Below are 72,089 nucleotides of genomic sequence, written 5' to 3'. Positions count from 1 at the left end.
GTTTATCCACCTATTTATTTTTTGAAATTGATTTGTTGCCAAGTACTGGCTACTGTAAACCATGCTAATCTGAACATGGTGTAAGGTTGCTTTTGTGGAATAATTTTATTTTGGGGGGTATATCACTAAGTGAAATTTCCAGGTAATATCTCTGTGTTTAAACTTTAAAGGAATTGCTAAATCTTTTCCAAAATAGATGAACAATTTCCCATTCCCACAAGCAGTTTAACAGTTTTCTAATTTTTCTATATCCTTCAACACTATTTATAACTTGTCTTTTGAAAATGTAATTATTCTAGTAGGTGCAAATGATATCTCATTTCAGTTTAGATTTGCATCTCCCTAGTGGCTAGTAGTTAATTCTCCAGTGCTTATTAGTAATTTTTATACTTTCTTTGGAGAAATGTTTATTCAAGTTCTTTGTCATTTTTAAAGTTATGTTCTGGTTTTTTTTTCATCACTGAATTTTAGGAACTATTTTCATATTCTGGATGCAAGACCCTTTACCAAATACATGCTTTGCAAGTATCTTTACCCACTCTTGATTTTTGTTTTAGTTTACAGATGATATCTTTGAAGCACAAAAATCCAGTTATGACAATTTTAATTTACCTAATTTTCCTTTGTTCCATGTGCCTTTTATATTGTATCTAAGAAAGCTTTTGGAGGCCATTAAAAATTTCTTTTTAAATTTTCTTTTTTTATTCTTTATAAATGTACTTTTTTGCATTACAATCCTTATTACACATACATACCACAATTTTTCATATGTCTGTTTGTGTATAAAGTATGTTGACACCCAATTTGTGTCTTCATACATGTATTTCAGATAATGATGTCTATCACATTCCACCATCCTTGCTAATCCCCTGCCCTCCTTTCCCTCCCACCCCTTTTCCCTATCTAGAATTCATCTATTCCTCCCATGCTCCCCATCCCTACCGAAATATTAGTCAGCCTCCTTATATCAGAGAAAACATTCCTCATTTGTTTTTTTTTTTTTGGGGGGGGAGGTGAGGGATTGGATAACTTCACTTAGCATTATCTTCTCCAATGCCATCCGTTTATTTACCTGCAAATGCTATGGTTTTATTCTCTTTTATTGCTGAGTAAAATTCCATTGTGTATATATGCCACATTTTTTTTTTATCCATTCATCTGCTGAAGGGCATCTAGGTCGGCTCCACAGTTTAGCTATTGTGAATTGTGCTGCTATAAACCAATATTTTCTTCTAGGATATTTTAGTTTAAGCTCTTACTTTTATGTCTATAATACATTTTGAGTTAATTTTTATACCCTCTAAGAAGAAAGCTAAGCTTCATTTTTTTTTTGTATATAGACATTCAGTTTTCATAACTTTATTCGTTGAAGATACTACTTGTTTTCTTTCTCTTCATTAAATTGTTCTGGAATTCTTGTTGAAAATACAATTGAATTATCAGATTAAAAAAAAGATGATCTAGGGTGCACACCTGTAATCTCAGTAGCTCACGAGGGTGAGGCGGGAAGCTCAAGAGTTCAAACCAGCTTCAGCAAAAGTGAGGCACTAAGCAACTCAGTGAGACCCTGTCTCTCAACAAAATACAAAATAGAGATGGGGATGTGGCTCGTGGTCGAGTGCCCTTAAGTTCAATTCCTGGTACTCACAACCCCCACGCCAAAAAAATGATGGACTAGTGAGGACCTGAAAATGCTGCTCTTCCATAAAAGAAATCAAAAGAAACATAGGCAAAACCTATCAGAACCAACTTTTCCAGAACACTGCTGAAATTAACCAAAGGATGGCGGCCATCCAGGGAAAGCTTATTCAAGAAAATAACTGACTGCAAGTATAGAAAACTTTGTCACATTTTAAATTATCTCAGGCATATCCTTTATTTTCTTGCTCACCAGTACACAGGAAAGCTATAAGAAAGAATTCTGCATATGAAAAAAAAAAAAAAAACTACCCTTGGAAAAATTAAGGGGAAATTGGAAGTTTCATAGATAAACAAAAAATTATAAAAAAGGTATCAGACTTTCCCTGTAATCAATTCAAAAGGATCTTTCCATGGAAATGAAAAAATATTAGACACCAGCTCCAGTCCAGAGAAATAAAGAACTCCAAGAATGGATGCACTAATAGAAGTTAGACGTAGTGTGCGGCTGTTTTTTTAGGCACTTCCTTATTCTTTCCTTTCTCATTTAAATAACAGCTAAAAATAATTATTAGTTAATGGAAAAATATTGTATGAAAATAGAATTTCTGACAACATCATGAATGTGGGTGGGGGTGGGTTGATGCAGCTAAATGGATAAACCAACTATATTATGTGCTGTATCCATACAGTACAATGTCATTCAAACCCTCATATAATAGAACACCAGATGAATGCAATACAAGGTGAGATACCTTTATATCACCAAACAGACTACTTTAGAAAATATTATTTTAACTGAAAAAAACTAAGAAAAAAAGAAGTATCATATGTAATTATAATTCCAATTACTTGAAAAGTAATCATTTTAAATTTAAAGAGTTTTAATGATCCAAAATATATTTTATCCTGGATATTGTTCCATTTATTTTTGAAATTATTAATATCCCCCTATTATTGAATGGAGTGTTCAGCAGATGTACGTGTTCTTAGTTAATTCTGTTTAAGTTTTACATTTCTTTGTTGATCTTCTGTGTAGCTGTTCTATCCGTTATTGATAAAACACAGCTATTGAATTTTTTTTTATTAATTACAATTTTTGGTATTATACTTTCCAATCTAGTATTTCCTTTAGTTTCATATTTCTAAATTTTTTATTGATCATCTCTATTTGATGAGACACTGTCATCAATTTATACTTTGATGTTTTCCTTGTTATGTGAACCCATTTTAATAGTTGCTTTGAAAAATTTGATAGTTTCATCACCTGTGTTCTCTCCCAGGATTTTTTTTTTATCTTATTCCTGCTCCCAAGTTGTGAAATACTTTCTTGTTGTCTTTCCATTTGTTAAAACATTTTCCCAAAAGCTGGATGATTTCTACAATATACAGTATCAATAGAAGCTGGTTGTCTCCTTTTCTAGTGTTGCCATCATTTTTTTTTTTATTTAGCAACTTGGCTTTATTGGAAATGCACTTCAAGGTCTATTCCCCTAGCATTGAGAAGCCTTGAATGCAAGTAGGCTCACATAGACCAGGATTTGGCATGCTCACCTTGAGGTGACAATGTTTTCAGCAGGATTTTCTCTCTAGTAGTGTCTCTTTCCCTGGTCTCCCTCTCTCTCAAACTGTTTCTCTATCCATTGCCATCTCAAAAACCTGTTAAATCCCATTATGTACCTGATAATTGCTAAAGTATTTTTGACAGTGGTGTGGTCCATAAACACCACCACAATTTAATCCAGTGATATTTGGTTCCCTTGTTGGTGGAGGCTTTTAAGACCAATAATTAAGGTTGTTTTGATTTCCAGAGCAATCTTCTTAAGAGTTCTCTTTTATGAGCTTCCTTGGTAAACTATCTATTCTACAATTTAGCTTGTCTCTCACAGAGCACCAACCTTCTTCTTAATTGCTTGTCACCAAAATTTCTTTTATCTTAAGAGTTCTCTGAAGCTTAAACTTTACTTATTTAGTACTACATAAGATAAGGTCTTTTGTAGAGATATCTGAATCTAGTATTTCCTACCTATCTTTTTGGGCAAAATTCTTGAAGTATTCCAAGGCTGGGGTGGAGTTCAATGGTGCCTTTGTCCCAGAATTATTACCAGCTTTAGAGGAAGGATGGAGAATCAGTAGACTCCGAGAGGCCTTGTATGAACCCTCTGACATAGGGATTCCTCCCAACCTGCAAGCTGAGGTGAGGTCCATTAGGGCTGTTCTCATGACTGTCATGCCAAGAGTAGCCTCAGGCATATGAGTGAAAATTAAGTAGAGAAAGGGAACCACTAATGACTTCAACACTTTATAGCAATTTAGCCTCTTCATTAAAGAGTTGTGGAGATAGAAAGTTTGATGGCCTTTTTTTCAAGAGGAGATAATATTGCAATTTAATTGTGATCTAGGAGGTGAGGGAGCAAGATCCTTTTGTTCACACACAACTTAATGGAACTTTTTTTTAATAGTTGTAGATGGACAGCATGCCTTTATTTGTGTATTTTTTTTGTGTGTGTGTGGTCCTATGGATTGAACCCAGTGCCTCACACAAGCAAGGCAAGCGCTCTGCCACTGAGCTATAGCCCCAGCCATAAGTAGATCTCTTGTGCTAGACTTTAAGTAAGGGTATGGAGGGAGGGAGGGAGACAGAGCTAAAAATGACAAGGTCTCTCAAGTCTTTACCTAGATAATTTCTCAGAACAATTTCCAGAAAATTTAAGCTTAGGGTTTTTTTTTTTGTTTTGTTTTGTTTTTTTACCAAGTATGGTTGTATTCTTGGAAGCAGTCTATCATCTTTGGCAGGTCATAGTTTCTTATCTTTGTTTTAATGACTTTCTCTGATAACAGTGTAAGGAACATAGTGATGGAGACAATAATAAAAGCCAAATTACTAGATAAGGAGATACTATAGACATCCTCAAAAATATAGGAATATTTTGGTACAAAACTGTAAGCAGTTCCAAAGAACATACATGTAACAACATCTGTTGAAGTTCAACAACGAAAAATAACCCTTCCTTCTTGTATTTTATTAAAAAATGATATACTGTATTTCTTCTAACATTAATAATAATAATGTGTTTGAAAATTATCCCATAATTGGTTTTTACTATTTGTCCAATAAAACACTAATGGTCAGATATAACCTGTCTTATAAGTAATCTCTATTCTAAGGCAATTGAACATAAAACATGCATATTAATGTTGACTAATAGCACTTTAAATGTATGGACATTACCTAAGAAGATTTGTAAATTTACTACTTTCCTAAAACCTATTCACATTTCTACTTTCTTTGTCAACAATTAACACATTTTTCCTCTCTCAGAAAAATAACTCACATTTTATTCCCGCTTTTATTTCTTTTAATATTTTTTTTGGTTTTCATTGAGTAAATGGAAGCAAGCTGAAGAGAACCTGTTCACACTGCTACCTCTTTATCTATTTATGTTATCTGCATACTGCCCTTTTTTCTGCCCTATCACAGGAAGTTAATTAGCAGCCCATCAGCAATTAAATTCTAATCCTTCTATTTTGTGCACCAGATTCTGTTTCCTGTATACTATTCAAGAACACCACTCCTGAAATTATCCTCCAATTAGCCTCATTTTATATTTATGATTTGACTTATAAAACCTGTACTGGACTGAGGTTGTAGTTCAGTCATAGAGTACTTGCCCAGCACTGAAAGAAAAAAAAATGTAACACATGTTGAAAAAGGGGAAAGAAAAATCTCCCTTTGAGATTCCATACAATCTTTCATATATTGATCCTGATTACACTTTTACAGCAACATTCTCTAAAATGTTCTGGGTTAACAACTCAATTCTTGTTCATCTTTTCTCATCGTAAAACTCCATTGACAGAGTCATAGGTAATCTTTTCTTTTTTTATATTTCAAAAACACCTATGTTCTCTTTGCATTGTTTTCAATGGGAAATATGCTATTAAATTAATCGTTGCCCCCGAGTAATTATTTAGATTTCTACAATAAATTTTTGAACTCAGTTAAAACCTCAGCTATTAGGTATAAAAATCCTTCAAACCATATATCTGACAATGAGTTTCTATTCCAGATATAAGTACAAAATATTATATTAGCATGATGAAAATAACAAACTTCACAAAAAGCATTTCAAAAATAAGGTATACAAATGCAGAATAAATCATACACATACAAAAATATTCAATATCACTTATCTTCCCAGAACTGCAAATTAAGCAATAATGAGAAGTGAATGTTCATCAACTGAAAATATTGAGATTATAAGGTCTGCCAACACAAAATATTGGTGAGAATCTGAAGCAGTGCACTGTTATTGATATTAATGTGACCACTGTGTAAATATATGTTAGTTTCAAATTTTAAAAAGTATCAACACTATCCTATGACTTCAGAATTTCTAAGGTGAATTTAATATTCACTTTAGGTAAATGAAAATATATGCTCCAAAAATTGTCCCAAATTTTTACTATCAGTTTTATTAACATCAGCCAAAATTGGATATAGTGATTGAATAAGCAAAATATGACATTCTTGTGAAGTGGAAAACTGCTAATTATCTACACTAGCTATAGAAAACAAATTAAAAAATGTCAAACTATATGAGATGATGCATGTTATTTTCCTTTACTAATTTTAATTGTATCCAAAGACATTATAAAATAATCCTTAAATATATAAGATAAATTTATTCAATTTTTTAAAACATAAAATAAATAAAAAATAAAATCATATTACTAATAATTAAAAAAATTATAAGTCATAACATTGGACAAACAGCCAGAGAAAGTATATGTTCATGAATATAACTTCCACAAAGAGGCTAAAATCTAGGAATTTATTTGTTACTCACCTTTCTATCACTATAACAAATACCTGAGACAAAGAAACTTACAAAGAGAGAGGATTTTATTTTGGCTTAGTTTAGAGATTTCAGTTCATGATCTGTTTGGCTCCATTGTGTGGGCCCATGACAAGGCAACACACATGGCAGAAGTGAATGGCACAGCAAACCACTCAAGACTGATGGATGAAGGAGAGAGAAAGGAAGGGACTTAGGTCCCAGAGTCCACTTTAAAGGACACCATCAATGACCTAAAGACATCCAATGGCTCCACCTGTATAGAGCAGTAACAGTGATTGGGAAACAAGTGTCTGAGATTGGGGTTCCTGATGACTTTATGCCTGTGGCATGGTTGGTGCCTGGGAAAGTTTCTGTGCAAAAGGTGCACGATGATGCCCAGTTGCTATGGTAATGCCATTCATGGGGAGACTCTGTGCTAGAGTCTTATCAGCCTGGACCTTGTTCTCAGGCACACAGTTCCTGGGAATGAAGGAATTCTCTTGCTAAGACAACCACAATGTTCTACCAGCTCCTCTCTTCCTGAAACTGCAAACATAATAGTAACTTTTAACAATGGACTTTCTTGAGAGGTACAGTTGCAATGTGTAATGTTCCACTCCTAACATTACGCATTGCAACTGAAGAGCATCACTGAGGAATAAACTGCATAATGTTGCTAAATCTGTAACTTTCATGAATACAAAGAATAATGCTTGCATAGACTTTAATCTGATGAATGAGACATATATAGTAAAGATTGCTGGAGTAATTCTTTAAACCTGCTTCTGCATCAGTGAGCAACACTCCTCCCAATCCTGGCTGTTAATTTCACAATCTTGAGTATGTCAGACTTATTCCAGTCTCCCATCACTCCTGGCTGGAATCTGCTAGTTTGGCCACTCTGGTCATGGTACCCACTTTTTCATGTTTTGACCATCTCCCATAGTGCCAAACTGTAGATCAAACTTTTCATATGTGAGCCTTTTGGGTACATAACAAATTACAGGATGGTTTATGTGAAATTTTAAAATTTCTAGAATATGCAAAATATTCTATGGTGAAAAATGTCTCAACAGTGGTTTATTCTATAGTACCAGAGAGAAATGAGCCTGAGTACACTTTCTAGAGAGTTAGCAGTATTCATATAAACAGACACACATATATATGTATGACTGTATATATATTTATAACAATATATAAATATGTATATATGTGTTTATTTGTCACAACTTATATAAGGCAACACTTAAATTTTTGCATTTTGTTGTATCTAAATATTGGTTCAAACTAAAATTAAGTGGATTGTTTTAAATTAAGTGTCCCCAAATCTAAAATTTACTTATATTCATTTTTACTCATTTAATTATGTATTTGTGGTGCTACAGATTGAAAGATTCAAACATGTTAAGCAAATACACTACCACTGAGCTATATCTCAGGCCCTTGATTTATCTTGTAATGAATTTTGTAGCAACATAAATGATGAGTTCATAGTGGAATAGGTAGATGGAAAGTTATGTCATAAAATAAGTTTAATAACATTATCTCTATATTTATGTAATTAGTATGAGGGTGATTATTGTAAAATTGCTTTACTTTTGACATGAGCATATTAATTATTATAATAAATTGCTGTTTCAAAAAGAAACATAACAAACTGTAAAAAACAATCACAATTGAAGATAATATTAGTAATAAATCATTCATAAATAGTTTTAGTCTGAGTAAAATGGGAGATTTTTCTCCCTTACATTCTTTCATCAAAATTTCAAGGAAGCATTTAGTGCTCAGAAATTTGGGTTTTCTCCATTTATTAATCAATGGTTATATAACATATGATAAATGTGTTTGTGTGCATACACATGTTCATATGTAGGATTTTTTTGGGGGGGTGTATGTATGTGTATGTGAGAGAGAGTGAGAGAAATATTCTTCTAACCTATTTCAGATAAAGGATAGCGTTTTGTTAAAGTAACTTGTGAAACTCTTTTTAATGCCTCTACTTAATATACTTTTAATGCCTTGCTTTGATCTGTTGAAATAGAATATAACTTGCTGGAAAATTTTCCAGTTTTGAGACACTTTTCTCCCAAATATCTCAAAAGATATACAACTGCTTTAAATTTTTCCTTTTAAATTTGTAGTGTCAAACTTATATTTAGTAATATTTTAAAACTTTGAGTTACATTAGAACATGACTCAAATAATATTACTAACAATTTCTACAACATACAGATAATCTTAAGTTGATTAAATGAGCAGCACATGATTTAGTAAACTAATCAATTTTCTATTAAAATATCTTTTCTTAGCCATTATGTGTTCCCAGACACAGTGTATATAAGTCTTTAAACAAACATTCTTTGTACAATGGACTGTCCTTTTCAAGGGCATGTCCAAAGATTAAGCTGATTGGTGTTTATGATAATTGGGAATAAGTGGGAAAGGAAGACAGTAAGACATTCCAGAGATAAAGTGCATTTTCTGTAATGTCATTAAAGGAAAGGTTTTGTTTTGTTTTCTTTACTAATTTAGTTCCCAAGTCTCCAGATCAAGAAAGAATGTAGAGGTGAACAAAATTTTTCTCCCAGACATTTTGGATTTAACACAATAAAGAGTACGCTATGCAAATTCCAGAAATAATATCAAGTTCAGTGATGCAATCATTACAATTTCCCCTTATGTCCTTGAAATGTAAATGGCCATCTCTTATTGTTAGTTTCGAATATTTTAGTTACATATTTTCCTGTATTTCTTATATCTTCATAAAAATGGGGGAAATACAGTAGTGGTTATTACTTGCTATCTTCAGTCTTTAATCCTTGGGTTATATGAACAACTTAGTATAATTGAATAAAAATTTCATCATAAATAACCAACTTCAAACAGATTCAACTTAAACATCAAAAGATGCCTAAATTGATTTGAGAATAAGGTCTTCTGTTCAAGGAGTCCATTGACATACTTTGCTGCTTTAGTCAAGGTAAACATTATCATTTTTTACTGAAAAGTCTAATAAGTGAAAGTTAGTATAAAATTTTCTAATTATTTGAAATAGTAGTAATTTTTTAGGTAAAAACAAAAACGATTTTAGGGCATGTTGGTTTTGACAATAAAACAAAACACAAGATAATTAACTTATAAAAAGAGAATATTTATTTAGGCTCATGTTTTTGGAGTTTCCAGTCAAAAACTGAGTGTCTTTTTTGCTTTGGGCTTCTGACAAGGTAGCAGATCATGGTGGAATTATGTGGTAGAGGAAAACGCCTTATATCCTATAACAGGAAGCGAAAAGGAGTCAAGAAGGAGTCATGGTTCCATAATTCCCTTTTAGGGAATGCCCACAGTAAGCTAGGCAATTCATAGTAGGTCGCACCACCTAAAGGTCCACAGCGGTACCAAGCCTTAAATACATGAACTGTCAGGGGCATCCATCTAAACCACAGAAAAAAAGTATTTATATTTTCTATTTTGTAACATTTTAGAAAGATATATTCAAGAAGAAATAGCAGCTTCATTATCATTTCTTTTTCATTTCCTTGGAGGTACATTTCCATAATTTGGAATATTTACTTTTAGACAAACCTTTTTTCAGAATTTCTTTTGATTTGCAATTCAGTCTGACAGGCCAAAGAAATGAAATGTGAATATTTTTCTAAATCCCTTATAAAATGAAAAGGATTTCCATCAAATTATACTTGAAAAAAATGTAAAACTTTCACAATTATGTTACTGAATTTGATAGGTAGCTTATCTTTAGAATTCTTGATACTGTAATTTACATATGATAAGGCAATGGTTTTGTATCTCAATATAATAACTTGAGTTTACTTTAACAACTGAAAACTTTCTTTGTAACCTTTTGTTCCAACAGAAAAATGTACCAACACATGCAACTTTTTTATGTCCAAAATTTGCTTACAATTGGAATATATTAATCTTTTCTCCAATTTACAAAAAAAAAAAAAGAAAAGAAACAAAAGTAGAAACAAAAATATAGAGGTAAATACCATTCCCACATATTAAATCCATCCTTGAAATGGTATCTGATTTCAGTTTTAGGCAACCATCACTTGGAGAATTTATTTCTTTATGAAAATTTATTTATAAATTAAATATCCACTGAAATTATTATAAGATTTTTTATCCTTTATCCTAAAGATCTGAATTATGCAGCTTTAATTTGTAAAACGTTCTTAGTCCTAGAACATTTTACCCAAAATTACATGCTTCATTTTTCTAAAGAATGAGTTTATATTTGCTACTTCCAAATGTTAAGTCAACACCATATTTTTTAAACATTCCCCCTTTAGAGACTGTTTAAATGACAGAAAAATACATTAATAACAATAAACTATTAGCAATGCTGATTAATGTAAATAAAAACAACAGAGAAGTGAGGAAAAATCATATGAAATATGTTTTAATTTAAAAGGCTCTCACAAATAGAATGTGTACATTTTGCAAATTAATTTTCCTGGTTTTTGATAAAATTCGAAACTCTCATTTCTATAATTAGGGAAACCCAAAATTAAATAATATTAATAAATAGCCTTAATTAGAAAAGTTAAGACTATGTTCTTATTTATAAGTATAAAAAAGTTTGACTATTTTCATTGGAAATTAATAGGGGAAAATAATATAGCATAAAGAAAGGCAAATATTAAAATTAAAGATAGGTATAAAGGCTATTTAAGCAAATATAACAAATATGAAATATATTCTTTTTTAAAATTGTGTAGAAAATCATGAGACCCTAGAAATTTTAGAAACTATGACAAAAACAAGAAAGAAAATATTCACACATAAGAACAAGATATGAAATTAATAATATAATAAATACTCGTTGGTAGTGATCCAATACTAGACACCTGTGTTTTAGCAAATGATAAGCACTGACAGCTTTTTTCACACACCCACACACACATTTTTAAAAATGCAGACAAGAGGAGTTACAAAAACTTTTAATAAGGTAAAATTAGCAATTAATGATTAAACTGTGAATAATTAACCCTTCCTATAGTGAAATCCTATAGATGATATCACTATTCAAATGTTGTGCTATAATATTAATATGGTAGATGAAATAATGTCTACAATAAGGAAACTAAGAAACATAAACTCCTGAAAAAATATACTAAATGTCAATCTTGTCACCTTTGTAACAATTGACAAGAATTATGAAACATAATATGTAATAATATTGATCATTAAAAAGTTATCAATATGATACATCAAGTTTATATACATTGGTCTGTGAACCTGGCTTCCATATTTTCCCATGAATCGATGTTCAACACCTGAAACCTACAAAAATCCAATTGGAATCGAGTGTGAAATGAAATTAAAACCATTTTATTCCTAAAAAGGTTTTTGTTATAAACATAATTGAATTATTGTAACTACTTTGACAATTTATTTGTTTTTAGTTCTGTTGTGTTTTCAAAACATCAACCAAGTCACTAACTCTCTAGACACCAAGTGGGAATTCAGCAATTCACTCCAAACATAGAGCTAACTATTCAGAATTAACACAGCTATCTATTCAGAATTAGCACAGACTTCACAGTGTTTTGTTCCACAGGACTGTTCTGCCCTCACACCTGCCATTCAGTGGCCAGGTACAAGTTCCATATTTGTACTTCTGATTGACCAGGTGAGAACTGCAGATTCATTAATTTGCTAGAATGGTTTACAATGCAGGTACAACACCCATTGCTTCCATTTAAACTTTTTTTTTTTTAAATAAAGAACAATATAAACTATGCAAATGAACAGCCAAATTGGAGTTAAATGTGGGGAGATCAAGATTCCAAGTGAAGGAACTTGTGTTCCATGGATTTGGGTAGCATCATTCTGCCAGCTTGTGGACATGCTCACCAACTTGAAGCAGTCTGAACTTCATCATGTAGGGGTTTTAAATATATAAAATATTATATATATATATATATATATATATATATACACACACACACACAATATGTATACAACAGAACTATTTTCCAGAGAAATATATATATTTGCCAGATAAACAAAAAGAAAAGAGAAAGTAAGCTATGGATGACGAACATTTGAAAATGTACCTTTTTCCCCTCAAAATTCAAGTTGAGGGGAAAAAGGTATATTTATGAAGAAAATGATAAAATATATCAACTTTTTCAACAAATGATAAGTCATAATGCACATGTGGGGGTCAGTGTCAAAATATCATTGTGTGTTCTATAACCAGAAGATATAAGACAATTTGTAATTAAAATTCTAGAAATATAATTTCAAGAATGTGCCCAGGATTGAAGCAGGACATACTGGATGAAACCATCATTGTATTAGCAGATCCCCTCACAAATTTTCTACTATTTAAAATGGATAAAAGATTTTGACAGATCCTGGATCTGGCCCAGGGATTCAAGTAATCAAAACACAGAATATTAAAATGCCCTATAATGATAATATTCTATTGGCTAGTACTTATTCTATGGTCTTGTACTCACTGCATAGTGTCTGTCCTTTCAAGCTGTTCTTCTTACTTGATTTTTCTTTTTTCTTTTTAGATTACCTCAAAGTGAACTGTGCCATAGCTTTATTTCAGCTTTTAAACTAGAGTGAGATTATGATTAATTGCTTTGCTGAAATTCTCTAGCTGTTCATTAGCAGTTTGGGTGTGTTATTTGGTGAAGTCTGTCTCTAAAATTATGGATCAATATTGAAAGAATAAATGATATATACTGCATATTTGATACAAATTTGAATGTTTTACATGAGAAAAAAACAATCATACTTGAGAAAAAATATCTCTTAGACTAAGAAATTAAGAGATTTAATGTCTTTTGGAACCTATAAAAATTCAGGATTTGGGAAGACTGTTAATTAAAGTTAGGATACTGGCTAGCTTATCACATGCCTCCTGGAAGAGAACAAATGCAGACTAGACTAGATTTCAAACTTCAAGTACAAAATTAAACTCTAAATAATTGTAGGGCATGAAGACACTTTTGTGGTCACTTGTTTGCTTCTAGGATGGATGACCAAATAGAGTAACAGGGCAGCAGGGTTCCTTTTTCTTAATAGTATTTTTTTTTCTCAACATCACAATTCAACTGCTTGATGATGTCTCCTTTACTTCAGGGGAGGCTCTATCTAGCTCCAAAGTAATCATAGTACAATGAACATTAAAAAAAGCCAGAGAAAAGATGAATTTAAAATATTTTTTTTGTCTGGGGATATAGCTCAGTTGGTAAATCACTTGCTTCCCATGCACAAGGCTCTGGGTTCAATCCCAAGTACCACCTAAATAAATAAATTAATTAATTAATTAATTAATTTTTTAATATAAGCAGATGAGGAAGGAGCTAGAACATAAAACTTTCCTTTTCATTGCATGAGGTCTGGAAAATAAAGAAAATCCTTTAATAGATGATAAAGCTAAGAACATTTATACAGTGAAAATGTTTTATTTCAAATGGGATAAAAGTTTTGAAGGACACCATAGAGCTGGAAAGAGATAGAAGAAAAATGAATGGAATACTAGAGTGAAATTGGCCTAGGCAAACTTAAGGATAAGAATTCAGCAGTGTTAACAATCAAAAAATATCCCTAAATTTCTAGTGCTAAAATAATTTAACTCTGTCAGTTTCATGAGCAGCCATAATTAAAATTTTCATATCAAGGCAGATCCTTGGCTAGATTGCTGTATTGTCATCTCATAAATAATTCACATGGAATGTCATTGGCCCTTTCTCAGATGAGTAAAGCGGCAAGTTTTTCAAGTCACTAGAAGCAAACCATAATTGCATCAATTGTGACCAAGAGTGTATATTTAATATGGAAATAGTATTTTATTCATCAATTTTAAATCTTCATCTTTATTCAGTTATTTTATTGAGTAAAAATATACACTTTAAAATTATCTCCTTATAACATACAGTTTTATGTTTCTTGACAAAAGTATGCATTAAAGGAAGCAAACTGAAATCAAGATTTAAGAGAGTTCCATTACTCCACAAAATTCCCTAGCATCACTTTGCAGACAACTCTCCTGACAAAAGCCCTTTGCTACTATTCTCTTTTTTGTTTCATTTTTTTATCACTTTCCCTTTCTTTTTACCTTTATTTAGAATTCTATTTGGAATTCTATTTTTAATTAATTAATATATTTATTCTAATAGGTATATATGACAGCAGAATGCATTTTGATTCATTGTACACAATTGCAGCACAAATTTTCATTTCTCTGTTGTACAAGATGCAACATCGCACCATATGTGCAGTCATTCATGTACCTAGGGTAATGATGCCCATCTCGTTCCACCATCTTTCCTGCCCCCATATCCCCTCCCAACCCTGCTGTTATATTCTTGATCATTTACCAATATATACTGTTCGGAATCTGGCTCTTCCACTCTGTATAATGGTTTTGAGTTTTCATATACCAGTAGTTAGTTCATTTATTTTGCTGACAATACTTCATTGTATGGATAGAATGTTCATTCATTTTTCTAATTAATTGGTAGTCTTACCAGTTAGTGGAATTACAAATTACTGTAGAGTTACAGATTATTAATTTTTATTTGATCACTCTAATAACATTTTGGGTTTTTAAAAAATATTTTTCTAGCTGTTGATGGATATGATACTTTTATTTTATTTGTTTATCTTTATGTGGTGCTGAGGATTGAACCCAGGGCCTGACACATGCTAGACAAGTGCTCTAGCACTGAGCTACAACTCCAGCCCCAGCATTTAGATTTTGATATATGATTCAATGTGTTATAAATGATGGTACCAAACAGCTTTTTCTGTGCTTACTATGCATTCTACTTTCTTAGCAATGTGCCTGTTCAAATCTTTGCTCAGTCTTTTATTAAGTTGCTTGGTTTCTCTTTATTATTAGAGATTTAGTATTCTAGAAACAAGTTATTTATCACTTGTTAAGTTTCAAATATTTTTTCCTAGTTGAGGGCTTTAAAATTTTTTAATGATATTGATAAGATATTTATTAGGCTTTTACTTTATGGATCATGTTTTTGGTTTTATATTTAAGAAAACATGCCTAACCAAGGTTTCAAATCCTTTTGTACATTTTTTCCTTCTAGAAATTTTATACTTTCACATTTATTATTTAATTGTGTGATCACACACAAACATACATGTATCTTTTCATAGTATGTATAAATACCCACAGTGTATAGTTTATAATACATATAATTTTACTCCTGTTTTCCTTCTGGTTTTCCTTTTCGATAGGTTTTCTGCATAAATTACACTAATCTGTCTGCCACTACATGTGGGATAAATAAGGGAAAATAACATGTGTCTTTAGTTCATTACTCTTTAGGTCAAGAGGAATTGTTATCAGGGTGATGTACTTAAGGTTCAAGCTATAATGAGATTTATCAGTACATAGAACTAATTTTGATGACAATGGTCCAAAGTTCTAGCTTAATTTATAATAGGGTGGAACTCATGGGGTTCCTGAGGAGATGAATAAATATATTTTGCATGCAGCATAAAAATAAATAGTCTGTGGCTAGAGGGTAGACTGTGTTGGTTTTTAAGAAATAGAGCTTAATTTTCACTCCAGCAATGTCAGCTTAACATAGGCTCTTTCTTCTAAAGAAGTACAAAATAGAAGACTTTCGAGTTTTGGCTGAAAAAAAAAAAAACAGAAGAAAACAAAACAACAACAAAAAGGACTCATCGTCTCATCAGAGATTGAGATTACTGATTTAATTATACCCCATTTGATTCAAATGTATGATACGTAAGATCATTGTATTGTCATGAGCAACTAATCCTACTGTAGGATTTGAGAAGGCCAATTGCCACCAGTCAAGAGGAAGCTGTGGCCTCCTGCCAATAGCTATGTTAGTCAACCACCTTAGGTGAACATTTTCAGACCTTGAGTACTGATGGTGGAAATAGACAGGGAAGTGTTCCCCTGGTGAGAAATATTCTGGGGGATAATTGGCACCCTGATGCCCATGATTGGAAAGCCCAGCATTTTCCCCCTTGAGGCTATTAAGATAACTATGGGGGTGCACTACCGGATTTCCATCATAGCATCCTTGGGTGTGAGAGGCTCTGTTTGTATTAACCTGGACCTTATCTCAGTTAGCTAGCACTCAGAATTAAAGAAATACTAATTAGAATATAGTCATGGTAATAAGAGGTATGTGTTCTTTGAGTTAATAAACTCCCAGGCAGGGGGGAGCAGACATTTCACTTCTGCACTTCTTCACCACTTCACTTCACTCCTCTCTGCTCCTCCTGCCTGTCTGCTTGTACTTTTGGTGTCTGTTCCTTTGTGTGCCTCCTCACAGGTGTTCATTTACAGAGATGACTTCTCATATCTAAACTATGACCACATTAGATAATTTGACATAAAACCGTGGAAGTCACTTCTAAATACTGACTCAAAAAAACCAAGAGATACTGAATAGTATTGTTCAGAGCCACTAAGTTTAATAGTAATTTATTAGGCAGCAGTAGCAAATTAATACACCAATTCCAGCATGATTCTCAGTTGGTTATTCTAAACACTAATGGATCAGGAAATAACAGAATGCTCTATCATATGCCATGGAAAACCCGAGTATCTAAAGAAGATTCGTCATTTTTGATTTGCAGATTTTAAAGTAATGTGGGCTCTATTTCAAATAATGTATATTGCATATGTTGAGAAATAATAATTACTTTTGAATGATTTATTTATTTGCTAGCAAAGAAAAACTGAAACAAAATATGTTTATTTTTCAGATATAAACAATCTGACATTTATTTATATAAATGTCTAAGATATGAACTTTTCTTGATGAAGTTAAGTTTCCAGAGGAAATATAGTTCACAGTGGGCTACAGCACACTCATTACTTAATTTATGCATCAAAATATGATTTCTCTGGCATAGATATGAAAATTGTTCTGTGTATTTCATTTCTTTGATTTTGATTTACTCTAATAGCAATATTCCTTGAATTTTTTTTACACTTTTAATATAATATTTGAACTAAGATGGGTAACAATGTAACAAGACTATGAAAACATCAATCTCTGTGTCAAATTGTTGACTTTGAAAAGCAATGAAAAAGAAATGATGTATTATCTAGCACCTTTCCTTTAAGACAAATTTAACCTAACAATGTTTACACATCCATGATGAAAAAGTTAATTTTTATTTCATAATGTCTATTTCTGTGATGCAAAGTTTTAAATATCCTACTCATCTAAAACATATTATTTTAATACACTTTCAGCATTCCATTACTGGTTGAGAAGTTAAGTTTCAAGTTCAATTATGCAATATTGATGGATTTAGGATTGTTGCATACTTATCTTAGAGATACATATGTCATCTAAAGTTTAAGACCTCACTAGAATTGGAATTTTCCATATAGATTTATGGCTGCTGAGCAGGAACTGGAAAACCAATGATCTTTTTACCATCACTGAAAATAAATTCAACCAAGGACAATGACTAGTCAACCGTGAAATTGTGCACTTAAGCAGACTTCACACTGACAACAGAAATGCTGAAGGGAATTTATATGTACTTGCTAAGATCTCATCTGCTGAGTGTTATTCTACAAAATCTCTCCTATGATCCATTTATAGTGAAACCAGCAGTATATCCATTTGCTGTTTCAATGCCTATTCTCAAGACTTATATTGATTAAGGATAGTTGATTTGGTTTTAATAAAGCAGTAGCCCATATTTTCATTTCAAATAATCAAAAGAAAAGACTCTTTTGAATGATCAAGAGTAGTTGAATTTTGAAGAATAACATACAAAATAAAAATTATTTCATAAGTTACTTATATAGAGAATATTAATACTATATAAGTGCATATATATATATATATATACTAAATTACTTCAAGGTGATTCTGAGCTCCGAATACTATAGGTATAATTGTCATATTCATTTTATGAAAATCAAGAAAATAATGCAGACAGGTCAAGAAAATTCTTATCTAAAAATTAATATTGTGTAACTTTAATGAAAGGTGAGTGGAACACTGAGTAAATAGAATCCTTAGAAAATGATTTCTAATATCATCAGACATCTCTTCTCTGTTAGAGTCTGTAAAGAAGTCAGGATGGCGCCTGGCATTTTGCCATTAAGTTTGGAGATTCCTTATTGGTTGACTGCTGTATCTAGTTTATTTTAATTAAGATAAGCTGTGTGGAATGTATATATACCATTCCTGTCCTACAATAAACGGCTCCTACTCCAGTTGTATCAATGTACACAAGTTGCTCGTCACCCCCTGGTTATTTTGCTGCAGCCAAACTGTGGCACTTCTCCATCCTACTCTTCTTACAAAACTTTTTAAAGCATTCATAGCTTATCACCTACTTTAAATCAAGCTTCATAAAAAAGGTTATATTTTGAAAGCTGCTTTTCTGGTAATTTGTAATCATCAATAAATATTTCTTAAAATGTTTTTTAAATGTATATAGTTATACATGATATTAATGTTCATTTTGACATAATTATACAAGCACAAATTATAATTTGCTCCATTTCAGTCCCCAGTACTTCCTCTTTTTCTCCCTTCCTCCCTTATTTCCTTCTCCTGTTCCCCGTCCTCTCCTCTACTGGTCTTCCTTCAATTAATTTATTATTTACTTAATTGGCACTTTATAAAACATAAGGTATATTGACTGTGGTATATTCATATATGGTCATAGCATAATTTGATTAATTTCATTGCACAGTTTTTTTTTCCTTTACCCATCCCTCCTCCCTGCTCCTCTATCTCCTTCCTCAACTCTATTGATGTCTCTTCAGTTTTCTTGGGATCCCACCATTCCTGCCCCCTTTCCCATACTTAATTTTCTCTAGCTTTCATATATGAGATAAAATATTTCATCCTTTACTTTCAGAATCAGGCTTATTTCATTTAGCATAATGTTCTCTAATTTAATCCACTTACCAGAAAATGACATAAGTTCACTCTTCTTTATTGTTGAGAGAAATTCCATTGTGTATATACACAACATTTTCCTTATCGATTGATCTGTTGACAGGCATTTGGTCTGATTTCATAACTTTATTATTGTGGGTTACACTGCTTTAAACATTGATGTGCCTGTTTCACTATAGTATGCTAATTTGAATTATTTTGGATAAATGTCAGTAAGTGACATAGTTGAGTCATAATATGATTTCATTCCTAATTCTTTGAGTAACCTCCATACTGCCTTCCAAAGCAGTTGCATTAATTTGCAATCCCACCACTATTTTGAGTATACATTTCCCCACACACACATCATCACCAGCATTTATTGCTATTTGTATTCCTGATTATTACCATTCTAACTGGAGTGAGGTTTTGATATGCATTTACATGATTGCTTGTGATGTTAATCATTTCTTGACTATTTGTATTTCTTGTTTTGAGTAATGTTTCTTTTGTTATTTTTTCCCATTTATTGATTGAATTTTGGGAGGGGTTGGTGTTTCTTGAGTTATTTATACATTCTGGATATTAATTCCCTGTTAGAGGAGTACTTAGAAAATATTTTCTCCCATTGTGTAGGGAGTCTTCACAGTCTTGTTTTCTTTGCAGAAGTTTTTAATTTGATCCTTGCAATTTTCAAATCTCTGTTCTTATCTTTTTTCATACCTTAAATCAACATTATGTACTGCACAAAAATGATATAATTAATTTTGTTTTTTAATTAAAAAATCACCTAACTACAGGAAGAACATCTAACACTTTTTCAACTGTCACAGATTTACCCAATCACAACAAATATTTGATTATACACAGTAGTATCAGTTACTTAGAAGTTATAATATTCCTTATCAATGCTGTGCCAAATATTGTTAAATATCATAGGACCACCAATACAGGTTACAATAGCTGATTAACTTCATTGAACAAGATAGACATACGATTATCTGACATGAGATAAGCACATTTACAACTTCACTTCTTGGAGGGAAAAAACATATTTAACTAAAGGAACATTTTTGGACAGGAAATATCATTTACTGCTCTAAACACAGAAAGCAGATTTTATTTAGGACTTTAAAAGTGTGGTGTCTTTATTAACAAATTATTTAAGCATCACCGAAGTTATGTAAGTGAGCAAAAATGCATTAGCCTCAGATGATAATTTTGGCAAGCAAAAGTTAGTTCTGGAGTTGCTATCTGAATTTTTTTAGCAATAAGAAAATTTTCAAGCATGAGGTAATCTTTACAACAGTAGACTTCCAACATGGCCACTTATTGGAGTGATAGAGAACTCTCAACACCCAATGAATCACACTTGGGTTCTCTCTTTAAGAAAAAGAAGGAGGTAAATAGGACTGCCTTTTGAAGACAGAACATTGCCCTGAGTGACTATTAAAATTCTTGTGGGGAGGAGTAATAGATGTACAATAGAAAAGTTGTCCTTACCAATTCTCTTGAAGCACAAAACTTAAGCTCACATTGTGGCACAGGAATGGATGATTATAATGCAAAAATCAAAAAAGAACTCCTCATGTGTGTCCATATATACAGATGAAATTTCAAATTTGTGTGTGTTTATGTATTGCACATTAATCTGTGCACAGAGTTATAAGGTTCTTTATAATGTGAATTATAAAAAGTTTAATGTTCCCATTGTTAAATTGTTTGTTATCCTAGTATGCACAACTATTTTCATTAAGTGCTGAATGTGGTCCATTATAATTATTGAAATCAATTCCAATGCACTTTTACACAGAAGAACAAAGTAATGAATTATTAGGTTTTGAGTTTGAAGATACTTTCTTCTAACATAAAGGTAGTTTTATTATCTCTCTGTGTGCGTAGACATAAAATTTTCCAATGTATTTCAATGGCAAATTTCATGAAGCATATGCAACTATGATAAAGAAAATAAATCTATACTTTTCAGCAGATGGCCCCATAATCTACATATCAATACTCTAATTTACTTGCATTTTGATGACTCATTTTACATCAGAAGAAACCCTTTGCTAATCTCTGATTATAACACTGTTTCTATTATAATTCTCACTTGTCGCAATCACTCAGTGTTCTTCATCATTGCAAGTTTGGCAGGAGATGGAATTTCTATGGGGACTAGCACTGATGAAATCAGACGTTGTTAAGAAACACCCCTAGACTCCTTGATGTGGGCAGACATGCTGTCCTTTCTTTTTGACCACATCTTATCTGCACTTCAAAACCTTCCATCCCTGACTTGTTTCCCAGACTTTTCTGATCTGATATTTGGATTTCACATTATAACCATTTTATTTCATCCATAATGTTTGCTGCCTATTTCTTTGCAGACCCTCAGAGATCTTAGAACGATGTAAATTTCTTTGAAATGCCAATAAATCAAGGATATACCGTTCTCTGTAACTTCTCTTATCAGATTGTAAGATCAAGAGTGGTCATTATGTTTTTATCAGACATATGGGTATTGGAAACTATTTTTTCTCACTGTATTCAAATATCTTCGAGCAGTGATATGATATGATATTTCATTTGCTTATCTAGCTACTCTAATCTTTTCAATCTGAATCACTTGCATGTTTATTTAAGCATTTGCTCACCTAACAATATATTCTTTTTGCTATTTTTTTTCAATTCGTGTGAATGAAGAAATTCTAGTTGAATATTAATCTTCTTAGGAATCACTTTTGAGATAACTAAAGATTCATTTTCCAAAATAGTAGGGCACTAGTCCAAGAATCTTTTACTCATTTTTTCCCAATAGTGACACTTAAAAAGCTATGTTCCATGTCACAACCCAGGATGCTGACATTGATATGCTGAAGACATAGAACATTTTCATCTTGCACAAAGACCCTTCTTCCTTCATTTGAGTCAAATCTACAATCTTTCCAGCCTCACTGCTCCTTAGCTGTACCCTTAAATCCCAACCATAAGTCCTCTCATTGATATTTTTCTAATTGTTTCCTTTCAAGAATATCATAGTAAGAGAATCATACAGAATGCAAGCTTAGGATACCAACATCTCTTAATGGTGTAATGTTGTAGTTTAATCCTCATGGTAGCCTATATCAATAGTACTTTTCCTTATATTGTTGAATAATATTCCATAATATTTATATATTAACATGAAATTTATAAATAAATTTGTTCTTCTCTAGGTATCCAGATAATTGCTGTGAATATGAAGGCTTATCCATATTTAAATGGCTTTGAAATCTCAAGTTCTAATATCCTTCTCTCTCATCATTATTTTTCATTCATCATTTCCATCCCTCCCGATCTCTTACAGAAACTTCATTTGTACTCCAAATTATACTCCCATACAAGATTATTTTATTCCATGTCAATTCTTATTGTCCTGGAGTCATGAATTTACCTATGCAGGTAGATTTCTAAATAGCGTTTCCAGGAGTACTTCTTTTCTTTTCTGGTTAAACATCTGAAACTTGTTCAATCCTGTCTCTGTGCACACTCCTACATGAAGTCACTAACTTTACTCAATTTATAATACTCTTGTTTTTTCGAGGTACTTGTTTCCATAACTTACATGATAATTCCAAGCTTACATTCACTTATATGAGATTAGTCAAATGACATTGTCCATAATTTCACAGTGAAAAGAGGATTTATTATGCAAAATGTCTATCCTGTTGCTTTGAAATAATTTTGTGTTAATAGCTCCTGAGCTATTCAATCTTGTATTTTTCTCCTGATATCATCTCTAGAAACATAATATCAATCCCATCTCACTTCACTAGTGCTTAACTTTACCTCAGTCTATCTCTTCTTGATATTTTTGTTATTGGAATTAAACTAGCAAAATCAATTTGTTGAGTGGAAACATAGTTATTCAAAGCTATAGCACAGTCAAACACAGTAAACTAAATACCATCTGGGTTGAAATTGAGTGGAACTTAATGGAATATATTTAAAAACATCAGTAAAGAGTGACACCCCCAAATTTGGGAGAGGTTGGTTACCCATAGAAGAAGAATAATAAAGAAAAGTATTAGGCATAACCATTGGTAATATCTCTTTTTAGGGGTGGGAAATGGTTAATCAGGATTGAACTCAGGGGGCATTTGACCACTGAGCCACATGTTCTTTATTTAGAGACAGAATCTCATTGAGTTGCTTAGCACTTCACTGTTGTTAAGGCTGATTTTGAATTCACAATCCTCTTGACTCAGACTCCCCAGCTGCTGGAATTAAAGAGTGCACCACTGGCTCAGCTCATTGGTAATATCTTAACAAGTGCTTCAAGTACCCTAAACCCAGTCACACGACCAACCTTTTTTTTTTCCCCCTTTTGGTACTGGGGATTGAACCCAGGGTTTATTTACCATTGGGCTTCAACCTTAGTACATTTTATCTTTTTATTTTGAGACAGAGTCTCTCTAATTTTCTTAGGGCCTAGGTGAATTGCTGAGGCTGGCTTGGAACTTGTCATATTGAGGCTGGCTTTGATCTTGGGATCCTTCTGTCTCAACCTCCTGAGTCACTGGGTTAAAGGTGCCCTCCACTGCACCAGGAATCATCTGACTTTGTAAAGTCATTTAGAACTTGGCTTTTCAAAGTGTGGAAACAGGAAAAAAAAGTATAACACATGTGCTCACAAAACATACTTTTATCCATGCAATAGTTATATTTAGATTTATATGAATCAATCTACTATTTTCATTCATACTATTAGACTACATTGTTCATATATATCATATCTATGTAAGGATCCATGCTTTATTTATTTTTTTACTATGTAATACTTTAATTTGATGTTCTTATGTCACGTAAGCCATCCTTGCTCCAACAGAGTAAAGTACACCTTACATTGATGAGATAAGAGAGACAATCATCAGAAACTGAGTGCATTCAGTTCTCTCAATTCTCCAAACTTACATATGCTTAATCTTTCTTTTTCTCCTGTTTTAAAGTGGAAAAAAAATATCAAACTCATCCTGCAAAAACCAGTCACTGTCAGTTTTTTATCAGGGTATATCTTGTTTCCTTTATCTTTCTGTTCTCCTGTCCCATGGTATCTTTACCTTGAATGTGAGTCTTTGAAACTGTGGATCCCTGGAAATTCTTTCCTTTCAGGGTTGATGTCCACTCAAGTAAGCCTTTAACTAGTGACCTGCTAGGACACAAATATGAAACTGCAACACCCTTTCCACAAGCATGAGAAATTCTGTACTATGATTTTTATTCTTGAGTTTCCTGCAGGCCAAGGATCAGGCTGAAAACTCACAGGAAATCAAACCTTATAAGAATTGTCTCCTATTTTGCTTCATTTACTCCCTTAACTGTTTCTCCACGAGCATTTCCTTAATGACTCACTAGCACATAAATCCATATCTTAGGTGTCTTAGGGAAACTGGCCTACAATGAAAACTAATTACAAGTACCAGCTACATTTGGTCCCAAACCCTTCTTATATGTCACAGGAAATTAATCTATTTCCTGGAATGCTTATTGCATTAACGTTCCCCTTTCTTTAACATCTTTGATCTACTAAATACCATTCTCCAATTGTCACATAATCTTATTCTTTTCTTCCTATTTGAGTCTTCAGAAGGTGTATCTATGCCCATTTCTCTAGTGTACCACTTATTTTTCTCTGTTAACCAATTTAAATTTCAGTTGCTTCTTCCCTACTTTGTTAAATTATTTTACTAAGATTAGCTAAAACCTTGACAAATACTACAAAATTATTTTTGCACCATATAACACTTTTATCTGTTTTTTCTTGAACTATGTATTCCTTGATATAACACAAGTTTATTCATTTGTACTTCCATGAAAGTGTTTCTTTGATTCCTTATTGAATGTCTAACATGCATGACAGCAGACAAAATGATAAAGCATAAGTACACTAGTAATAACATAGACAGTGTGTCCATGTCATAGATACTAATAATAAACAAGAGAAAATAAACCTTTAATAATAAGTATCTCATTGGGATGAGAGAATTTTGTCTGAAAGATAGGACATTTTGGCTCATGCATATATGATTTGGGGAAAAAAACACTCCTGTTATACTTCTCTCCACTTACCAATTCATATCTTGACGCCATAAATAACCTATTTAAGTAAGAAAAGTAAAATTTGAAGTATGCAAAATTAACCTCACTTAAATCCAAGTCCACAGTAAGGTTTTTGCTGAGTTAAATTCTCATTTTTTCAATACTGTACACTTTCATCTTGACATTGAAAAATGATCACTTTTCCTTGCTTCCTGAACCAATCTTAATCTTACCATCTTACCATATTTTAATTTTTTTCTCTTTTCCTGGAAATGTCACTAGCATGGTGATCACATCCTTGGATTGCAGATACCCAGATCATGTGGATGTTCAGTCCTTGGACATTAGCTCTGCAGAGATTTCATCTCCTTACCATGTTTTCGAGTTGGTATCCTTATCTGTCCTCTCAATTGAGTAGAAAACAATGCTTTGAGAATTGAGTTAAGAGCTTTTGTTGGTTGCATACTTACAGCTATACACTTTTAAAGCATATTTTCAGAGGCTAAATCTTTTCTCTGAAATACCAGAACTGGGAAATGCAAAATGAAACACAGAGGAACATTTGATTAAAATATACACAAATGTAGGTTAAAATAGTAGCCCAGGGAGGTAGGAAAATCTCTTCTTGAATTAACAGGTAACTGGTAGAAGCCTTTACAGTAAACATCAGAGAAAAACAATTTTATTTACAGTTCTAAATCTCTCTATATAAACAACTTTGAGAAAATATCTAATTAATAATAGCACTGCCAAAAGAAAAGAATACTTCAGATGAGCTTTGTGAACAGAGAACAGGAAGTTCAGAATAAAAAGAGACATTTTTACTACAAAAGAACAAAAAAGAAAAGTGTATTCCACCTCACCTAAGCAATTCCTAAGAGAACTGCCTGTTCATTTGACCTCTGTTACTTCCGAACGTCGGATCCTCTCTCCATATTTAGATAATCTCCATATGGTCATAGCCTCTAACTTCACATGGTACAGACACAAAGGTCCATTTTTAGGAATAATGGTTGTAACAGGGAATTAATTGTTCAAAAATTGAGTCCCCAGCTAATTTGAATTCCAAGACCATGGACATTTTAATAGCTTCCAAGAAGATGTAAAATATATATCATTCATTTTTGTGTTTAACAAATGCTTGCTTATTTATTTATTTATTTATTTAATATTTTAATTGTAGATGGATACAACACCTTTATTTTGTTTATATTTTTATGTGTGCTAGGGATTGAACCCAGTGCCTCATAGGTGCTAGGCAAGAACTCTAACAACTGAGCCACTAAACAAGCCTCCTCTTTTTTTTGTCTTTTCTCTTTTTTTGGTGGTGCTGGGATTGAACCCAAGGCCTTGTACATGCAAGGCAAGCACTCTACCAACTGAGCTATGTCCCCAGCCCACAAATGCTTATTTAAAACCATGTTTTTTCAAAAAATGTAATAAATATTATAAAACTCCATAAAGTTGCAGGCATGTAATATGAGTCACTGTCACATAATTTAGATTACTACTGGGCACATTTTACCATGACATTCCCTGCTGAAGTAGCCTTAGAAGTTCCCAGAACCATAATATCTTTGCAGACTAAAATTCACTAGCATACTTATAAAATTATTATATATTTTAAATGTGTTAGAAACTATATGAAAGCCATTTCTAATGAATGCCTACAATTCATAATATAAGAAGTCTTATAATGATAAAAATACTTTTATTATTTCATCTAAGAATAGATGTTTTCAAGACAAATATATTTTCAAAACACACTGAATTTATTTTATTGCATGACTTATTGTTCAAGAAAAGGTCTAAAAGCAGTTCTCAAATTCACACAAAAGCTTTTTTCAAATCTTCACAAATTTTTAAATATTATTCATGTTAATTTGTATAGTGGCAAATTTTTTAAAGATATTATGTATAATATGACAATTATGTATGTTTCAGGTTTCATTTTACATGCATAAAACTACAGAAAAATACTAGGTTTTTATTATATTAATCTAGAAAGATCACAAACATTAATACCTCTTTACAACATAACATGCACAATTTTTAATATAGCTGAGCATCCAATGGCTTTATTTTTATTATTTCAAACAGAGGGTGCATTTTAAAAAGCAACATACAAATTTTGGACCATGCAAAGAAAATATGAAAACCTTTAGACCAGCTGTTAGCTAGCATTTGAAAAGCAAATTAAGCAGGTTTGTAATATAATGCAGCAGATGGAGAAAATGTGATCACCCAGGGAATAAATTCTTTTAGCCTTCATTTTTACTTAAGTCTGTCTGTGTGCTCCTCAGAAAATAATTTTTCTTATAAAATTTTTCATGTTAGCATGAAATCTCATTCTTTCAGGTATTTTCTGATTATATCTGCTCTACGGTAAGGGTAAGGAAATGTTAATATGAAAATACAAAATTATATTTTATTTAAAGCATAGATGTCTATATAACATTATTTTGCAAGTATATGTAAAATATTTGAAAAAAATGACATTTGTCTAGGAAAATATTGCATTATTTGGTCTTAAATATATGTGATTCTAATTGTAAGAAAATTCTGGTAGCAGGTGTTATTAACTGTGCTTTCTCTTCCCATTATAAGAAAGCCTTAAATCTAGTTCAAGAGTTATCAAACTTCATTGAACATTACTTTGTACCAGAGAATTTATTAAACCTTTTTATTTATTTATTTTTGTTATACACAACATTAGAGTTAGTTTTGACATAATTATAAAAGCATGGGATATAATTCGCCCCAATTCAATCCCAGGTACTTCTCCCTTTTCCTCTCCTCCTCCTTCTCCCATTCCTTTCCTTCCACACTACTGATCTTTCCACTATTTACTTATATTAACTGCAATTTAAAAAAAGTAGATCAAATGACACTTTTTAAAGAGAGCCAATATGAAAACGGAGGCAAACCAACCAGTTAAGACAAAATTTTTGCAAACTTCATGGGAGAGGAGTGGCTATGAATATTATATTATATTCAGAAATAATCTGAAGATAGTGTTAACTAGATGCAAAATAAAATAAAGAGCTATTTTATGTGTTATTTATTTATTTTTGCCTTATTATTTAATTTTATAGATTTGTGGAGTGTGATATTTTGACACATATATGTAGTATACAATGATCAAATCAAGGTAGAAGAGCAATTTTAAATTGAATTAAAAGCCAGATTTGATATGGCACTAAACATGTGATTAGTAACTAGAGTGTGACAGATTTGGGTTTTAATGAAGACAGTAATACAGTTAACTAATATAAAGCATAAAGCAGAAAACTAAGCACTCAATAAAAGTGGTTATGTATTTTATTTCAAACGTGTTTAAATTGAGTGGTTATGGTAAAATTAGGAGGTCATATTCAGGAAGCAGGAAATGTACAATCATTTCATCAGAAAATGAACATTTCTGGAAACCACTTTTATATTCATCTGAAGAGAGTAGAGTTGAAGCCATAGTATGGGTGAAGTTTCAATCAAGAGTATATAATAAAAGATATTAGAAGACTGAAGACAGAATTTTATTTAAATGAGCATAATAAGAAATAATAATTCTGAAGATATCAACAGTTCATCTAAAGTGATAAGAAACCCTTAGCAAGCGTGAAACCCTTTGTTTCAGGACCACTGAAAGGAAAATTGAAGCAATATTCCAGGCAAGTATTTAAGGATCAGTGAAAAATCTTCTTTTAGCTCCTGTTTTAGCTGATATACATCTGATTTTATTGGAGGTATTTGAAATGAAATGTTTTCCATAGCTTATCTTCTAATCTGGTCTGAAGCCTTACAGATAGTTTATCTACAAGGCCATATGTGTGATAGAAATAGAGAATGGTTTATGTTATTTTTAGAATTGAACTGCTTTTGGACATGAACACAGATGATGGAGGAAGAGTATTCTACTATACGAATTTTCCATCATAATGCTTAGATTATGTTATGGTTCAGATAAGAGGTGTCCCCTGAAAACTCATAATTGCATTACAAGAAGTATAACCTATTTAGTAGATCCATCCATTTAATGATTAACGATCTGAAAAGATTACTGTGCTTGGTAGTAATGGTAGACAAGTGTTGGATGGTTGGATGAGGTGGGTCTTGGGGTTTGCCCTTGGGGACAATAACTTTACCTTCTTGCTCCTCTCTTTCTCTCTCTGGTTCTTGGCTACTATGAGCTAAGCAGCTTTTCCCTGCCCTGCCCTTTTGCCCTGTTCTGCCTCAAGGAGCAATGGAGTTAGTCTATCATGGACTAAACCTCTGAAACTATGAGGCTAGATGAGGCCAAAAATAAACATTTTCTTCCCTGCGTTGTACTTCTCAGGTATTTTGGTCACATTGACAAAAAGCTGTCTAGCAGAGGTTACTTGGATTACTAGTATATGCACTTTTTTGTGGCATTTAGTTGTGCTCCTCCTACAATATGATATAGAGACATGCATTTCAAGGTGCATCATATTCAATTTTATTAGCATCTTAGCTTATAAATTCCAAAAGAGAAAGTATTGTCCATAGCATGCTTAAAATTAGGAAAGTTTCATTACCTCAAATTTTCTATTTTTCTAATTTTTAAGCCTTCTTTTAGCCCATTACTATTGCCACAATATATTGTCACCAATGTTGCAGCACAAAAATAGTCCTTTTATATGTCCTCCCATGTCCATAATATTTTTGTAGTAATTGAAATGTTTGATATAAAAAAATGATCAGAACATTAACAATACTACATACCCTAACACAAAAAAAGTTCTATGGTCTGATGTTTTTATGATGTTATTAATTTTTTAATAATCTCTGAAGATATATGAAACTTAGGAATTTTTTAATTTCTTCATATAAAAATAAGATATATTGCATGAGTATAAAGAAATAATGTATATGAAGTATATTTATGTGCTATAAATATACATCAGAAATATTTGTGAAGGAAATACATATTTATATGCGCTATTTTTATTACTATATATTTAAATAGATTAAAAAATAAACAAATACAGAAACATCATATTTGTTCTTAACATGAGATAGAAACTGCTCAAGATATTCAAAGAAGTTTTTAAAAATTCATTTCCCAAATGCATAAGCTAATTATTTGGAGCATTACAAAGAAGTAGGAAAAAATGCCCAGAATCATATCCAACATCATAATTCAACTTGGAGAATACAGTCAACTATTTTTTTAATATGTATGTATTTCATATATACATAAAATTATATAAATATACAATTCACTCCTATGGTTACAATTTTGTAATGTAAGAATTTCTATCAGTTTAAAGTTTGGAGAAAGAATTAAAAGTGATTTCATTTTAAAATGTACATCTCATTCTGTTTTACAGAAGCTTTAAAAATAAATCTTTGCAAACATTTTAATCTTTTCCAAATTACAACACAACTCCCTATTATCACTTAAATAAATTTATAAATTAATTTTTACTTGTTATATTTAAGTTATCAAAAATTCTATGTATTTATATAAATATAATATTATATATGTGTGTGCATTTATATATATGTGTGTGTGTGTGTATGTGTGTGTATTTTTTTTTTTAACCCAGTAGTTGGGATTGAACTTAGAGGTACTCTAGAACAGAGCCACATTTCCAGCCCTTTTTAAATTTAATTTTTGAGACAGGGTCTCAGTAAGTTTGCCAAGGCTGGACTTAAGCCTGCAATCCTCCTTCTTCAGGCTCTTGAGTCACTGAGAGTACAGGCAGGCACTACCATGCCTGTCTATAATTATATTTTAATGTATATTAACAAAAAGTTGAAAATCCTTTAAAATCCTTTAATTCTTAAGTCAAAAGTATTTTGTCCTTATTAAAAAAAAGAAAAAAGAAAAAAAAAGGATTTGGGTAAGTAGCAAGTAAAATGATCTGCTAGAAGCACTGAGTACCATGTAATTAAGTATAGCATACACTTTCAGTTCTCTAAAACTGCTTACCATGGAAAAGACATCCTTACACAAAAACACCCCTCAAAAGTTACTATCTAAACAGTAGGGGAAACATGAAGTATTGAATGAAAACATGAGGAAATAAGAACAGCAATTTTGCAGAGGGGAAAGAAAAAGAGAAAGAGAGCTAAATAGGTCAAAAATGGTAAAGCTGGGCGCTTTGGCACATGCTTGTAATTCTAGCCACTCCGGAGGCTGAGACAGGAGGACTGAGAGTTCAAAGCCAGCCTCAGCAATAGTGAGGTGCTAAGCAAATCAGTGAGACCCTGTCTTTGAATAAAATACAAAATAGGGCTCAGAATGTGGCTCAGTAGTTGAGTGCCCCTGGGTTCAATCCCTAGTACAAAAAAAAAAAAAAAAAGTTTTGGTGAAAACTGTGCATTCTAGTTGAGTATGTGTTACTGGAGAACACAAAATCAGTACAAATTTCCAAAAAAATCAAGAATATAAACTGGAGAGGGCTGATGATGAATCTCAGTGGTAGAGGACTTTCCTAAGAGTTTATTTGCAAGGCCCTGGGACAGATCCCAGTGTTGGGGATGGGGCAGCTGGAAATAAATAAATAATACAATATATAAAGTCAGAACCATTGGATAAAGTAGAGTCTAATAATTGCCTAAGAGCAGTTCTGAGAACTGAAGAGAAAAAATGGGACTTGAACAACTTTCTTCAATTGCTCCTGTGACACCTAGACTTTTCTATAAATGACTACATTCTCCCTGGAATTCCCTGCATTCTAATCCCTGCTTTCGCTAAAGGATGTCTCACTCTTTTTTAAAATATGTTTGCTTTATTTATTTATGTTATATGGTGCTGAGGATCAAACCCAGTGACTCACGCATGTGAGGCAAGCACTCAACAATAAAGCTATGAACCAGCCCCTTTGAAGGTGTATCTGGTGCCCTAATGGTGTTGTAATATACATTTTAGATTTATTTATGCATATAGCAACTTTCTAAACTAAAGTTATGCAGATATAATCTAGCAATAAAAATGGGAGAAAATTTCAAGAAAATTTATTTGTTTATTTATTTATTTATTTATTATGTGGTGCTGAGGATCCTCACATGTGCTGGGAACGCCCTTTACCACTACAGCCTGGAGCTACAGCACCAGCCTGTCAAGAAAATGTTTTATGCTTGTTTAACATTTTATATTAACTTACCTTTTGGGAAGAGTGTGTTTTCTCAAAATTATGCATCTTGAAATGAAACAGATCTTGAAATAAAAGTTTGAACAGTTAATAAGAAAAACCTTAAAAGGTCAATATTAAAATACCTGAAGATCATAAAATACATCCCTTTTATCTGAGGGAGCAAGTTATACTATAACATCTTTGATAAAATTAATGGAATAGGCCCCAACTATTTGGGGCCCTGCCCCTACAGTGTAAAGGCTTGGGAGATCCAACATTAACTTGCTTCCTGGATTCTGAAACAAGCAAAACTCCTGCACTTCGACAGACCCTTTGCTTAGATATGACTCAGGCTTTGACAGGGACAAGTTGACCAAAATGGAGGGGAAAAGCCTGTAAGCCACAGGATTGGGTGTTTTAGCACTTGCATTTTCAGGTCACTGCATCTCAGATCTGAAAACCTCTACCACAAGTAATCACAGACACTTCAAGGAAGATTTCATCTTTCTCTAAAGGAGGATGTGAAGAGAAAATGAGGAGGTGAGAAACTAGTGTCATTTTAGGTGTAAGCACATCTCCTGGCAAAGGCAAGATTGGAATGGCTCATAGGAGAATCATGATTTTGAATTAGCCAGACAAAGCTGGATGTCTGTAAATCAACAACAGTGAAGCAAAAGACTTGCCAGAAGCAATAAGCAAACATTGATGCTCAAGGGCCATGCTTCAGAAAAAATGTGGGGGACTAAAACAAATAAAAAGTACTACAAATTAATCTAAAATGTGTTTTTCATTTTCTTACAATACCTTGCCCATATTTTTTCTTCCATTTTTAAGCCATATAACAAGATTAATAGAAAGTGAAAAATAGAATAAGCATACATACATGAAAAAATAAAGCATAAAAGGAGATAATTAATAGTGATTATTTATAATTATTTTATTCATACTTCTGTATATTTGATATTTTTTTAAAAAAAACAAAATTTATACTGCACTTGTTAATAAAAAAATAATAATAGTTGCATTATTTCCTGACAAAATTTTAGCAATACAAGGTAAGTTATATTGATATTGAAAGCCTCAATTAATAAATAGGATGAGCAAAGTATTTTTTATAATTTATCATATATTTTCATCTATTAAAAATGAGTTAACTTTGAAAAATTAAATAAAATAATATGTAAGTTAATGAAAATATCAATAAAGTACATATAAATAAGCACATTCTATGTAAACTATTTCATCTTATATGAAAATAGATGTATTAAGGTAAAACGTTCAGATAATACTCCATTTAGTGTGTGTATAAAAATAATTTCTTTTTTGTTTTGTTTATTTTCTAATTAAACTGCATATCACTGTTGGAAATGTTAATATATTTCTACTTAACTGAAAATTAAAGTTATTTTAAAAAACGTCATGTACAAAATACTTACTATCACAAATTATTTAATTAAACATAAAAATAATCTTTGTTCTATATAAAGTATGGATTTGCAAACATGAATAGTGTACTATATTTTACTAAAAATTACTAGAATGTCTTCTCTTCTAAATGGGTTAAAAACAGCTACATTTACAACCAGTGACTCTTTCTATCTAATATTGATATGGGAATGATGATTTCTATATGACCCTGAAAGTCTACTGTATATTTTACCTGAAAATTAATGCAATGCTTCACAAAATATGTGTTATTAAGCCACTTAATTTATTAAAATCCTCTTGTAGAACCTAATTTTTGACATCTTAACTATATACTACTAAATTTAACTATCAGTGCTAAGTGACACATATAACTGTGAATTATTATTTCTCTCTAAAATACATGCGACCATTCATGAATTTAGTTAACTGAATTATCTGCTATAAAATAATGATAATAATAAAATTCATTTATTTTAAATGCTTAGTTTTTCTTAATTTAATACTTTTAACAATTATTCCACATTCATTATACCTAAATATGCAAAATTTATGTTTAAAATACTCATGCTACTTAATTGTGTTGTAAGATAAAAATGAAAAATGTATCAAAAAGTTTTGAATAACTTATTTAAATGGAAATTATTTGTTTTACTCTTCAGAAATGCTACTTCAGAAAGTGAAAACACAGTAACATTAAAATAATATGTCAAAATGATGATTTTTTTTTCAATTACCTTCTAAAGTGGGCCAAGTGACAAATTTTATATAGAACTAGCAAACTAGGGGCAAATTTTTAATGAAATTTACATATAAATATTAACAGATATAGTCATTTTCTAATTACATATTATTTATCTGTAAATGGAATATATAATCTACAAAAAAGTTCTAACAATGTGTATTCTTATCAATTGTACAAAAACCAAATGTACTGATTTAGAACATTTCTTTCTTCACTTAAACAGGAATCACCAATTAATCAAGAACTATAAGTAGTGTTATATAAGTTATATTCTATTTAATAATTTAAATTAATATTTACAAAAGAGCATTCATACTTTATTACTGTAATAGTTTAGTTTACATAATTGATAATTTAATACTTAACATTCTCAGACATGATTCTAAAATGTTAATTTTTGTCATTTTAATTGTGTCTCTATTTTTATTTTATCCCTTGAAGGAATTTTCTCAGTCAATGTCTAGTGTTAAGATGGTAAAAATGAACAGTATTAGAAGCAGATGTTTTATTTTATCACATAAATATTTAAATTAGTGAATTGAATAGAGTTCTTTAATGAAAAGTGTTAACTTTATTGAAGAAAATTTAATTGTACAATGGTTATTACTGTGGATAAGTTTTGCAAGTATGTCTATCTACCTGTTTTTTATTTTTATTGCATCATTGGTTTTAATTGCTTTAATTATATCAAGTTAGAACATTTGCATACTATCATTGTGAATAGGTACATATTTTAGCATGCAAGTACTTTGAATCTCAGACAGACATCTATAATATACAGTCTGTGGATGATTCCAAAATAGATTTACATATTTATTTATGGAACCGTATTGGGATCACTGGGATAGTTTCCTGAAATAGAAGAACTAATTTCTGTGAGGGTATTAAGAAGACAGCTGTCATGTAATTCTTCCCAAGTAGTTTTTAAAGTGCATAAACAATATCCTGTAATGAACACTCAAATTAGCATATCACATGAAAGAGTGGATATTCATCCTGAATAACTTTTTAAAAGAAAGATATTTTGAAGAGTTAAAGAAATGATTTTATTTCCTTGTCCCATACTACTTGTTTTTTCGATATAAAGTTTGAGGATGATTTGTCAAAGTAAGCACTTTCTTAGACATTACTACATCCAATGTTATATTCTCTAATTAAATTAAAATAAATAAAACATCCCCTTGTGGTAACAGATGAGTAAGAGAAAGAATATCACTTATCATTTCCCTACTTGTGAAATGCAGAAAAATAAATTAAAAGAATCAATGTTTGGGTTTATGTATCTCTCTGTAACTTTTCTTCATTCATTATTCATTTTGAATAAATACAATTCCAGAAATAACTAGTAATATATTATAAAGACCTACTGATAATGTGTGTGTGTGTGTGTGTGTGTGTTTACAAAAACATGTTTTGAAGACTGCAGTGGAAAAATATTTGGACTCAGTAACCATTGAAATGTGTGAAGGTCATACAACATCACTGATAAAAACGTACAAGAAAAAAAAGTCATTATTAAGAAAAGTAAGTTCTGCTAATAGAGCATGCACCTAATGGTAGTTCTCCTCAACTGATATAGAAGATGATTCCCCATGTCCAGATCCATACAGGCCACCAACTGCTGCCACCAGTGCAGCCAATCTAGGAGGCTTTTGCTAGGGGTGATGGGAGACTGGAAGAAACTTAGGAACTCATACTGTTAAATATACTGCTGGGAATGGGTGGAGTGCTGATCTCTTATGGAGAAACATGTCTAAAGAATTACCCCAGTAATCTTTATTATATATGTCCCATTAATCAGATTAAAGACTATTTAAGCATTATTCTTTGTATTCATGAAAGTTACAGATTTAACAACATTATGCAGTTTATTCTTCAGTTACATTCTATAGTTGCAATGTTCAGTGTTAGGAGCATTGTGTAGCTCTCAAGAAAGTCCATTGTTAAAAGTTACTATTATGTGGGTAGGCTCAGGAGCAGAGGAGCTGATAGACCATTGTGGGTGTCTTAGCAAGAGAATTCCTTCATTCCCAGGAACTGTGTGCCTGAGAACAAGATCCAGGCTGATAAGACTCTAGCACAGAGCCTTTAATGGAGGACATTATCATAGGAACCAGGTATCTTGTACCTTTGCACAGAAACTTTCCCAGGCACTGAGCATGCCATAGCCATGAAATCACCAGGGATCCCAATCTCAGACACTGGTCTCCCAATCACTGTCACCGCACTCCACAACACAGTAAGTTACATCTGGGCAGTCTGCACTTTATACACATAATCTGAGCAGAGGGAGGAGGTTAGGGGAAGAATTAATTCTTCCTTCCTCTCTTCAAAATTGTCATATAACTGAAATTGCCTCAAAGCAAAAGGTTTGACAATTCAATAGTTTTTCACTCAAAGTGAACAATGTGACCTTGTGCAAAGATGCTGCAGGTAGGTATCCATCCCTGGAAGAACATTTTTTTTTTTTTAAAGAGAGTGAGAGAGGAGAGAGAGAGAGAGAGAGAGAGAGAGAGAGAATTTTTTAATATTTATTTTTCAGTTCTCGGCAGACACAACATCTTTGTTGGTATGTGGTGCTGAGGATCGAACCCAGGTCGCACGCATACCAGGCGAGCGCGTAACTGCTTGAGTCACATCCCCAGCCCCTGGAAGAACATTTTAATCATGATACCTGGGCAAATTTAGTCATAGCCTAGGAGATATTTATAGTTTTCAAAAACACTCCCACTTTATATGAGAGTAAGATTCTAATGGAAATTAAGCACAGACTAAGAGAAACTGAGGATAATCTGGACCTTTATGTGCACTTCCACTTTTGGCAAACACTGATCTCTCTAACTACAATTGTGAGAAAATAAGTCAAACCAAACAAATCAATAATTTAATAATGAAAGTAATGAGTCATGCATTTTACTTTTGAGAATAATCCCTAATGAGTTTTGAAGAAAATAAAAAAAAAATCTAAAACTAAACTTGAAAATTCAGTTATATGACCAAAAAGATACAGAAGTGACACATTGAATGCAGAGAAGAGAATTTCAACTATATAATTAGGTGGAAAGTGACAAAAAGTTAGATGACAAAAAATTAGCAATAAGAAAGGTTAAAGAAAGAGTATAATGAGAAAAAAAAACTCAATAATATGTGTTAGAGTCTGTTGAGCTCAAAGAAATAAGATATTATACATGGATATATTATATCTAAAAATAGAACAAACTAATATAAAAACAATAAGTAAAACATGATTTAAAATAAAATACCCAAAATAAGTTTAACCAAAGTGATAAAGACAGTTATAAAGAAAATCATAAAATAAAGAAAAGAAAGAAATAACAGTTGCCTGGTATTTATGATTGGAATAATCCATATTAAAATGTCCAAACTTCTTAGAGTGACCTACTGATTCCATGTAGTCATTGTACAAGTGATAATCAAAATTCAAGTAATAGGAAGAATTATCAGAGTGAAGAGGCAAGCCACAGATGGATAATCACATTTCAGATGCAAACTATTTTATGACAAGTGATTAATATCAAGAATACATAAGAGGGGCTGGGGATGTGGCTCAAGCGGTAGCACGCTCTCCTGGCATGCAAGGGGCCCTGGGTTCGATCCTCAGCACCACATAAAAATAAAATAAAGATGTGTCCACTGAAAACTAAAAAATAAGTATTAAAAATTCTCTCTCAAAAAAAAGAATACATAAGAAATTCCAAGAAATCATCACAATTAGATAATTTTTCAACCTAGTTAGAATGGGTATAATAAAAAAGATTAAATGTAACAATGCTGGCAAAGATGTGAAGAAAAGGGAGCAGGTGTACACTGTTGGTGAAAGTATAAACCAGTATAATTATATGTAAAATATTATGGAGGCTCTCCAGAAATTAAAAATAGAATAACCATGTGATTTAGCACTGCTACTCCTGAATATGTATTAAAAAGAAAATGAATCATTATGTCCAAGAGATACCTGCACTTGAATGTTTATTGCAGCACTATTCACAATAACCAAGCTATGGAAACATCCTAAGTGTTTATAAACAGATACATGGATGAGGAAAATGTTGTATATATACAAAATGGAATACTATTGAGCCATTAGAAAATATAATAAATCTTGTCAATTGTGACAGCATGGATGGAACTGAAGGCCATTCTATTAAGTAAAATAAGACACAGAAAGTCAAATGTTGCATATTTCAATTCTATGTGCAATGTCAAAAAAAAAAAAAAAGTGGATCTCCTAGAAGTTGAGAGTAGAATTCTGGCTACACAGGCTGTGAAGACAAAGAGTGTGGAGGGATAAGGGAATGTTGATCAATGACTTGTGCATTAAATTTAGAGAGCAGCAAGAAATCCAGTGTTCTACTGCACAGTAGAGTGGCTGTATATAACAATATTGTGCTGTATTTTTCAAAATGCTAAAGAATATGTAGTTAATATTCACCATGAAGAAATGATACATTTTTGAAAGATAGATACTTCTAAAGTGATCTAATCATTACACACTGTTTGCAAACCCCACTTTTTTGTGTTACTGGGGATTGAATCCAGGGATGCTTTTCCACTAAGCTATACCCTGTCCTTTTCATTCTTATTTTGAGATAGGGTCTCTCTAGGTAGCCAAGATTGGACTTGTAATCCTTCTTTCTCCCTTAAATTCCCAAGTAGCTGGGATTACAGGAGTGTGCCACCATGCCCAAACCAAAGCCCATTTTTATGACTCTGTTACTCATCAAGTATTGGTTTGAGAAATTCATTTTTCCTCTCTGGGACCTCACGTCTTTATATGTAATAATATGTGTTTTGCTGTTTCACTAGTACTACATGAATGTGCCCAGCGTGCACCTGGACACCAAATTGAAGGCTGAAAGTGGCTTCCATCCCAGGAAGCAAAGTTGAGTCTTGCCACTTAGAGCTGTTTCCAGATGCTCCCTCATTCCCAAACTATCCTTGTCACTTTTTGTGCCAGAGGAGTTTCTGCAAGAATGATGTTCTTAGTGATTCTATTTAAAGTGGGGGAGAAAATGGTATGAAATTTAGAATCAGAAGGTAACAAGATAAAATGTTGGCAAGTATACAATATGTTGCAGCTGCTCAGCAGGGCCTTGCTGACATTCACTAAACTGGCTCCCTCAGAAACACCAATCACGTTATGTAAATACAAAAACTTCCTTTTTATGCCCTCCTTCACACTAGGGTGGGCTCTTCTTCCGTGTTATTCAGGAGTAATCCACTTTAATGGAGTTTAAAGGCAGGTGCTAGTGGAAAGTTTGATTCTCCAAACTGACTCATCTCCCCTCTCAATTAGGTCTGGACTCAAAAATCAATTTGGATTAACCTTCCATGAATTGAGGGGAAAATGACCCAGAAACAAACACAGGAGCAAAGAATCAGAGAGCTAAACCGCCTTCAGATTTCCAAGTGAAATTTTCAAAGTCAACAACACAAAATATCCATGAATCTCTGGGGGGTCATGTCTGAAGAAGAATGGTAAATACTTTTTTATTTTGTGTGACAGTCATTTCCTTGATGTAATAAATAATTTAGGAACAGTGCCCTGATGAAAACAAAACAAAGTAAAAATACATGTTCCTACAAAGAATTTTGTGGACCTAATTAGGTATATGTAGTATATATTGCATACACATACATATCATATATAGATGATTATAATTATGTGCATGTATAATTTAAAGAAAACAACTCTAAAAAAACTTTAAAATAATATGCATTTACTTATGCTCATCAAATTCATGGAAAATGTCTATGTACAATACATGTCATATAACATTGAGTTCTTAAAATAAAATGAAAATTATTTCAAAATATTAACTGATTAGGATATATAGTCTGAATTACTTTTTCCTTTACTCTTTAAGCTATGGATAAATAATGATGGCAATTCTGATGGAGGTACAGAAAAAAAATTGGGCTGGAAAGTGGGAGCACATTTTTATAACTATTTTTATAAACAAGATGAAGCTTTTAATCCTGTGAATAGTAAAAATTTCTTTTTTTTATTTAAAAAAACATATTTTATTTTTTAAAGTCTTTTTTAAGAGAGAGAGAGAGAGAGAGAGAGAGAGAGAGAGAGAGAGAGAGAATTTTTTTAATATTTATTTTTTAGTTTTCGGCAGACACAACATCTTTGTTTGTATGTGGTGCTGAGGATCAAACCCGGGCCGCACGCATGCCACATACCCAGCCCCTAAAACTTATTTATTTATTTATTTTTTATTGTTGGTCGTTCAAAACGTTACATAGTTCTTAATACATCATATTTCATAGTTTGATTCAAGCGGGTTATGAACTCCCAACTTTACCCCATATACAGATTGCTGTATCACATCAGTTACCCTTCCATTGATTGACATATTACCTTTCTAGTGTCTGATGTATTCTGCTGTCTGTCCTATTCTCTACTATCCCCCCTCCCCTTCCCTCCCCTCCCCTTTTCTCTCTCTACCCCTTCTACTGTAAATTATTTCTTCCATTTATATTATCTTGTCTTACCCCTCCTTTCCTCTTATATATCATTTTGTATAACCCTGAGGATCGCCTTCCATTTCCATGCGATTTCCCTTCTCACTCCCTTTCCCTCCCACCTCTCATCTCTGTTTAATGTAAATCTTCTTCTCAAGCTCTTCGTCCCTACCCTGTCCTTGTTTACTCCCCTTATATCAAAGGGGTCATTTGGTATTTGTTTTTTAAAGATTGACTAGCTTCACTTAGCATAATCTGCTCTAATGCCATCCATTTCCCTCCAAATTCTATGATTTTGTCATTTTTTAATGCAGAGTAATACTCCATTGTGTATAAATGCCACATTTTTTTTTATCCATTCATCTATTGAAGGACATCTAGGCTGATTCCATAATCTTGCTATAGTGAATTGTGCTGCTATGAACATCGATGTAGCAGTGTCCCTGTAGCATGCTCTTATTAGGTCTTTAGGGAATAGACCGAGAAGGGGAATAGCTGGGTCAAATGGTGGTTCCATTCCCAGCTTTCCAAGAAATCTCCATACTGCTTTCCAAATTGGCTGCACCAATTTGCAGTCCCACCAACAATGAACAAGAGTGCCCTTTTCCCCGCATCCTCTCCAGCACTTATTTTTTTTTTTTTTATTGGTTGTTCAAAACATTACAGAGCTCAAGACATATCATCTTTCATACATTCGACTCAATTGGGTTTTGAACTCCCCAGATACATAATACAGACTCACTTCTGTTACATACTCACATTTTTACATAATGGCATATTAGTGACTGTTGTATTCTGCTACCTTTCCTATCCCCTACTATCCCCCCTCCCCTCCCCTCCCCTCCCAACATCCCTCTCTACCTCCTCTGCTGTTGTTCAATTCTCTCCCCTTTTTTTCCCCCCACCCCCTTGCCCCTCATAACCTCTTATTATTTTGTGTATCACTGAAGGTCTCCTACCATTTCCATATGTTTTCCCTTCTCTCTTCCTTTCTCTCCCCCCATTCGTCTTAGTTTACTGTTAGTCTTTTCCTCATGTTCTTCCTTCCTGTTCTATTCTTAGTGGCTCTCTTTATATCAAAGAAGACATTTGACATTTGTTTTTTAGGGCTTGGCTAGCTTCACTTAGCATAATCTGCTCTAATGCCATCCATTTCCCTGCAAATTCTATGATTTTGTCGTTTCTTAGTGCTGCATAATACTCCATTGTGTATAGCTGCCACAATTTTTTTATCCACTCATCTATTGAAGGGCATCTAGGTTGGTTCCACAGTCTAGCTATTGTGAATTGTGCTGCTATAATCATTGATGTGGCCGTATCCGTATAGTGTGCTCTTTTAAGGTCCTCAGGGAATAGTCCAAGAAGGGCAATAGCTGGGTCAAATGGTGGATCCATTCCCAGCTTTCCCAGGAATCTCCATACTGCTTTCCAAATTGGCCTCACCATTTTGCAGTCCCACCAGCAGTGAACAAGTGTACCCTTTTCCCCACATCCTCGCCAACACTTATTGTTGTTTGACTTCATAATGGCTGCCAATCTTACAGGAGTGAAATGGTATCTTAGGGTGGTTTTGATTTGCATTTCTCTGATTGCTAGAGATGTTGAGCATTTTCTCATGTGCTTGTGGATTGATTGTATGTCCTCCTCTGAGAAGTGTCTGTTCAGGTCCTTGGCCCATTTGTTGATTGGATTATTTGTTATCTTATTGTTTAATTTTTTGAGTTCTTTGTACATTCTGGATATTAGGGCTCTGTCTGAGGTGTGAGGGGTAAAAATTTGTTCCCAGGATGTAGGCTCTCTATTTACCTCTTTTACTGTTTCTCTTGCTGAGAAAAAACTTTTTAGTTTAAGTAGGTCCCATTTGTTTATTCTTGTCATTAACTCTTGGGCTACGGGCGTTCTATTAAGGAATTTGGAGCCCGACCCCACAATATGTAGATCGTAGCCAACTTTTCCTTCTATCAGACGCAGTGTCTCTGTTTTTATATCTAGCTCCTTGATCCATTTTGAGTTAACTTTTGTGGCTGGCGAGAGAAAGGGATTCAATTTCATTTTGTTGCATATGGATTTCCAATTTTCCCAGCACCATTTGTTGAAGATGCTATCCTTCCTCCATTGCATGTTTTTAGCCCCTTTATCAAATATAAGATAGTTGTAACTTTGTGGATTAGTCTCTGTGTCCTCTATTCTGTACCATTGGTCCACCTGCCTGTTTTGGTACCAGTACCATGCTGTTTTTGTTACTATTGCTTTGTAGTACAGTTTGAGCTCTGGTATCGCTATACCTCCAGATTCACACTTCCTGCTTAGAATTGCTTTTGCTATTCTGGGTCTTTTGTTTTTCCATATGAATTTCATGATTGCTTTATCTATTTCTACAAGAAATGTCTTTGGGATTCTGATTGGCATCGCATTAAACCTGTAGAGAACTTTGGGTAATATCGCCATTTTGATGATGTTAGTTCTGCCTATCCATGAACAGGGTACATTTTTCCATCTTCTGAGATCTTCTTCTATCTCTCTCTTTAAGGTTCTGTAGTTTTCATTGTATAAATCTTTCACCTCTTTTGTTAGGTTGATTCCCAAATATCTTATTTTCTTTGAGGATATTGTGAATGGAGTGGTTTTCCTTATTTCCATTTCAGAGGTTTTGTTGCTGATATACAGGAATGCCTTTGATTTGTGCGTGTTGATTTTATATCCTGCCACTTTGCTGAATTCATTTATTAACTCTAGCAGCTTCTTTGTAGATCCTTTTGGGTCTGTTAAGTAAATTATCATGTCATCTGCAAATAGCGATAATTTAATTTCTTCTTTTCCTATTTTTATGCCTTTAATTTCTTTTGTCTGTCTAATTGCTCTGGCTAGTACTTCGAGAACTAAATTGAATAGAAGTGGTGATAGAGGACATCCCTGTCTTGTTCCAGATTTTAGAGGGAATGCCTTCAGTTTTTCTCCGTTTAGGATGATGCTAGCCTGAGGTTTAGCATATATAGCTTTTACAATGTTGAGGTAAGTTCCTGATATCCCTAGTTTTTCTAATGTTTTGAACATAAAGGGATGTTGTATTTTGTCAAATGCTTTTTCTGCATCTATCGAGATGATCATATGGTTCTTGTCTTTAAGCCTATTGATGTGGTGAATAGCATGTATTGATTTCCGTATATTGAACCAGCCTTGCATCCCAGGGATGAATCCTACTTGATCATGGTGCACAAGTTTTCTGATATGTTTTTGTATTCGATTCGCCAGAATTTTATTGAGAATTTTTGCATCCAAGTTCATTAGAGATATTGGTCTGTAGTTTTCTTTCTTTGAAGTGTCTTTGTCTGGTTTTGGGATCAGGGTGATGTTGGCCTCATAGAATGAATTTGGAAGAGCTCCTTCTTTTTCTATTTCTTGAAATAGTTTGAAAAGTATTGGTATTAGTTCTTCTTTGAAGGTTTTGTAGAACTCCGCTGTATACCCATCAGGTCCAGGGCTTTTCTTGGTTGGTAGACTTTGGATGGCTTCTTCTATTTCTTCCTTTGTTATTGGTCTGTTTAAATTGTGTGTGTCTTCCTGTCTCAATCTGGGCAAATCATATGCCTTAAGAAATTTATCGATATCCTCGCTATCTTCTATTTTATTAGAATATAGGGTTTCAAAATACTTTCTAATTATCTTCTGTATTTCTGTAGTGTCTGTTGTGATATTGCCTTTTTCATCCCGTATATTAGTAATTTGAGTTCTCTCTCTTCTTCTTTTTGTTAGCATAGCTAAGGGCTTGTCTATCTTATTTATTTTTTCAAAGAACCAACTTTTAGTTTTATCAATTTTTTCAATGGTTTTTTTTGTTTCAATTTCGTTTATTTCTGCTCTAATTTTAATTATTTCTTGTCTTCTACTACAATTGCTGTTGTTTTGTTCTTCCTTTTCTAGGTTTTTGAGGTGTAGTGTGAGTTCATTTATTTGTTGGTTTTTTCTTTTTTTGATGAAAGAACTCCAGGATATGAATTTCCCTCTTAAAACTGCTTTCATTGTGTCCCATAGATTCCGGTATGTTGTGTCTGTATTATCATTTGACTCTAAGAATTTTTTTATCTCTTCCTTTATGTCTTCTGTAACCCATTGATCATTCAATAACATATTGTTCATTTTCCATGTGGTGTAGGATTTTTCCTTCCTTTTTTTATTATTGATTTCCAATTTCATTCCATTATGGTCAGATATGGTGCATGGTATTATCTCCACACTTTTATATTTACTAAGATTTGCCTTATGGCATAATATATGGTCTATTTTTGAGTAGGATCCATGTGCTGCTGAGAAGAACGTGTATCCACTTGATGATGGTTGGTATATTCTATATATGTCAGTTAGGTCTAGGTTATTGATTGTGCTGTTGAGTTCTATAGTTTCTTTATTCAGCTTTTGTCTAGAGGATCTGTCTAATGGCGAGAGCGGTGTGTTGAAGTCACCCGTAATTATTGTGTTATGGTCTATTTGACTCTTGAACTTGAGGAGCGTTTGTTTTATGTAGATTGCAGCTCCATTGTTTGGTGCATACAAATTGATAATTGTTATGTCTTGTTGGTGGATGGTCCCTTTTAACAGTATATAGTGTCCTTCTTTATCCTTCTTAATTAACTTAGGTTTGAAGTTGATTTTATTTGATATGAGTATGGCCACTCCTGCTTGCTTCCGAGGGCCATGTGAGTGGTATGATTTTTCCCAACCTTTTACCTTCAGCCTGTGTATGTCTTTTCCTATCATATGAGTCTCCTGAAGGCAGCATATTGTTGGATTTGTTTTTTTGATCCAGGTTGCTAGCCTATGTCTCTTGATTGGTGAGTTTAGGCCATTAACATTTAAAGTTACAATTGAGATATGATTTGTACTTCCAGTCATGCTTCTTTATTTATTTATTTTAGTTTGGCTAGTTTTACTTTTTTGGTTATTTTCCTCCTCCTTTACTGAGATACCTCTTGTTGTTAGTTTTGGGCACTATTTTTCAATTCCTCTTCTTGTAGTATATTGCTCAGAATGCTTTGCAGTGCTGGTTTTCTTGCTGCAAATTCTTTTAGCTTTTGTTTATCGTGAAAGATTTTAATTTCGTTGTCAAATCTGAAGCTCAATTTTGCTGGATACAGTATTCTTGGTTGAAATCCATTATTTTTCAGCGTTTGAAATACATTGTTCCAGGATCTTCTCGCTTTCAAAGTCTGTGCTGAGAAATCAGTCGTTAACCTAATTGGTTTACCCCTGAATGTAATCTGTCTCTTTTCTCTGGTAGCTTTTAATATCCTCTCCTTGTCCTGTATGTTGGCTATCTTCATAATTATGTGTCTTGGAGTTGGTCTATTATAGTTTTGAATGTTTGGGGTCCTGTAGGCTTCCAGGATTTGGCAATCCATTCCATCTTTCATCTCTGGGAAGTTTTCTACAATTATTTCATTTAATATGCTGTCCATTCCTTTGGTTTGAATCTCTGTGCCTTCTTCTATCCCGATGACTCTCAAATTTGGTTTTTTAATGACATCCCATATCTCTTGAATAGATTGCTCATGGGATTTAAGCATCTTTTCTGTGTTGACTATACTCTTTTCAAGTTGATAAACCTTGTCTTCATTATCTGATGTTCTGACTTCTACTTGATCAAGTCTATTTGTAATATTCTCGTTTGAGTTTTTAATTTGGTTTATAGTCTCCTGCAATTCTAGGATTATATTTTGATTCTTTTTTAAGATCTCTATCTCCTGGTAGAGCTCATTCTTTGCCATTTGAATTTGTTTGTTTAATTCATTTTCAAAATATATTTTTATTGCTTGGACTTGCTGTCTCATGTCTTCTCTAATATTCCTTTCCATTTGAGTTAGGTATACCTTGAGTTCTTTCCCTATCCCTGCTTCTGATGTTTCTATGTCCTCTTGTAGAATTAAGTTGTCTTGCATTGTTTGTACTCCTTTTTTCCCCTGTTTTCTCATGTTGTCCCCGTTGCTGTCCAGCTCTATTTGATTGTCGTGTTTCTACTCTCTTCTATAGATTTGTTTTGGTTCTGTATTACTCTGATGCCTCTCCTTAGTGTTGTTAAACTATGCCTGCTGACGTGGATTCCACTGTGAAGGAAGATCCGAAGTCCGAGCTCCAGTGACGACACTACTTTGCTATGACCGGCCCCAGTTCCTTGCCTGGGTATCCTGATGAGGTGGTGTGACTGGACTGTCTCTGTTTGATTTCAGCTCCCAGTCGCGGCAGGCAGGCGGTCTCTAGCCGCCCAGTATCACAGGCCGAGGGCGGGTGATCGGTCACCTGCGGCCGGGTGTTCTCCTACCGCCCAGCTATGCGGGCAGTGAGTGAACTGTGGCCGGCGGGCCTGCAATTTCCAGCTGCCCAGTCTCGAGGGCCTTGCCTCTAGCCTCCTGGTTTCTCCTGCTAGCCTTCTGTAGCCGCAGGGCAGGCCACACGAATCAGTGGGCCTGGATCTCCGGGGTCCCACAGTTGGCGATTGGGATCCCAGGCACTCTGTCCTTTGGATTTTTCCTGCTTGCCCCTACCCCAGCTCTAGCTAGACAGGTTTCGTTTTGGCTGCAGATGGGTAGGGGGGGTTGCAGGTCAGGTGCCTCTAGTTCCCCCCTAGTCTTTATGCAGGCTCACTCTGATTCTCCCTCCCCCGGCAAGCCTAGGAGAGAATTTATGCGAGTTCCCGATGTATGGGGGATTGGCTGAGTGCCACACACCTGTTTTGTTGTTGAGATCTGTCGGAGAATGGCGGTGGATATATCAGCTGTTCAAGATGCTGACTGCTGAATCCCTTGGTGGAGTGTCCGCTGTGGGGGATGGGACTGTACCGCTTCCTTCCCCGTCTAAACTCCCGTACTCAACCCAGGGGTCAGTGCGGGCTTGGCTGGTGGGATTCCACCTGATCGCAGCCGAGCCTCTCCCTGCTTGCTAATTAATGGCTTCCCTGGGGCGCCACGCCTTCTGTAGCCGCAGGGCAGGCCGCACGAATCAGTGGGCCTGGATCTCCAGGGTCCCACAGTTGGCAATTGGGATCCCAGGCACTCTGTCCTTTGGATTTTCCTGCTTGCCCCTCCCCCAGCTCTAGCTAGACAGGTTTCGTTTTGGCTGCAGATGGGTAGGGGGGGTTGCAGGTCAGGTGCCTCTAGTTCCCCCCTAGTCTTTATGCAGGCTCACTCTGATTCTCCCTCCCCCGGCAAGCCTAGGAGAGAATTTATGCGAGTTCCCGATGTATGGGGGATGGGCTGAGTGCCACACACCTGTTTTGTTGTTGAGATCTGTCGGAGAATGGCGGTGGATATATCAGCTGTTCAAGATGCTGACTGCTGAATCCCTTGGTGGAGTGTCCGCTGTGGGGGATGGGACTGTACCGCTTCCTTCCCCGTCTAAACTCCCGTACTCAACCCGGGGGTCAGTCTCCAGCACTTATTGTTGTTTGACTTCCTAATGGCTGCCAATCTTACTGGAGTGACATGATATCTTGGGGTAGTTTTGATTTGCATTTCTCTGACTGCTAGCGATAGTGAGCATTTTTTCATGTACTTATTGATTGATTTTATGTCCTCCTCTGAGAAGTGTCTGTTCAGGTCCTTGGCCCATTTATTGATTGGGTTATTTGTTATCTTATTGTCTAATTTTTTGAGTTCTTTGTATATTCTGGTTATTAGGGCTCTATCTGAAGTGTGTGGATTAAAGATTTGTTCCCAGGATGTAGGCTCCCTGTTTATCTCTCTTATTGTTTCTTTTGCTGAGAAAAAACTTTTTAGTTTGAGTAAGTCCCATTTGTTGATCGATAAGCCACAGGCCAGCATCATTCTGAATGAAGAAAAATTGAAGGCATTCCCTCTAAGATCTGGTACAAGACAGGGATGCCCTCTCTCACCACTTCTGTTCAACATAGTCCTCAAACACTGGCCAGAGTAATTAGACAGACGAAAGAAATTAAAGGCATAAAAATAGGAAAAGAAGAACTTAAATTATCACTATTTGCAGATGATATGATCCTATACCTAGCAGACCCAAAAGGGTCTACAAAGAAGCTATTAGAGCTAATAAATGAATTCAGCAAAGTGGCAGGATATAAGATCAACACGCCTAAATCAAAGGCATTCCTGTATATCAGTGACAAATCCTCTGAAACAGAAATGAGGACAACTACTCCATTCACAATATCCCCCCAAAAAATAAAATACTTGGGAATCAACCTAACAAAAGAGGTGAAAGATTTATATAATGAAAATTACAGAACCCTAAAGAAAGATATAGAAGAAGACCTTAGAAGATGGAAAAATATACCCTGCTCATGGATAGGCAGAACTAACATCATCAAAATGGCGATATTACCAAAAGTTCTCTATAAGTTCAATGCAATGCCAATCAAAATCCCAACGGAATTTCTTGTAGAAATAGATAAAAGAATCATGAAATTCATATGGAATAATAAAAGACCCAGAATAGCAAAAACAATGCTAAGCAGGAAGTGTGAATCAGGCGGTATAGCGATACCAGACTTCAAACTATACTACAGAGCAATAGTAACAAAAACAGCATGGTACTGGTACCAAAACAGGCGGGTGGACCAATGGTACAGAATAGAGGATACAGTAACCAATCCACAAAACTACAACTATCTTATATTTGATAAAGGGGCTAAAAGCATGCAATGGAGGAAGGATAGCATCTTCAACAAATGGTGCTGGGAAAACTGGAAATCCATTTGCATCAAAATGAATCTGAATCCCTATCTCTCACCATGCACAAAAGTTAACTCAAAATGGATCAAGGAGCTTGATATTAAATCAGAGACACGGCATCTGATAGAAGAAAAAGTTGGTTATGATCTACATACTGTGGATCGGGCCCCAAATTCCTCAATAGGACACCCATAGCGCAAGAGTAAAAATTTCTTTACTATCCCAGATTGAGTTCTGGATTAAAATAAATATGTGTAGTCTTTTTTCCTCTCATTTGGTTTGGTTTTTAAATCTTGGTCTAGGTTATGAAACTAATAAAGCTAGAAAAGGTATTAAGAAATTATCTCGGGCTGGTGGTGAAGTGTTCAGTGTTAGATCACTTAGCTGTCATGTGCAAAGCACTAAATTCAGTCCCTAGCAACACACTCACAAAAAAATTCAGAAAAGAAAAGCAGATTTTAAGAATTAACAGAAACACTAGAAGGAAGAATATAATTTGTATGTCCACAACCAGAATCAATCCTCATATTAGGCACAATATGTTTATTTTTAACAAAAGTTTTGTGGCTTTACATTTCAAGAATAGAAAATGAAAATGCCATTGAGAATATCAGAAAACATCTGCCATTTAAAAATGTAAATTATTTAGTCAAACAGCTCCAATATAAATCATAAACTTAAGTTATATTGTCCAATACAATCTATATATTGGGAAGAAATAGCAATTATTCCAGTGCCTTGTGAAAGTTGTCATTTTCATTAGAATGACACATTTAATAAGTTAGCATAAGTTAGTGTTCATGAATGATGGTAATTAACATTTCTAATGATATTTTATATATACACTTTTGTAAAAACATAGCAACAGCCAAACAATGCAGCCCATGCCTATAATTCCTGTGAATTATAGTGGCTGAGGTAGGAAAATCACAAGTTCAAGGACAGCCTTTGCAACTTAACAAGGTTCTCACCACCTTACCAAGACCCTGTGTCAAAATGAAATGTAAAAAGTTCTGAGGATGTAGCTCAGTGGTAAGAAAGAAAAAAAACTGGGTTCAATTTCTTCTACCAATAATAATAATAACAAAAGCAATTATAAGAGTAATAATAATAATAATAATAATAATAATAATAAAATGAAGCACATCAGTGAATATGGAGATAAATAAAGGTATAGCTAGATAATCAACATTTGGTTGTTATTTTTAATTCACAGGTTTGTAGAATTAATAATAATTTACTTTAGTTTACTTTAAAAGTATTGTTTAATTTAAGTTAAATCAATGTTTAAGAAATTAGAAATTATAATGTAAATGTGTATAATCTGGTAACATAAAGACATAAAAAATAATAAAAAACTATAGAAATTGTTAAATAGTCTATATCTTTTAAGATATAAGGAAAGAATATTAAATAAAAAATTTCCATTATGTGATAATAAAACAAGTTTATTTGAAATATGGATTATAAAGGTAGAATTATATGTTGAGAGAATGTTATTTCCTGCATGCTTATCAAAATCATCACTTCTGTTATTGACTGTGATTATTTTGGAAATCAGATATCTATGACTAACATTTAAAATAAACTCTATCAAATTACCCTGTATCAAATAATTCAAAATTTTTAATTTTTGAATCAAGAAAAATATTATACAAATTACCCTGTATCAAATAATTCAAAATTTTAAATTTTTGAATCAAGAAAAATATTATACAAATTACCCTGTATCAAATAATTCAAAATTTTTAATTTTTGAATCAAGAAAAATAACATAGTAGATACTATGTTACTAATAACTTCTCAACCATTGCTCACAGAAAATATAAATTGTATTTATCACATGATGCCTTATAATTCTAAACACCATGCATTTTCCAAAATATTTCAAGAGTTAACTAACAGATATTTTAGTATTATTTGAAAATTATTAATTTTACTATATTAAATGAAAATAGAAAAAAGACTACTTCAAAACTATTACAAAGGCAGACCTATTTTCAAAATATATCTGCTACTGATATACTATGACTTGAGACCTAAAACATAAAGTCAAAGTGGAAATTAAACATCTAATATTTCTTTAGAACTAATCACTCAGAATCGATGAAAATGGCAAAGTGAATTGAGCCATTATTTTAATACAATAAATACTATAATTAATGATAAAATTGATTTTTATTACTTTAAGTGAATAATTTAATATCATGTCACCACTTTCTCATAGTTTAAGAGATTAGAGTGTTAAAAAAATTTACTATCCTTAAGTGAAATTCCACCCATAAAAATGAAAACTGATTCTAATTAAAATCCTATCTGCCAATGACCTAGAAATTTTTAGGGATATCATTTGGTTGCAGAAAGTTTCAATTACCAGTATCAGACCAACAGAACAAATACCAGATGCTCTTCACTCAATAAGTCTAATACTGCATTTAGAAAATTTTTAAATAATATTGGTTTAATAAGAAAATATTTTTTTTATTTTTCTATAAAAACAAAAGCTTACTTAGCTATTTCTATGAGCTATATTTGATGACATTAAAGTTCTAAGATAATAGGTAGTTTAAAGTAAAATAGAACTTATTTGTTTTGAAGCAATTTCTCACATTGTCATGAGATTTAATTTGCTGCACGGGCAGACGAATTGTTATAAAACTTAAGTTAGAAATAAATCTTAGTTGTTTTGGTGAAAAGCTAGTTCTCAGAGAACATTAGATCAAATCACACTGCAAGGACTAGAAAATTGCATGGCCATTTTGTAAAATTATAATACACTTTTAAAAAAAGGACCGAAATTAACACCTGGTTCATATCAAGAGTAAAAATGAAGTAAAACAAAACAAAATAGACAAAGTGTTAAATATATAATGTATTCTATTTATAAAGATATATTAACTAAAAATTAAAGTTAAAATTAACAAAAAATAGCCTTATTTAGACACAAAATTCTTAAAAAGTGTTTAAATTTAAAAAATACATTTAAAAAGCATAAAATCTAATAAACAACTGGGCAAAAGACTTGGAAAGGTTCTTGAAGAATGTATGCAAATGATTACAAGTCCACAGAATTCATGAAAAGTTATTTCTTATAAAAAATAAAGATTTCAGAAGTAGATCAATAAAAATAATCAATTAAATTTTGGTAAAATGACATATACAATTAAGAATGAATACTTTTTAAAAATTATGCTGAGAAAAATACTTATAAACCAAAATGATTCTTGAAAAGTAAATCACAAATTCCATAAAACAAAACTTAAAATAGGCCACACACTTGAATATAAAACGAAATAGAATAAAACAATTACAAAACATCTAGGAAAAGAAAACCTGGGAGACATTTGTAGAGTCTTTCACTTAAAAGTAAAATTTTAGATCAAACTGAGATGCTTCAGTATAGAACATATGACAGCAAAAAATTCTAGGCACCAAGGCTGATAACAATTTTTAGGGAGAGGAGATTTAAAGTGCAAGATATTTTTCTTGCTAAGTGAAATGTATCAGACAAAGAAAGAAAAGAATCCCATGTTCTCTCATATGTAGCCTGGAGAGGGTACCAGCAGTGGGGAACACATGTGGAAGAAAAGTGGATGTATATGATCAATGCACACTGTTTGCATGTGTAGAACTATCACAGTGAATCCCATTAACATGTGTACTTAGTACTTGTTAGTAAAAAGAAAAATATTACACAAAATGGTTGTAAAAATGAAATGAAACAACAGTGAGAAACCCAAGAACTACAACACACCAATCATAATCGCTAACAATAAAACCCAAAACTGGCAGCACATGCATACACTTTGCTATTTTTTAAAAGTTGGTCTATTTTCAAATTAAAATCCATATTTTGTAAAAATAAAAAAATCTAGATAATATGTAAGCAGAAAACTTTCATAATCCCACTGACACTGTTTTCATTTTGTGATGATATACAGTATAAGACATCATACATGTAGCCTATTTATAATACATAACACATTTTGAATGACTCTACATCACTATTTTTCATAGTATATCATCTTCAACTGACAACTTTGAAGTTGTATTCTTACTACCCACAAAATTTATAATACTCCATTTCTAAACCTTGCCTAAATGTTAAGTGATAATTTTTCAGTTAATATTCTAATGATAAAACCAAATATATGCTTCAGATACATTGAAATATTTTACCTCATTAAAGGTTCTTAGAAAGCACATTCCTTCATTATTGATGGCAAAAGCACCACTGAAAATACTTTTCTCATCAATTTTAAAGCCTCTACCAATAGGATAGTTCAGTCCTAAGTCAATTTTGGCGAATGTTTAACCTTTTTTCAGAAAAATAATTATTGCTTTCATTATATAAAATGTTTTACTTTACATAGAATCTTTATTCCATTTTATGTGTTTTTACCTGATATGTAGTGGAAAATATATTAATTAAAAATCTCAAATAGGCTAAAATCATGAATGTAATGCTTAAAGTCTTCCCCAGCCAAAGGACACACACACACACACACACACACACACAAACACACCTCAGATAATGAAGATGTTTCTAGCACCCTCAAATCTCACTAATGTCTACTACAGCTCATTCCTACCCTGAAAATGTTACCAATATTTCAATTTCTGAGACCCTGAAATAGGAAAAATAATTGTTCCCCAAAGTTATCAGTGTCTTAATGCCAGACACCTGAGATTATCATATTGTGTAGAAAGTGGGAATTGATGTTGAAAAATGAATTAAGTTTGCTAATCATCTGATGTTAAAATAAGTAGAAAACATTGGATTATACAGACTCGACCCTGTATAGGCCCAAGACACCACATAAATTAAATTGGGACAAGAAAGTCAGAGTCAGAGTTGTGACAACAGAAGTGGAAGTGATTGAACTACTCATTGGCTTCCAAGATGAAATACACATGCTGCCAGGTTGCTGGCATCTTCTACAGGGAAAGCAAGGAGTCTCCAAAAGAAAGCATTCATATGAAGACTGATTTTAGCTTAGTGACATTTACTTTAAATTATTGACCTTCAGAACTCAATAAAGATACACATTTGTATTGTTTTAAAGTACTGATTTGTGCCAATTTAATAGAGCAGCAATTGAAAACTAGTAAGCTTCTAGATTACTTTTGTCTCTTTTTTAATATATAGAAATGGAATAATAAAAAATTGTAATTTTGTGGTTGACCTCTCATCCCTTGGCTCCATATTTGACTACTTCATTAGATTCACTGATGTTTAATATTGTATATGAAAATATACTTGATTGCATGTATCTTTTCTTGTGTTGCTTACACTACAAGCATTTTGGAAATAGATGGCTAGGTTCAAAAAATAGGTGTACAAATACACGTTTATATGTGGGATTGTTCTTAGATGAGTAGAATTTCTGGGTCAGTATACATGGATACTTTTTTTTCTTTTTTGCAGTGCTAAAAATTGAACCAAGGGCTTTGTGCATGATAGAGAAGAATTCTAACACAGAACCACATCATCAATCTGTAAATATATTTAAATTGGGAAATATTGTCAAAATTTTTCCCAAACATTTATAACTTATCATGACCACAAACTTATTAGATATGCTATATTTTAAAATATATAATATTATTGATTATATCAGTTATCTACTTATTTACTTGACAGTGTATTTAGTTAAGGTTAGACATTGTGAATTTCTATCATTGTGGTTTAAGTTGTATTTCTTTGATATTTTTCATTGAACCAAAGCCATCAAAAAGCTATACCCACTAGTTCTATAGGTTGTCCAGTTAAATTGGACTGTACCTTTTAATTGACTCTGAATTTAATTGACTCTGAATTCCTGCCCTGAATTTTTGAAAACTATTGGTCATATCTCCATCTCATGGTTTTGGTTTTTTCCAGGGTATTGTATATGGGATAATACAATATAGATGCTTTTTATTCTGGCTTCTTTCCCTTAGGGACCTGTGTTTGAATGTATTCATACTGTTGTGAATCAGTAGTTATTATTTATTTCTGATTAGCAGGCCATTGCTTGCATTTACCACACTATCATTTAGGTAGTCTCATGCTGACAGATAACAAGATTGTCTTACATTTTTGTCAATAATGAATGAATAAGCTAAATATTTATCATCAAGTTTTTAATTAAATTTGATAAATACCTAGCAGTCTGATGGGCGGGTCTTCAGTGTATTTTTAATTCTGCAGGAATCTACAAAAGTATTTTCCAAAGTAAATGTTCTATTTTATTTTTCCACAAAAACATGCAGGAGTGCAATGTCTGGGATTGACACATGCTAAAGCATATATGCATGTGTAGATAAAACTGAACATATATAAATGTATATATCTGTGTGTAGGAATGTGTTTTTAAAGTTACCTTTTTATTTTTCACCACAGAATTTATCAGCAACTTATATAGGTTTTATTTATTTGTTACCTATAATCTAAGCTTTTCCATGACGTTAGTCTGTTTTATTTATTGCGGTAAAATATCACCTGCTTTTTTTTGTTGTGGTGCTGAGTGTCAAATCCAGGGACCATGGCATGCTAGGCAAGCACTTTACCTCTGAATTATATTTGCAATGCTTATTAACACTTCAAATGGTAATTTTATAGTCATGATAGCTTTATGTCTGAGCATTTGTATTTTATTCAAACTAAGAATTCTCTCTATGCATTTCAATGTCCTTAAATTTTTTAAATATGCACATATTTTCTAACAGTAGAGCTCTCATTAAATAGCAATAATATTTACTAATTAAAAATCTTTCTCAATATAGACAATTTTAAAGTTTACTATAACCTCCCTGTAGTTTTCTTTCATGAAGTTCTTACTGTTTATTATTTTTCCCAGAATTTTGACATTCAAGGTCCATGAATTCAGAAATGCACTACAATTTTATATAGATGGGAGATATGTTATATATGTATAGCTCAATTATTATACTATAATAAATTTGAATATGTGTGTTCCATTCATATGTTCTTGTTTATAGTCCAATGTTTAGAGTAGATATTAGGCAGATATTCATTTAAAAATAATTAAGGTGATTGAAATTAACAAGTATGTTTATACAGGAAACTTGAACACACCATATACATTTCTACTTTTCTTTAACTCAACACACATAACTGATTCATAATACTTTACATCCAACTATAGAAATTGACACTTCAGTTTGATTTTAAAGTAAAAAAAAAATTGCAAATTTTTCTTGAGATTTTCCTGAAAACAGTGATTCACCAATGATGTCTCTGACTGCTATATTTATCAGAAGTTTCTCTTTCACCTCTCCTAAATTATAAGGTGATGTGCCCAATTCTTATTAACTCCACAGACTAGAAATCTTTAGGGGGTGATTGATGTGACTATTCTGAAATGAACCAGCTACCAGCATTCAAAACTACAAAGTGATTACTGAAGATGATGGACTGCTAAATTCTTCAGGAGAGAGAATTTTTCTATTAAGGTATGATAAACGATAGCAACTTCCCTGTTAATTTACTTTTCATTTTGCTTTAACATCTTCATTTTTTAACTTAAGTTTTCTAATCCATCTTGAACTCAGAAGTGACTCAGAAGTGACTTATAAGATATGTGTTAAAAAAAAATTAAAAATATTTCCATGAAACAAGACTACCTGGAGAAATAGATTGACAGTGTAAAATATAATGATTCCATCAAATTTAATTCAGTATTTTTTTCAGAAATTTAATAATGGCCTTGTTAAACTTAGCAGATTCGTTGTGCATCCACTAAGTCTTGTAGCATATTCAAGTTTTAGGAATTCTAAAATTAGTCCTTTGTGAGCCTTTGTCAAAGTAGCATTATGGTTATATACAACCACGAGAGAATTAGCATTAGGATTTGGAAGTAGAATTTAATATAATTTTTATGTGCTTATAATAAACTGTATAAGCAGTTAATCATGTGAACATATAGTTTCCTCTCGTGATTTTCGCATTGTGCAGGAAATCATTCCTTTTTCCAATAATATACTTTAAAAATAAATCATAGCACACCTAAAACTAAACGTTTCTATGTTTCATATATTTATGTAAAAATTAAAGTGAATGAATGAATATTACTAACCTAACTGTATAGAACTGCCAACATTTTTTAGAACCTATCTTGTTGATAATAGTGAGACTGGCTGATTTTATTAGATGTAAAGTTCTGTACTCTTTTTAAATGTCATTTATTTCACCAATATTTATGGAAATAGATTGTAAAATATTCAGCAAGTAAAGCATTTCTGTTCCTTTCCTTTCCAGTTACTGATTGGGAAGTTAGAATGAATTATTATTGCCAGCTTAGCAAAAAAATGAATAATTTAAATATTATTTGCTTTCTTTATCATGCAATAATTTAGTCCTGAACTATGGTAACAGCACACTGTGTAAGCAAACCGGAGGTAAGGGAATTCAGAAATGATTCACAATTTGACTAGTGTATAAAACATATTTCATGAAATAATCCACTTGTTTTAGAATTTTTTTTTAAGAGAGAGTGATAGAGGGAGAGAGAGAGAGAGAGAATTTTTTTAATATTTATTTTTTAGTTATTGGCGGACACAACATCGTTGTTTGTATGTAGTGCTGAGGATCGAACCCTGGCTGCACGCATGCCAGGCGAGCACGCTACTGCTTGAGCCACATCCCCAGCCCTTGTTTTAGAATTTTAATGCTCTTTAATTCTTTTTGGTGCTACAGAATTAAAGGTCTACATTTTAAGGACAACCACAAAAATACAAAGATGATGATGGCTACTACTTATTGACCTTATCCTCGGTAACCAAAAATATACTTCAAGTTTTTTTAGAATAGTGTAAGTTAGATGCTGAGGGCCATTACCAAGTAGGAATGACGCATCGAAATTTCCTTGCCAAGCGTACCCCATGCTGCTTAGAGGACATTTGATGGAACATTGCATGCATGCTTTAATAAGGTGACCTTGCTCAAGGACCAAGGCGGATTCGGGTTTAGAGCTGATCAGGTTTGAGGAAGTAACCGGCTCCTTGAGTTTAAGGCGTTGCCAGTTTAAGATATGGGTTTTAGGGAAGTTGGCGGTTGAAGATTATTGCTGGGATTAGGGTGTTCCTGCTGCTTGTTCCCATTGAGTTCTCGTGAGATTAAAATGGGATTTGGAGAGAGCCTCGTGGAGTAGGTGGTTTGTGCGGGAGACAGCAGAACGTGTTGGCCCCTGGACCTGTGTGGAGGTGGTGTGAGAGCTGGAATAAAGAATTGCTGTTTGAACCTACAAAGCTGTGAGTGCCTCGTGAGCAGTATTAACTCCAGAGATGGGAGTTCAAATTATTCCCACAGGAGTAAAAGGACCTCTTCCCCAAGGAACAGTAGGCTTATTGTTGGGACGTAGTTCATCTACATTAAAAGGACTTATGATAAGTCCTGGGGTAATTGATCCCGATTATGTAGGTGAAATAAAAATTATAGCTAGTTCTCCAGGAGGTATATCAGTAATTTCACCTGGAGATAGAATAGCACAGTTGTTAATACTACCCAGCCTACATAATAAGTTCTCTAGTCTTAATGTAGAAAGAGGTTCCAAGGGATTAGGCTCCACAGGTGTAGATTGGGCTATGTTGTCTTTAAATTTAGATTCTCGCCCAATGTTAAAACTAAATATTCAGGGTCGTGACTTTAATGGACTGCTGGACACAGGTGCTGACCTTAGCATCATATCTCTTCAAGAATGCCCAAAACATTGGCCATTACAACAAGCCACTCAAACGCTTCGAGGCCTAGGAGTGGCGACTAATCCCCATAGAAGTGCTATGGTATTAGATTGGAAGGATCCTGAAGGATGTGAAGGAACTATACAGCCATATGTTTTGGATCACCTTCCTATTAATTTATGGGGACGAGATGTCCTAGATCAACTAGGTTTGATGTTAACAAATAACATCAATCCTAATGTGCCCACTACTAGGGCTAGACAAGGTATCAGGAAAGAAAAAAGATTAGGAAAACAAGAACAAGGTATAGCAGCGCCAATTCAAATAGATCAAGGAACAGACAGACATGGGTTGGATTTTCAGAAAGGGCCACTGAGACAATCAAAATTACTTGGAAATCAGAAAGACCAGTGTGGGTTCCTCAGTGGCCCCTGACTAAAGAAAAGATACAAGTAGCCCATGATCTGGTCAAACAACAATTAGCGGAAGGACATTTACAACCTTCCGTATCTCCCCATAATACTCCCATTTTTGTTATCAAAAAGAAATCGGGTAAATGGAGATTATTACAAGATTTAAGAGCAATTAATAATGAAATGGTCATTATGGGACCTGCTCAATCAGGGATTCCTCAATTGTCTGCTTTACCAAAAACGTGGCATGTTTTAGCTATAGACATTAAAGATTGCTTTTTTTCGATTCCAATTCATTCCGAGGATAGTCCACGTTTTGCATTTACTATCCCTGCATTAAACCATGAAGGTCCTGATGAGAGATATGAATGGAAAGTACTCCCTCAAGGAATGGCTAACAGTCCAACTATGTGTCAAATATATGTTAATAAAGCAATCCAGCCACTTAGAAATCAAAATCCTGAACTAAAAATATTTCACTATATGGATGATGTATTATTGGCACATAAAGATAAAAACACATTGCTGGAATGTTATGCCACACTTACAAACTTGTTAAAAAATTATAATCTAGAGATAGGGATAGACAAAGTACAATTAAATTTTCCAATTAATTATTTAGGAGTTCTATTATCCTCAACCATGGTCCGTCCACCTAAAATTCAAATACGAGTAGATCAACTCAAATCACTTAATGACTTTCAAAAGTTGTTGGGAGATATAAATTGGATAAGGCCCTATCTAGGCATACCAACAGGAGAGTTGGGACCTTTATTTGATATTCTAAAAGGTCCATCAGATCCGAATTCACCCCGAATGTTAACTCCTAAAGCTAGAAAGGCATTAAAAATTATTGAGACATATATGGAAAATATGCATTTAGATAGAATTGATATAAGTTTGCCTTTATTATTTATTGTACTACCAACAAGAAATATTCCTACAGGAGTATTTTGGCAGGAAGGTCCATTATTGTGGATACATTTATCTTATTCTCCTAACACTATTCTTACTAGGTATCCTGAGGCTGTAGGACAATTAATACTCAAAGGTATAAGAGCAGCAAAGACAGTGTTTGGAATTTCTCCCAATAAAATTATTACTCCATATACTATGGAGCAAATTGATGAGTTAGCTAATGAATTAAATACTTGGGCAATAATCATGTGTAAATCGAATGTTTCATTTGATAATCATTTACCATCTAATCCTTTGTTGTCTTTTTGGTCTAAGCATCCTGTAGTTTTTCCTAAAATGACAAGAAAAACACCTATCATGAATGCTCCAAATATATTCACTGATGGGTCTAATAATGGTACAGCTGCAGTAGTTACCCCTGATCAAACTTTTACATTTTTAGTTCCCAAACAGTCAGCTCAAAAGGTAGAGCTTAATGCAGTTCTACAAGCTTTTGTGATGTTCAAAGATTCTGTATTTAATTTATTCTCTGATAGCCAGTATGTAGTCAATGCTATAACATCCCTTGAAGATGCTGGTAGGATTTCCCCTTCCTCTACTGTTTTCTCTTTGTTTTCCACTATACAAAGTCTAATCTGGGATAGAAAAGATCCATTCTTCATAGGACATATCAGGGCACATACAGGATTGCCTGGAGCCCTTAGTTTGGGCAATGATTTAGCAGATAAAACTACACATGATATACATATTTTTTCTACTGTAGAAGAAGCTACAAATTTTCATAAAAGGTTTCATGTTAACGCTAATACTTTACAAAAGCGTTTTAAAATAACTAAGGAACAAGCCAGGCATATAATAAAACAATGTCAAAATTGTGTGACCTTTTTACCACAAGTTAATCTTGGAGTCAATCCTAGAGGACTGATACCTAACCATATTTGGCAGATGGACGTCACACACTTGCCAGAATTTGGAAAATTAAAATATTTACATGTTACAGTTGATACTTCTTCCGGATTTTTGATGGGCTCCCTTCATGCCGGAGAAAAAACTAAAGATGTTATAGCTCATTGCTTACAAAATTTTGCCACTGTGGGTGTTCCTAAACAGTTAAAAACTGATAACGGTCCTGGTTATACGTCTAAATCTTTTAAACAATTTTGCTCATCATTTGGTATTACTCATATAACAGGAATCCCATACAATCCACAGGGACAAGGCATAGTTGAAAGAGCTCATCAAACTATTAAAACGTACCTATTAAAGCAAAAAGCGGGAATTGGAAAGGGGTATATATCCCCCAAAGATAAACTTAAAATAACCCTTTTTACTCTAAACTTTCTAAATTTGGATTCATCAGGACTTAGTGCTGCGGAAAGACATATGTATCCGAAAAATGTACATAAGCCTAAGGTACTTTGGAAAGATATTCTAACAGGACAATGGAAAGGTCCCGACCCAGTTATTGTCTGGAGTCGGGGTTCCGTTTGTGTGTTCCCACAGGGAGAACAGCAGCCGATTTGGATTCCAGAGAGGTTAACCAAAACAATTTCTACAGAAAAAGAAGATGATTTGACTGAAATCCATAACAGCTGAAATCCAGAGCTCCAGCTTGGCTATTCTTACATCTGCGACAGTGATTAACCACGGTGCCTTTTTTTTTCAATATCTATTTTATTATTGCTTTTTCCCACATCATAAAGTTCTATTTTATTTTTTGAGCTCATACAAACCTAGGTTAATGTTTTTCTGATAAGTTTTGTTTTTTGACTGTGTTTTTAATTTTTTGACTGTGAGTTTTTAAACATTGCAATGGAGATTTTACCTAGGTAAAGCTACAAGGCCGTTATTATTGTCTTATATGTTGTATGTTATGTGTGCCCTGTTTTGTGTTGCATGTCAGTATGTGTGTATGTCCATATTTTTTTATGAGGAGCGCTCATGAAAAAATGGATCCGAATTTTTTTTTTTATTCACGTGATTTAAGTGGTTTAATTTAAATTAGTTAAACAGCTGTTAATGATTGCTTTCAAAGGTGATTAACAGATCTGTTTGCTTACTATTGTTTTTAAAGGTGATTGACAGATCTGTTTGTTTACTTTCACTTTTCCTTTTCATCATATTTAATAATTCTGTTCAGGATAATGTCTCTTTAACATCATTGCCAGAATTCCCATCTCCATCCCAGTGCCGGTGAAGACAAAGAAAACCAAACTACAGCTTCTATGATACCTACCACAGTAAACTGTATAAACTGATGCATCAATGAATATAACTCAACAAGTAATGCTCAATCAAGGACTTGATTTACTTTGGGAGGAAATGGACATATTGATAGACTCCTCCGATTTGAACTGCCTGCAGAACTTGCCTGGACTATATATCAGTTGCATGCATTGTGAACTATCGTCTGGTGCAGCGAATTGTGGTACTGCTGGCATATTTTTGCTGATGGTGTCACCAGTGATGCAATTTCCTTGCCAGCGCACCCCATGTTAATTGTGGTAATGCTGACATCTTTGCTGATGGTGTCACCAGTGATGCAATTTTTCCAAAGGAGCCGTCAATTGGCTTGGTGTCGTGGCATTTCTGTATCTTCCTCCCTTCTACTAGTGATGGTCTAAAATTTGGGGGCCAACAGAGGTGAGGCAAGAACCTCACCCCCCCACTGGCACCAAGGTTAAATTTGGGGGCCAACAGAGGTGAGGCAAGAACCTCACCCCCCCACTGGTGCTTAGGCCTATCCACAAGCATGGCTGAATGCTGGACCGGTAGTCAGCGACGGGTTGATCTGATTGCAGTGGATTCAACCTAAGACAGGGGACTGACGCCTAGAGGTCAGTTCATCCGATGACGGGTAAGAACCATATGTTGAATTGGACAACCTACCAGGCACGGTCCTAAGCCGCATTGCTTGTTGTTTAATTAATCAGAAGGGGGGAGATGCTGAGGGCCATTACCAAGTAGGAATGACGCATCGAAATTTCCTTGCCAAGCGTACCCCATGCTGCTTAGAGGACATTTGATGGACCATTGCATGCATGCTTTAATAAGGTGACCTTGCTCAAGGACCAAGGCGGATTCGGGTTTAGAGCTGATCAGGTTTGAGGAAGTAACCGGCTCCTTGAGTTTAAGGCGTTGCCAGTTTAAGATATGGGTTTTAGGGAAGTTGGCGGTTGAAGATTATTGCTGGGATTAGGGTGTTCCTGCTGCTTGTTCCCATTGAGTTCTCGTGAGATTAAAATGGGATTTGGAGAGAGCCTCGTGGAGTAGGTGGTTTGTGCGGGAGACAGCAGAACGTGTTGGCCCCTGGACCTGTGTGGAGGTGGTGTGAGAGCTGGAATAAAGAATTGCTGTTTGAACCTACAAAGCTGTGAGTGCCTCGTGATTCTGGTGCCAAGCCGAGACATTGGCCCTTGGCAGTTAATCACTACAAAATTTTACTAGAGTTACTACTTTGTTATATTTTGCCCATATAAGGGAATTCATTTGAAAGTAGGTTAAATGACTTCCAAGAAAAGTAAGCTTGTCACAGAAGGGTTAAAAGACACATTGACATCCATTCTCTCTGACATAATAATGTGAGGCTACATAAATTTGAATTGTCCAAATACAACACACTCTCTAAATAATGATAAATCTGTTTATTAGCTCTTGTACAGGCCATATTCAATAAGTTTAATTTAAGTAAAATATTTGAACTGAAGGAAATTGCCAATCCCTATGACCCTATCACACTACTCAGCCCTATGTTCTCTGCTTTACCTGCTGTCCAAAAATATTAGTATATTTTCCCACTTGTCCAGATTCCACAGGCCACTGTGTTTAAAAAAAAGAGTTTAGTTCCCTCCTACTGTACACTCAAATAAATTGGTATTCATATTTAATTCCCATAAGTACTATAATGAGTTTATAATAGAAAAGAAAAATATAGGGGTCCAAATTACATATATACTCTCTATATATTTTATCAATGTAGGCAGTCCATTAATTCAAAATACTACTTTTAAGAGAAAACTTTCAGAAATGAAACTAAATAACCATGTCAATAAATAATATCTTAACATCATATCATTAAATAAAATACCATCGTGTTGTATCCATGAAGAAATGAACTGTAGGCTAATTCTCCACTGCATAATTTCAAGAGCAGGAGGGAATTTAAAAATATTAACAAAAATAAGCACTTTTTTGGAATTAGATGGGTGCCTATTTTATTTATTGTTTTATTTCAAAACAAATAAAATTATTTTTATTATCTGTTATTTTGTTTTTTAAATTGATTTTTTAAAAAAAATGAATTAAAGCAGAATGAATTACAATTCTTTCTACATATAGATAACACAATTTTTCTTATCTCTGGTTGTATATAAAGTATGTTGACACCAATTTGTGTCTTCATACATGTACTTTGGATAATGATGTCTATCACATTCCACCATCCTTGCTAACCCCCGACCCATTACTTTTCCCTCCCATCCCTCTGCCCTAGACCCCAACTTCCCTAATAAGACTCCTATAGCACAAGAATTAAAACCAAGAATCAACAAATAGGATGGACTCAAACTAAAAAGTTTCTTCTCAGCAAGAGAAACAATATGTGAGATGAACAGAGAGCCTACATCCTGGGAGCAAATTTTTACCTCTCACCCATCAGATGCAGCACAAATCTCTAGGGTATATACAGAACCCAAAAAGCTAAACACCAAAAAACAAATAGCCCAATCAACAAATGGGCCAGGGACCTGAGTAGACACTTTTCAGAAGAGGATATATAATCCATCAACAAATATATGAAAAAATGTTCATCATCTCTAGCAATCAGAGAAATGCAAGTCAAAACCACTCTAAGATATCATCTCACTTCAGTCAGAAAAGCAGCTATTATGAAAACAAACAACAGTAAATGTTGGTGAGGATGTGGGGGAAAATGTACACTCGTACATTGCTGGTGGTATTGCAAATTGGTGCAGCCAATATGGAAAGCAGTGTGGAGGGAGATTCCTTAGAAAGCTGGGAATGGAACCACCCTCTGACCCAGCTATCCTTCTCCTCGGTCTATTCCTAAAAAACTTAAAAACAACATACTGCAGGAACACAGCCACATTAATGTTTAGAGCACCACAATTCACAATAATTAAACTGTGGAGCCAAACTAGATGACCTACAGTGTATGAATGGATAAAAACAATGTGGCACATATACACAATGTAATTTTACTCAGCAATAAAAGAGAATAAAATCATTGCATTTGCAGGTAAAAGGATGGTGTTGGAGAAGATCATGCTAAGTGAAGTTAGCCAATCCCAAAAGACAAATGTCAAATGTTTTCTCTGATATAAGGAGGCTGATTCCTAGTGGGGTAGGGAGGGGAAGCAGGGGAGGATTAGAAAAATAAGCACTTTTAAAATTATTTTGTATTACTCTCCTTAGAAGTATTGTCCTCAGTTACGTCCCTATATCTTTATGTGTTTTACAGTGAGTATGTTATTTTTTAGAACTAGAATTATCTTTGCTTGACAACAAAAAAATTTTCAATCTCAGCAGAAAGATCCAGCTTCTTACATAAGTATAAAAATAGCTGTATTAACATTAAAAATAATAAAATGGCATACTTATGTTTCATAACTTCTGGTGATAATTTTAATATGAATTTTCTAGCCAAAGTAATTATAATTATATACAGAATTATAAATATACAAGAGATGAGAAGATAGTCCAATTGAAGTTGGCAGCACTGACCTCTTGAAATTCTCAAACATCAAGCAAAATAAAGGATATTTAATATGTTCAGTAATAGGGCAGCATTAAATACTTAATGAAATCTTTATTTTTTATTTTCTCAATAAGTAAAAAAAAATAGTGAAAAATTTCATCAGTAAAAGCAAGGTGTAGAGATACACATATACATCAAATGAACAGAATTATATAAACAAAGAAAATAAAGATCAAAATCTATGTTAACCCTTGATTTAGGAAAAAGGAGTTCAATCTTTTCAATAAATGATTCTAGATCAATTATTTATTCTTATGGTGGAAAAAAAGCAAAACCAAAAAAAAAAAAGGAACTCCATTTCTCATAAGAATGAATACAGCTTTTTTTCCATTTAAATAAATTTCAAGCAACTTCACCTCTTCTGTAAGAAATTATGACGCTTCCTTCTTCCTCCTTTTTTTTTCTTTCTTTCTTTGTGATGGGTATTATACCAGATCCTTTGGCACGCTAAGCATGTGATCTAGCACTGAGCTACATCCCTAGTGCAATGATTTCTTTCTTTCTTTCTTTTTTTCCTTTATGGAACCAAGAGAAATTAATGATTACCAAGGCATTTTAAAGAAAATTTTTGAAATGCATTTCTGGGTGATGGTAACATTTAGGGCCATTTTGTCATTATTTTATAAACTGTTTACTTATGAATTTTTGCTCTCAATAGACAATATATTTTTAAAAATCAGGAAAATAAGGCAAACTTGAAAAAAATCAAAATAGAAAATAAACCCAAAAACTCAGCTTAATATCATCTTAAGTGTTATAAATTTTTACCATATCAAGAAATGTATGTCTTAGTTACAATATAAGAAACTATATGGATCAAAGAAATTACATATGTAGTCTACAAATGAAAATTAGTAGTTATTAATACAAATATATAAAATACATAGGACACAGTCTATTCGTTAAGCTAAACAATTGATAATATAAATTTATGTAAACTGAATGTATAGTTTTGTATTTTCATTTAATATGTTGCATTTAAGAAATATATATCTGTTCTGGAAAGTCATTTTTAATAACTTTTGTGGAATCGGAATTGCATTTGTCACATTTCAAAGGGACATGTTTTTAATTGAAGGAAAATATAATTTATATGATGAGCTGTGTTATGGTTTCACAGTTTTACAGATGTGAAAATAAGATCTTTGAGCATAAGTGCATGATTAAATTTCTAAATAAATTTATATATATATATAATTAAGCAAAACATCAGATTATGCATTTTCAAATATCACTTAGAGTTCCACTGATAGTTTCTAGAAACCTCTGTTTATAAAATATTTTAAATGTGTAGAAAATAAGCACCAATTTCTCAGCCAAGAAATGCACTGAATTTTGAAGAATTGTCAGCCATTTAATAGAATACAGTCAAACATATTTTGAACCATTTTTTTTTAATTCAGAAAAACCAAGGAAAGAATATCCAGCACAAAAATTCATTATATTAAAAATCAAATCAAACTTTGAACATGTTATTCTTGCTGAAAAAGTAAAAAGCAGAGCCTAGAGTGAATTTCTCTGTTTCCTTAATTTTTCTGTTTCCCTCCCTAGAACACTAAGAAAATACTTCCAATTAACCGCTATGTCTGGTCAGAAGATCATTGTAGCATCAAATAACAAATGCATTCAATCCTTCAGATTATTGAAATAAATTTTAAGAGCCATAAAGTTGAAATATTTTATTAAACATCACATATTTTGTCAGTTGTTCAATGAAGAGACAATCTCTCACCTTTAGAATGGGTTTATTTGGAATACTTAGTGGCATTCTTTCCACAAAATACTTGTCCTAGAATTATACTAGCAGTGTAAGAAAGTATGTTGAGTTTTTAGGTGATTTCTCCTTCTCCTTGTTCTCCTTCTCTACTAAAATTCTTTCATGACCAAGGTCTTGGGGGTTACAAATTATATACAAATATTTTCAAGTATTTCTTGTTAGTTCTACAGGTTCTTAAGGCAAAATTTGCAAAGAAAGAACACTTTCTTTTAAATTGAGTTATCTAGGCAGAAATATAATTTAGATGCAATAAAATGTTTCTTTATTAAATGAGAAACTGAAGAAAATTCACCCCATTCTTTTACCCAGGATCAGACTTAAAAAGAAAGCACAGTTTGATATCCCAGTACCTCCTCTTGCCCTCCCCTACTTCTTACCCTTAATTTCCTTCCTCTGTATTATTGATCTCTCTTCAATTTTCATTAGATCTGTTTCCCTCTTTAAATTGATTATGTTTCAACAAAACCCACTGATCTCTGTATTTCTTATGAAAAAAACAAAACAAAAAATTTAAAAAGTAAGTAAACTTTATACTGAAATAAATTTTATGAAAATGAAAACTAACATATCAAAATTATGGATGCAGAACAAGCAATGGTTAGAAAGAAATTAATAGTTTTGAATGCATATATTTAAAAAGGAGAAATCTAAAATCAATCACCTATGCTTACATCTTAAAATATTAGAAAGAGAAAAACAAATTAAATCCAAACTAAGCAGAAGATATAATAAAAAATGAAACAAATCAATGAAATTAAAAATATAAAATAAATAGAGTTAGAAAAAAATGAATAAAAATAGTGTGCCTCTAACCAAGCTAACTATGAAAAAATAAATAAAAAGAGGATACAAATCACTAAAGTCAGAAATTAGGGAACAGGACTATAGAACACATAGATATTAAAAGGATTCAGAGAAATATTATGAATTGACTAATTTCCTGAAAGACACACTCTGTCAAAACTCATCAAAAGTTGCTCAGTTTATTTACTCAAAATGTTATAAAATGTCAATTAAGAGTATGTAAGAGTATGATTATGAAGACCTGAAGGATTTGTCCAGTTCCCTTTTGAACCATAAGCTAAGTGGAATTGTATTTATTTATTCCTTTATCACATGAGAGAGGTACTTGGAGATGCTGTGCCAGATGAAATACTGATTGAAACAATTCTGAAGTACAAGTTTAATAGTGCAAAAGACTTTGTTAGTGGTTCTGGGGAAAAGGTAGCATGTAGAATTTAAAGGACAAAGACAGCAAAAGTTCACTACCTTATTTCCAAAACACTCCAGTACAAAATAGCATTAGAAGTTTAAATTCTCCTTTGCACTTAACTTCCTCATAGGAAAATACAACTGGTGATAATCTAAATCCTAGTAGAAAGGTTGAAGTTGGAAATGTCTCTTTAGTTGAGCACAGAACCACGAATTACATTAAAGAAAAAGTTTGCACTTTTCCCAACATAAAAGCGCATTCCTAGATTAATTGTTTTAGGATCACAAAGAAAACCATCCAAGCTAGTGCTTTGCTTCATCCATCTGATCTTTGTGACCAGTCACCTGCCAGTTTTACAGATCTAAGTTTGGCATCCTTTTCCATGTCACAGCTACCAGATCATGCATGGTCAGTCTTCTACCAGAATATCAGAATTAACAGAATCTTCATCATTTTTGGCATTTTATAAAGTTTTTTCCATGAAAGACATTGAGAATTTGTGACTTTCTGGTTTGATTTTTTGGAGTTCAGTTTATCTGAAATGAGGTCTCCTGGAATAGACTGAAATATTGATCTTAGCGTCCTGATAAGGTCTAGATTTTGTTCCAAAGCCTATAGTTGACCGATTAACTTACTAGTAGTTGAGCTGCTATAACACCATGAATTAAAGTTCTGAGTTCATAGTTAGGGGAGAATTCCAATTATGCTGCAGACAATAAGAAAAACAATAAAGGCTCTCAGACTAGGAAACCACTTTTTCTCTTCTTGAACCAATGCCCTTGCTGGACCTCCCTCTGACCAAGGACATTCAGCTTTTCCTTGGACACTGAGTCTTTGTTAACTACTGAAAATATGCAAGTGACCCTTGACCTCTGTTAAGACTTCTCTTTATAGTAGATAAGCCAAGATTAACGGACAAAGAAATATGTCCTCCTCTTGTAGCAATAACACCATTTAATTTTAAATATTCATCTCTTGATCATACTGTAAAAGCTAATCAAAAGAAAGCATTTACTAAAGAATAGTAGCAAATGGAAAACTTGTTTACATTTGTAGAACTTTTTATTTAAAATTAATTTAATATCTTTGTAGGATCACTTTATATTATGGGATTTAAATCGTGACTTTATGAAAATTGTCTTCAGTCTGTTGATAACAATTTAAGTTGATATGTGTTTTTATACTGAAAATGTTTTCTTTACTATATTTTCTTGTACTGATACCTGGCTTTACTTGAGTTGGTAATGAGTTTATGTTTAAAAAGTGCATATGGAAATTTGATAGTGTGAAATTGAGCATCAGATATTTTTGTTTAACATTCAAATTCTGAAAGTTTTTAAGATGAAATATTTTCTCATGTCAACTATTTTTGTGCTTTTTTAGTAAACAAAAATCCTAACAATTAACATCATTATAGTGTGAAGATGACTTTATGATATATGGCCAAGCATGCTGAAAAATAATTATATTTTAAAATATTTTTGGTATCATGCCTAGTTTCATTATTTTAGGGAAAATGAATATTAAATCTTTTCTGCTAGAAAAATCTTAAAATCCCTGGATTTTGAGAGTACCATGTGTGGTGGTACCATGTGTGTAGCAAACACATTTTTGAAGGTAATGAAATGAAAATCTTTTAAGGACCATGTGAATTACCGAAAATAAATTAATACTTACATTATTTTTATACATTTTCAAAACCATTTGTTCTAATGTACATTTTAAAATGAATACATAGAAAGTATTTTCAAGAAAAAAAATTCAAAATTGTGTTTGTAACACTACCCTCCATTTAAAATTCTTATGTATAAATGTTATAAAATGTTACTATATATATGAATGAGATATATATAGATAAAGAAATCTACAAAACTCACACAGAAGATAAAATAAGAAGTAAATGGGGAAATATTTAATATTCATGGATAGCAAAACTCATTAGTGTCAACACATCGATTCGTACAACTTGTTCTATAGACACAATGCAATCCCAATCAAAATCCCAATGAGTTTTGGGAGAATTGACATGTCACTATAATGGTGGATATATACAATGATACATGTTTCCAAATACAAAGAAAGAACAAGAGTGAATGCTGATGTACTTTGGGTGAAAATCCTGTGTCAGTTGCACTCATTCCTTTTAACCAATGTACCACTCTGAGAAGGGATGGTGGTATGTTGATGCAGGAGGCTATGCATATGTTGGCATGGGGGCATATGGGAAATCTCTATACTTTTTCTTCATTTTTGCTGTAAATAAAATCCAGTATTCTCTATCATATTTTTTGCCAGTGATCTGTAATATTGCTTATAAAAAGTTTCTAAAAGATTATATATGTATTTAAAGACATTCGTAATTATTTACCATTTGTATCATAATACATGCTT

The 72,089-nt window shown here is 33.0% G+C and overlaps 1 pseudogene; it reads left to right on the top strand.

Moving 5' to 3' along the window:
- The first annotated feature begins 20,705 nt into the window (after positions 1–20,705).
- On the top strand, positions 20,706–70,723 carry LOC110597099 (uncharacterized; annotated as a pseudogene).
- The last annotated feature ends 1,366 nt before the right edge of the window (positions 70,724–72,089 follow it).

This window comes from Ictidomys tridecemlineatus, chromosome 1 (assembly GCF_052094955.1).
Source record: "Ictidomys tridecemlineatus isolate mIctTri1 chromosome 1, mIctTri1.hap1, whole genome shotgun sequence".
NCBI lineage: Eukaryota > Metazoa > Chordata > Mammalia > Rodentia > Sciuridae > Ictidomys > Ictidomys tridecemlineatus.
The sequence above is the reverse complement of the archived record's forward strand: the minus strand, read 5'-3'. Positions and strand labels throughout refer to the sequence as shown.